At 46.4% G+C, this 70745-nt stretch overlaps 6 protein-coding genes and 1 pseudogene across 6 annotated transcripts; 5 read left to right on the top strand and 2 right to left on the bottom strand.

Moving 5' to 3' along the window:
* Positions 1-1550: 1550 nt before the first annotated feature.
* On the top strand, positions 1551-6270 carry LOC133901596 (putative glucose-6-phosphate 1-epimerase). The gene is made up of 10 exons (XM_062343012.1): positions 1551-1714; positions 1823-1939; positions 3684-3797; positions 3877-3928; positions 4559-4696; positions 4838-4936; positions 5031-5128; positions 5530-5637; positions 5729-5810; positions 5940-6270. The coding sequence occupies exons 1-10, from the start codon at positions 1638-1640 to the stop codon at positions 6003-6005; spliced, it is 951 nt and encodes a 316-aa protein (XP_062198996.1). The 5' UTR covers positions 1551-1637; the 3' UTR covers positions 6006-6270.
* Positions 6271-6503: 233 nt separating this feature from the next.
* Positions 6504-9442, bottom strand: LOC133901595 (bifunctional protein FolD 1, mitochondrial-like). Its single transcript, XM_062343011.1, has 5 exons — positions 9113-9442; positions 8107-8426; positions 7640-7876; positions 7368-7535; positions 6504-6856 (listed from the first exon to the last, which is right to left on the bottom strand). The coding sequence occupies exons 1-5, from the start codon at positions 9363-9365 to the stop codon at positions 6683-6685; spliced, it is 1152 nt and encodes a 383-aa protein (XP_062198995.1). The 5' UTR covers positions 9366-9442; the 3' UTR covers positions 6504-6682.
* Positions 9443-10044: 602 nt separating this feature from the next.
* On the top strand, positions 10045-10789 carry LOC133901484 (pentatricopeptide repeat-containing protein At4g02750-like; annotated as a pseudogene).
* LOC133901631 (pentatricopeptide repeat-containing protein At4g02750-like) lies at positions 10678-13214 on the top strand. The gene is given in 5 exon segments (XM_062343050.1): positions 10678-11132; positions 11134-11170; positions 11173-11354; positions 11665-12898; positions 12991-13214. Coding segments are annotated over 4 exon segments (1365 nt in total). The 5' UTR covers positions 10678-10790; the 3' UTR covers positions 12469-12898; positions 12991-13214.
* A 2381-nt stretch (positions 13215-15595) lies between these two features.
* On the top strand, positions 15596-17882 carry LOC133901633 (ras-related protein RABA1f-like). The gene is made up of 2 exons (XM_062343052.1): positions 15596-16002; positions 17031-17882. Exons 1-2 carry the CDS (start codon positions 15785-15787, stop codon positions 17461-17463), a joined length of 651 nt encoding a protein of 216 aa, XP_062199036.1. The 5' UTR covers positions 15596-15784; the 3' UTR covers positions 17464-17882.
* A 250-nt stretch (positions 17883-18132) lies between these two features.
* On the bottom strand, positions 18133-19307 carry LOC133901632 (uncharacterized). The gene has a single exon (XM_062343051.1). The coding sequence runs from the start codon at positions 19046-19048 to the stop codon at positions 18308-18310; it is 741 nt and encodes a 246-aa protein (XP_062199035.1). The 5' UTR covers positions 19049-19307; the 3' UTR covers positions 18133-18307.
* A 13351-nt stretch (positions 19308-32658) lies between these two features.
* Positions 32659-34214, top strand: LOC133901485 (uncharacterized). The gene is made up of 2 exons (XM_062342840.1): positions 32659-33141; positions 34194-34214. The coding sequence occupies exons 1-2, from the start codon at positions 32659-32661 to the stop codon at positions 34212-34214; spliced, it is 504 nt and encodes a 167-aa protein (XP_062198824.1).
* The last annotated feature ends 36531 nt before the right edge of the window (positions 34215-70745 follow it).

A 70745-nucleotide genomic window follows, 5' to 3' on the forward strand; every position in this document is an offset into this window, starting at 1 on the left:
TGTTTGTGTGAACCTGAAATGATGTGGACTATATCTGTATATGAGATGTTTTCTGATACTGAAATTACAGCAGTTTGCTGGTTTCAAGACGATGCACAACAAAGCTATTTCACATTTTCAAATGGTATGAATCTAGTTATCTAATGTGTCAATAATGTACAGAAATTGATGGTATTAACTGCTCTGAATCATAGTCTAAATCCTGAGCAAAGGGGTAGTATAAATTTTAAGAGCAAACTGTAAACACTAATCAGTATCACTTTTGTGCTCAGACATAAAATTGCTATCTCGACTAGTTTAATTTTCTGTTTTGGCCGACACTAAATTTGCCCTGGAGGCAGGGGCGCATCCAAGGGGGATAGGGCCTCCAGCCCATGCTTGGTAGCAAATGGAAGTCTTCGAGCCCCAATAAATTTTTGTTATGGATGAGGAAGAGGAAGAGGAAGAAAAAAGAGAGAAAAAAGAAAAGAAAATGAAGAAGAGGAAGAGACAAGTAGATGAGCCTCTACTTGTCTGCATCCGTCACTGCGTGGACAATCACAGAATATAGGAAGAGACCAAAAAGAGGGAAAGGATGAAGAGAAAAAGCATATGCATTGCGCCATTGAGATATGCGCCGGGGCCGTTCAAAGGGCATATTCTAGAATAAAATTGCTCGCAAGGGACAAGCTGGCGTCTTGTGCCACCCTGAAAGGCCAGAAGCGCCTCCGGCAAAACAGTTCGGATCCTTTGTGTGACAAAAGATTCTAGCCTCTTTTTTGGTGTAACTATTGAGAAATAGTGAGTCCATGCATTCACTAACTATTGAAATTTTAGAGTTAGTTTGAGAAATAATCTTCTACAATACAACATTGACATGGAAGCATCTCACGTACAAAAGATTGTAATCAAAATGTAATGATATACAATATAGAAATATTTAGATGTAGCTAGGGGTAGAATGAAGCAAAATCATCTACAAACCTCAAATGATTAGTACGAGGCAGCTCTTCTCTCCACGGTCCAACTTGAATACAGGAACATCGTTAACATAGGATTATCTCTCTCTTGCAGTATCATTCAACTATCAATCTAGACAAAGAATGATTTTGAGCCGATGTTTTTATTCTTCTTTTCAAGATGAGAAGTCAACTTCAATGTAGCTACTATCTGGAATTTTAACCAGATGCCACACACTTAAAGAATATGATTCAATGCCAGCTCAGAACTACTTTCAAGAGTTTCATTCAAATACCACAAAACTAGAAAATATGATTTAGTGCAAGTTCATGACTAATCTCTAGATATTCAACCAAGTTTCAAGCATTTACATTGTATTTCCTCAAGAAACAAGTTCATAACCAAAACCAGAATGACCTGACATATCGAGAATTGCATGAAACTAGTCTACTATGTAATGGTCATGTGCCATTATATCACGGCATGAATAAAACCACAGTTAAGTATAGTATGGTGCCTTAATTTCCATAAAAAACTAAGCACAAACAAAAAGAAGAAGAAGCACAAAACAGCACACTACACACTACCCGCAGAAGATCCAATCCATTTCCCACTCTAAACTAAGCAAAACATCTCCGAAGTCTCAGCTTCCTCTGCGAAAGGGGCACAAACATCTCCCACCTTGGGGCCGAGCAGAAATGGTGGCTTCTTGCGCCTTCACCCTCCCCTCACCCTCCCTCGTCTCCTCCTCCTCCAATTCATCTCGCCGCTTCAGGTACTACTACCACTAGAACTCATCTCTGCTTGTCTGAATCGATTCGTGTGTGCGCAAGCAGGATTGATAAGCCTTGGTGGGCTTGGCTTCGGGGGTTCTTGAATGCAGGCGCTCTCGGGTGGTGGCCATGGCCAGAGTGGGGCAGAAGGTGTACGCGCCCGGTGTGGTGGTGTCGGAGGGCAATGGCGGGCTACCGAAAATCGACCTCAAATCCCCTCATGGAAGGTAATTCTGATTTTTGTTGATCTGGAAAAAAATCAGACAGTCTTGGCGTGTATTATGTGTGTGATTTTTGGAGGGATTGTAGCTCTTATTTCAATTGAGGAGATTGGGGCGGAGAGCAGGGTTTAACTTACCGACCGGCCGTCGGTTACCGAGCTCGGCGGTTATCGAAAATTCACGATTATTGCGATAACCGTTTGAAATTCGGATAAAATTTATTTGCTAAAATTTAAAATTTGGTCAAAAATTTGTCAGTCGCCTCTCGGTAATCGGTCGAATCGGACCGGTTATCGAGCGATTTTCTCGAATTTTCCATATTATCGGTAACCGTTCGGTTTTCTTGATTTATCGACCGATTTTCTCAATTTTTAGTGGAGTTCAACAAAAAAACCCAAAATTTGGTCTAATTTTGTAAAATTAATAACTAATTCATCTGAGCTTCAAATCAAGTGAAACAAATTTCGTTAGTTTCCTTGTAACATGATCTACATGACAAAAGTATTTATACTCATAAAAAAGTTGAAAATTTTCTGTGAGAAAATGTATTTGTTAAACCAAATTAAATGCATAGTTTACTCTTTCCTTCCAAAAATCATGAAACTAATTATTTTAGTATTCTTACATGATCCTATGTCTTTTAAAAATATACGAACTCATGAATTAGTTATTGTAATATGTAGGATTGTGTAAATGTGTTGCGACTAGATTAATTCATAACTAACCCATCATACCTCTAAAATTAGTGAAACCACTTTTATTAGTTTATTTATATTATGCTTTATGTAGGAAAAATAATAGTAGACATGAAAAAATTAATTAAAGTGTTGTTTCTTAACATATTCATTTTATGCTTGTGAACTTTGTAAAAATCATAGAGAAATTAATAAAACTCTAAATGAAGTGAAATCAATTTTAAAGACCCTCTTAAGATACGTTCTACATAAGAAAAATATGTGTTTGTATGTTAAGCTTTTCCTTAACATGAGTTAATAACTGAGCCGCACGCTTCAATTTTTTTCAATTTTTTCAAACTTCCTCCCTATAGAATATGATGCAAACGGCATTATTTTTGGAAATCTTTTTCACATAAGGTCTTAGAATTGTTTCTTATTTTTTAAAGATTTTTTTGAATTTTATTTTTTTTTCGAATTTTTTGAATTCAAATTCGGTTACCATTCGGTTTCTGAAACTGGACCGGAGCGGTAAGGTCGGTAACTGCGAATTTTGACCGGTTACCGTCGATAAATTGAACCCTGGCGTAAAGATGGGGCTTGGTTTTTAGGTGAAATGAGGGGAATATTTGGTTGCGTTCAACTACATATGCAGCAAGAGATACTAGAGTTTGCATGGGTGTACCGTTCATTATTCAGAACATGGTTGAACGATAGTTAGAATGGTGCATTAAATTACAAAATAATCACACTTCTGCCATGATACTAAAAGATTCGAAATATACCGAGTGTTGTCAAATCATGTATAATTTTGTTAAACAGTCCACTAGTAAACAAAATGCAGATAACCTATGTTCTTCAGTGGTTTACTGAGATTATGGTCAGAGTCCCTATTTTCATTGTCTATTGCAGCAGTAGGTTTTTTATGTGCTTAGCTACCTTCTAGCATGCCTTTGTACATTTGAATTTAGTAACTTGTTCCTGGAGTCCCCTTTTGTAACAAAAATGTTTTCTGGCAATCTGGCTTCTTTTTTACATCAGTACCTGCTAATTGTGTAACCATTTTGTACATGAAGCGAGGCTGAGATCTATCTATTCGGAGCTTGTGTCACTTCAATGAAAGTCCCTAATGGAAAGGACTTGCTCTTTGTCCGACCAGATGCTGTGTTCAATGGGAAGAAACCCATCAGGTTTTATTCAAAATTATTTGGCATAGAATATCCGGTGTTTAGCCAACAGCATTCTAACCATCCCCTTTTCTGAAAGCAGTGGTGGAATTCCACATTGTTTCCCCCAGTTTGGCCCTGGCCCCATGCAGCAGGTTTGTGAAGCCAATTTCTCTTGTAGCCCATGTGGAAACGAAAAGAAACTAAATATTTGGCATTGCGGCATAAAACTTTGGAAATATTTAGTCCTAAAAGGTTTATAGCAAATTTCGTATTGATGTCGGATTCAAATATCTAACATATCACTATATCAGATAGGCAAGTAGCAAATCAAGCAATGGATCCCAAGTTAACCTGAAAATGAATTACCTCTATTCCTCAGTGTTACCTGGACACCTGTGTCCTATTTTTTTGCCGAATCGGACACCCCGACTCCAAGTCGGATTTCGACACCCGTGTCGGATTCCGGGTTGTATTTCGCGTGTCCAAATTTTCTTTGTCAAATCAGACACCCGAATCCGAGTTGGATACCGACACCTGTGTCCGTGTCCAAGTAACACTAATTCCTGCAGGCATCATACACTCCTTCACTTTTTTTCTTTTAGGAATTCCTTCACTTCTACTTTGTAAGATGAAATACCATCGTAGTTACTGTCCAAGCTTAGTTATACCAATTGTGCAGTAACATAACGTAATGTTCGTCGCATTCATAATCAAGTATAAAAGAATGAAACACTTGTGAACTGTACTCTTTGTACTTACCAATGCTAATTTCACTTTGGCAGCATGGGTTTGCTCGGAACATGATTTGGTCTATCACAGATTCAGAAGTCACTGAAGGAGATCCAGCTGTAACTTTGGAACTGAAAGACGACTCTTATAGCCGTTCTATGTGGGATTTCAGCTTCCAAGCATTGTACAAGGTTAAACTCTGCTATAGTATTATGTGCCTTAATGTGTTCTATCCATACACTTGTAACCTTATCAGCATTATTCACAACAGAAGTTATAGCCTTGCCCTTTGCAGCATATAAGTTGGAGGGATTTTTGAAAATATTTTGTAGGTTGCCCTGCACTCTACAAGCTTGTCAACAACCCTAAAAATAACAAATACAGATGACAAGCCTTTCTCCTTCAATTCAGCACTCCACACTTATTTCCGTGTAAGTTGTAGCTTCCTGGAACTTTATTCTGTTTTTCATTTTCCGTTGCCAAATATCAGGTAGTTTTGACTTTCGCATCCATTTGGTTGTACAGGCTTCCATAACAGATGTATCGGTGAAAGGTCTGAAAGGTTGTAAGACTTTCAATAAGGATCCTGACCCTAAAAATCCTTTGGAGGGCAAGGAAGAGAGGTCAGTTTGAATTTGGATCAATAGTTATGAGGATATCTCACTCTCTTATATATTAAAATATTTTAAACTTTTATGATCCCACGTGCCACATTCCTATTATTTTTCCAAAAACTTTGCCTCATTTGTGAGAAATTAGTATCAGACTGTTTGTTTATGTATGCGGAAGCAGTACGCACAGAACACTGTTAGCATTTAGGTTTCCTGCCTTGTGTCATCGAACTTGCTTGTGCAAGTACCTATGTGGAAGCACAAAATACTATATACATTTAGTGTCACTTATATGCATGGTGTTCAGAGCTGTTGCATCGCCTAGTTGATCTTTGCAATGGACAAACTCATCGCAGCAATGTGCATGGTGTAAGCTGCTGAACATAAATTTTGAGCCACTCAATACCATACAGGGAAGAGGTGACTTTTCCAGGATTCGTGGACTGCATTTACCTTGGCGCACCGAGTGAGCTCATCCTGGACAATGGATTGGGTGACAAAATTGCCATCTCAAATGCAAAGTAAGTTGAGATCTGTAAATAAAAAAAAAGACTCTTTTTGACATTGTAAAGATCACATGATTAAATTGTGGCTATTCTTATTGGAATGCAGTTGGTCAGATGCAGTGTTGTGGAATCCTCACTTGCAGATGGAGGCATGTTACAAAGATTTTGTCTGTGTGGAAAATGCAAAGGTAGTACAACTTCACAAGAACTTGAATTGACATTTGTCTACTGTTGATGTTTCCTGAATGAAATCATGGGATGCTAAATTCTATAATTGCATTATTTTGGCTGATGATATAATCAATTGTGTCATTTAGATTGAAACTCTACAACTGGAGCCGAAACAATCTTGGGTGGCAGAGCAGAAAATTGAACTAGTCTGAAGATAATCCAATGCAGCAACTGAATTATAAAAAGGAAACAATTTTCCTTTCTAGTAGCGTGAGATGCAAATGGCGTTCCCCCAATGTCATCACAATAGCTGTACATATGATAATATCTGTTAAAAAGAATAAATGTCTTTAATTTTCCTTTCCATTTTGTGGTTAGGCAGATACCTTGTAAGCTCTGCTCAGCGCAATTGTGTTGCAAAATTACAACTCGAACTACACGTGTTCTGAGTGAAAGGAAATGACCATTTTTTTTTTTTTTTTTTTTTTTTTTTGTCTTTGACGTCGTCTGCTACTGAAATGTGTTCTTTAGTTTGCTGGCTTAGCATTGTGCAACGCCATTCTGCTCTTAAGCATTCGTTAATGCAGATTATGCATGGAATCATCAGTATTGGTGTAGGGCCCATTTCACATCAAGATACGAAGACATCGTGTCTCAAGTTCCTGCTTTTGTGTGTTGGTTCTTAGAAGGTTAATAGCTGGGTTACAGCATGGTCTCCAAACAAAAGATATTTATTGAAAGCGTGTACATTGCTAAGCATACAAATATTTTTTGATCAAAAATATGTCACATCCCAGCTCTCATACAGCTAAAAGAGAGACAGAAAGAGGAAAAGAAAAAAAAAGTAATTTACAAAGGTCAAGCATAACAAGGTTACATTTCAGGGGGTTCAGTCACTCAAGCCATAAACCCGTTTTGCCGAATCAAGTGTGTTGGCAAGAAGCATCGCAATCGTCACCGGTCCTACTCCACCTGGAACTGGAGTTATAGCAGAGGCCACCTTCACTGCTTCTTCGAAGCAGACATCTCCAGTAAGGCGATAACCGTAATCACTGGTTGAATCCTGGAAAACGAATATCAGAATCGCTGATGGTTGAGTGGAAAGACACGAGTCTTACAAACTGATAGAGACACTATTAACTATTTAGTCTGAGAATTATGACAGGAAAAAAGATTGAAAATTACAGCTCCAATTAAGTGCTGGTGAATTATTGGTGCCTACAGAATGTCAATGCCCGACTTGACGTAAGTTAAACTAACCTTGATTGAAATACAACCTATTCACAGATGAACAAGGAAAGGTGACAGTTTAAGTTCAAAGGGCGCAACATTTATCTGAGATTTATTGTGTTGCTCGAAGTAGCTTAGAGCATGGACTATACATTTATCTGCATGAAACCTCATACCAATGTACAATTAGAAACACCCGACGAATTAGGCAATATTATATCATTAATTTAGATGCTGTTACCTAAGAAATAAAATGGTTATGATGGAGAAACAACACTAGTGACAATGCAGAAATAATATATCAAGCTTCTTGAGAAAAAGTACTGAAAAAGGATCATTTTTACCTCGATTGGATTTGTCCCAACGTCAATCACAATTGCACCTTGCTTTAACCAGCTTCCTCTTACAAGATTGGCCACTCCAGCAGCTGATATCACAATATCAGATTCACGGGTAATTGTCTCTGGATTTGTTGTGAAGGCATGGATAACACTGACAGTGGCATGATGCCGCTGAAAAAAGATGATGTCAGAACACCGTCCTCTTATAACAACACAGTAAAAACATCTCTTTCAAGGAAAAAAAACACAGTAAGAACAATTTTTGACAACTTTACCTGTAAAAGTAAGGAAGTGGGCAATCCGACAACTTTGCTTCTCCCAATCACAGTCACATGCTTTCCCATGAGTTCAATCCCAGATTGGAGCAATAATTCAACGCAAGCCTTTGCAGCACAGGGCACAAACAAAGGTTTTCGGCTTCTGAGAGCAAGATTACCGACATTCAAGGGATGAAAACCATCAACATCCTTCTCTAAGCTGATGGCGCTCAGAATCCTTTCCTCATCCATACGCTGATTTATAAAAAATTAGCCCACAGAATACAAAGCCTGACATGTGAATTAAGCTGAATCTTGACCAGACATAAAGAAGATGAAAACTAAAAAGTAGTTTGTATTAATCTTTGAACAAAACTATTCTCTAGTTGGTGTTTATGATAAGTTTTTGATGATATCAATCCATGAACTAAACCAAAGATCATCCCTTTTAAGAGTAGCAACACTAGAACAGTAGAATATATTACTTGTGGTAGAGGTAGCTGCACTAGGATGCCATGAACAGATGGATCTTCATTAAATCTTGTCACTGAATCCATCACTTCATCTTCCGTACAGTTTCCAGGCAACTTCGCCAACAAAGATTTTATTCCAACTTCCTCACAACCTTTTGTTTTGTATCGCACATAGGATTCAGAATCTCTTCTATCACCAACCAATACAACAGCTAGACCAGGCACATGTCCAACTGCACTTTTCATTTGACGGACTTCTTCGGCAATATGTAATCTTATGTCCTCCGCAATGGACTTGCCATCGATAATGGTTGCGGTGCGATCATAATTAGCTACGGAAGACAAAATGCAAGTTAACAGCATAAGATATTTAGCATAAGATGCTGAACAACAATGAAATAGATGCTATCCACGAATGACTAAGAACTGAAGCCTCATTTTTTTTCAAGGAAGAGAACAGCAGTCGCCTACCATGAAAGGTGTCAAAACTTGAAAATTCACTACAACTTTGTGCCAAATATATATATACTTAGTGGAGCAACCAAACAACAATTGTACATGACATTAAATGAAGCTTCAGCTTGAATCAAGTAGAGCTCGGATTTCCTGCTGAATCTTCCATTTGTGCTGAAACCTCTAATACTAGCTAGCACAGGAGCTACTAAGACCTCAAATTGCATTTCATTTGAAGTTACATTCTGGACTACCAACGCTACCACCCCAATAACTTAAAGCTTATCATCAATCATTAGCAATATGATAGCTTTCTACACTGAACTACAACAGGTTTCGAACATGTGTGCGAATTACACGAATTGGTCCCATGCCACAAGGAAGTCGAAGAATCATAACTCATAAGCACTAAGCTCCCACAAATTTATCTACAATAACATGTAGAAATAATAAAATATTGACACTCTGATCAGCCTCTCCCAGCGAAATCACTCATTCAAGAAGCACACGTCCAAAAAGACCACGCCTTCAACAAGAGATTACCAAACCAGCACGCCTCGCTCACCTCCGGCTCCCCGCTGAGACGGCGTCCGCGTCGCGGCACGCGGTGGCTGGCCCCATGTTTCGGGGAAGTCCGGGCCAAGAAGGCGGCTGCTGCTGCTCCGCCGGCGGCGGCTCCGCATCCCCGCCTTGTCCTCCACCTCCGCCGCCGCCACCGAAGCATCGTGGAGCCCGCGCTCTGCGCGAGAGAGCAAGGAAGCGAGCGGGCGGTGGTGACGGCGCGTGGCGGCGAGCAAGGCCACGGCGGCGCCACCCATCTCTGTCGACGCGCTCGGCCGCCGCTCGCGTCCGAAATCACAAGTGATATGATGGAAGTTTGGGCCTTTTGGGCCACGTGGGCCTTACCAAGGTGAATTTTTTTTTTGTCACACTCAGCGGAATATGTTCCTTAAAAGAAGGAAAAAGACGAGAAAAATCCAGATACTGTACATGTGGCAGATACCTTGGTTTCATGTCGTCCTCGTGGCATATTCTTGATAAATCTTTGCCTGAATCCTAGCGCTTCAAATTTGATACATCGGTAATCCATGCGCTGCAACACATCAAGATTTTGGCATGGCAATGACAAATTGATCTGATTTTATCGCAAATTCCCATTGACATTGTCGGATTTCATTCAAGATTCCATTTGTACGAACAATAGAAATGAAAATCGTCATAGCATGTGAAAATCCTCAAAATATGTAGACTAACGACAGATTTACACTAGTGAAAATTACAAGTTATTAATGAAAAATACGAATAAAGTACTCCCTCAGCTACAAGAAGCACAACGACACAGTCTCCAAACTGTAGCTTCGACCTCAACTTTATATTTGAATATCTTTATAAAATACAATAAAATTATGGTATTATGAAATTAATTTTCAAGATGAATTTATAAATATAATTTGTAATCTAAATACTTTAGATGATATCTGTTGTTAATCTTTCAAAATGTTAACTGGTATCGTATCCAACGCATCATGTTTTTTCACAAGTATTTGTTAATGCTCTGTGACTAGTCCACAAGGTTTTTAGAGTGTTTGCATCAAATGATTGGTGCACAAATTTTAATGCTTAGTTTAGTTAAACTAAATTAGAAAAGGCGTAAATGGCCATCCAAATATAACCACAATTTCTCTTTAAAAAAAAAAAAAAACTGAACCACAATTTTGTGTATGCACAATCTTCTCAAATCCCTGTAGCAAACAAACACATAAAGTTTAAAAGCAAATTTTATAAAATCCTATCTAGAAAAACTCTCGTAAATCTTTCTAGAACCGGTTGAATTTGCTTCTCGTAAAGAGCAGTTCGAAGAACACCTCCCTTCCCTCCATCTCCGCGCCGCCGCGCGGCAGCGGAGCCACCGGCGCCTGGCCGCCGGTGACGCCTTCTCCAGCAGGCCCGACTCGGAGGTGATCCGGCGCAACAAGGCCATCACGGCCCACATGCGCGCGGGCCGCGTCCCGGACGCCGAGCGCCTCTTCACGGCGATGCCCCGCCGCTCCACCTCCACCTACAACGCCATGCTCGCCGGGTACGCCGCCAACGCCCGCCTCCCGCTGGCGCTCTCCTTCTTCCGATCCATCCCGAGCCCGACACCTTCTCCTACAACACGCTCCTCCACTAGCTGGTGGTCTCGTCGTCCCTGGCCGACGCGCGCGGCCTGTTCGACGAAATGCCCGTGAAGGACGCGGAGGATGATGGAGGAGGCAAAAGGGTTGTTTGATGCTATGCCCTGCAGGAATGTGGCTTCGTGGAACACAATGTTGATAGGGTACGCTCAGGTTGGGATGTTGGAAGAAGCGAGGACAATTTTTGACATGATGCCACAGAAGGATGCGGTCTCGTGGGCTGCAATGCTGGCTGCATATTCACAGGGTGGTTTCAGTGAGGAAACCCTGCAATTGTTCATAGAGATGGGGCGCTGTGGTGAATGGGTGAATAGGTCAGCATTTGCTTGTGTTTTGAGCACATGTGCTGACATTGCTGCGCTTGAGTGTGGAATGCAACTGCATGGTAGGTTGATTAAGGCTGGTTATGGGGGGGGGGGGGGGCTGCTTTGTCGGGAATGCACTCCTGCTATGTATTTCAAATGTGGGAACATGGAGGACGCTCGCAATGCATTTGAGGAGATGGAGAGGGATGCAGTTTCATGGAATACTATGATTGCAGGCTATGCTCAGCACGGTTTTGGCAAGGAAGCTCTTGAGGTTTTTGATACAATGAGTACAGCGTCTACCAAGCCAGATGATATTACTTTGGTAAGAGCATCCTTTCTGGAACATTATCTTTTAAATCTGTTGGCTAAACAAACTACACTAAATGCAATTAGTGTCGCTTAACGAATCAGTTGGTAGTTAATGACACCCAACTTAAATCCATAGATTCCTCTTTGTAGTTACTCATTTATTCTATTTGTATCTGGTTTCTTGCTTTTCCTTTTCTTTAATACAAGTATACAACATTCTCTGGAGAAGCCAACATGAAGTTGGCCCGTATCAGTAAAAGTTAAAAACAAGAATTCATGTTCCCTTGTGATCTCCTAATGTTTTTGGTAAATTTGACTTTCAGGTTGGAGTACTTGCAGCATGTAGTCATTCTAGCTTGGTCGAGAAAGGCATTTCATACTTTTATTCAATGTACCGTGATTTTGGTGTGACAGCAAAACCTGAACACTACACTTGTATGATAGACCTCCTTGGACGGGCTGGAACATTGGATGAAGCACTTAATCTTATGAAGGACACGTGGTTTGAGCCCGACTCTACCATGTGGGGTGCCTTACTTGGTGCAAGTAGGATCTACCGCAACTCCGAACTAGGCAGGAGTGCAGCTGAGAAAATATTTGAGTTGGAACCTGAAAATGCTGGCATGTATGTCTTGCTTTCAAATATATATGCGTCCTCTGGCAAATGGTGTGATGTGGACAAAATGAGACTTACGATGCATGAGCGTGGTGTGAAGAAGGTTCCTGGTTTCAGTTGGATTGAAGTACAGAACAAAGTCCACACTTTCTCAGTGGGTGATTGTGTGCATCCTGAGAAAGAAAACATATATGCTTTCCTGGAAGACCTTGACATCAGGATGAAGAAGGCTGGCTATGTATCAACTACAGATATGGTTTTGCATGACGTGGAGGAAGAGAAGGAGCACATGCTCAAGTATCATAGCGAGAAGCTTGCTGTTGCTTATGGTATTCTAAAAATTCCTCCTGGGAGGCCGATCCGGGTGATAAAAGACCTGAGAGTGTGCAGAGACTGTCACACTGCTTTCAAGTATATCTCTGCTATTGTGGGCAGGCTGATCATATTGCGGGATTCCAACCGTTTTCACCATTTTAGAGATGGTTCATGTTCATGTGGTGATTACTGGTGACGATGAGTAGATATTTTGTGCAAGAAATTAGGAAGGAACTGCAGTTGACACTGAAAAAATAATAATGCAATGCAGGCTAGAGACAAAAAATAGTAGGCATCCTCATATCTGGATCTGGCCATGTTAGCCACTAGACCAGCTACTTTTAGTACTGGTTCAAAAAGATTATTCTAGTGATTTGCCACATTCAAGGCTTTCAATTCACTGGTGAAAATTGAGATTGATACCTCAAGAAGAGGAAAAAAAGATACCGAGAGAGAGAGAGGAAAAAACCCTACAAAGTGCATCCTCATATGATGGAAGCATTGCTTCATTGTCTCTGTTCACAAGTTTGCTAGCATTTATTGGTTAGATGACCCTTGGATGTAAAGATGCTATCCCTTGTAATTTGTCAATAGGGAGAGATCAACAGAGACAGGCATCAGCTTAGGTGAGAAGTACAGAAAAATAATAATCATATGTGTTTTTACTTTTGACCAATGAAGAATTAAAAAAGTTTGTAAACTAGTTTTGTGTTACCAGGTGTGGCATTGGAATATTCAAGAGGATGCCGGTATTCAGTGAAATATTCTTTATTGAGCTTGAATATCATTGGAGTTGCCAAACCAAGCGGAAGGAAGCAATTGCAGAGATATTTCATCATGCCATTTTTTTGTCAGAATAACAATTATGGAAAAATGTAAAGATCCTTCATTGACTCAGGTATACTGTGCATGAACAATCAGCTGCTGCTGATATTATCTGAATTATTATTCATATGGTGCATCTATCCTAGTTGTTACCAGCTAGGAGCAGGGCGGCTCAGTATGCATTCGTGTAGCTGAAGATTTTGTTCAGTCTGTTGGATGGATCTTCAGAACCTGCGCATCGTTCTGTGGTGTAAGTTGTATTCACGCAAGTTTATGAAATCATTTGGTTAGTATATACCCGTGGTTTGAAGGTTTACAGTACAGGACAGCCTAAGGATGATACTGTTGGCAGTTAACTGAGACCTCCTTCATGTTTCAACGCCTTGTTTAATACTTTAGATAACTCTGCCCTGATATGTTAAGCCACTAAACAGAAACGTGCATGCACGCCTTGATGATGTTGGATTGGACGACCTTAACAAACAAGGCAAATTCGGGATTTTAGACAACAGACACCGTCGTATTTGAGAAAATAGACAACATGTTGGCGTATTTACAAATTTAATATCCGTATTCGGAACCTCAAACGTCGAAAACTGACTTTCGGTAACTCAGAATCTGAAAACAGTTCAGCCCCACAATTTTCGGCAACTCAGTTGCCGAATACGGCACTGTTCACCGTATTCGGCAACTCAGTTGCTGAAAACACTGTAAACGGTGCCGTATTCGGCAACTCAGTTGCCGAATACGGCCTCTGCATGCGCAGGCGCCCGGAAGCTATTGGAAAGAAGCTAGCAAGCAAAAATAGTCCATAAAAATGCATGTTTTTTTATTTAATTCACGATTTTTTTTGAAAATACAAAAATAGTCCAAATATTCTAAATGTTTTCATGATCAAACTAGAGATCACTAGCAACCCATTTTAATTAGTTTGGTCCAAAAAGTATGAGCCAATATTTAATTAGAATTCTCCAAATAAATCAACTTTTATAAATTCTAGCAATATTTAATGCTCAAATAATTTCTAAAAAATCTAGAAAAATTTACTAATATTGTTATAACGTGATATACTAATTTATAAAAATATTTCCATTCCTATGTTATTTGGTGTAAAAGTGAGTTCCTTTGTAATGCTTCGTTTATATGCATTTTTATCATTTCATGTGATATTCTCTTTTTAATTCAATTTGAATAAAAATAATGCAACATGCACAAAATTTTGGTTCTCATATTAATATTAAGCCTTTGTAATGCTCCATTTATATTTTTTTATCATTTCATGCCATATTATCTTTTTAATTCAATTTGAATAAAAAATTCTATAAATGCTTTAATATTAATCTGAGAACAAGGTTTTGTGCATGTTTGAATTTTTTATTCAAATTAAATTAAAAAGATAATATGGCATGAAATGATAAAAAAATATAAATGGAGCATTACAAAGGCTTAATATTAATATGAGAATCAAAATTTTGTGCATGTTGTATTATTTTTATTCAAATTGAATTAAAAAGAGAATATCACATGAAATGATAAAAATGCATATAAACGAAGCATTACAAAGGAACTCACTTTTACACTAAATAACATAGGGATGGAAATATTTTTATAAATTAGTATATCACATTATAACAATATTAGTGAATTTTTCTAGATTTTTTAGAAATTATTTGAGGCATTAAATATTGCTAGAATTTATAAAAGTTGATTTATTTGGAGAATTCTAATTAAATATTGGTTCAAACTTTTTGGACCAAACTAATTAAAATGGGTTGATGGTGATATCTAGTTTGATCATGAAAACATTTAGAATTTTTGGAATATTTTTGTATTTTAAAAAAAAATCGTGAATTAAATAAAAAATATGCATTTTTATACACTTTTGCTTGCTAGCTTCTTTCCTGTAGCTTCCCGGCGCCGGCGCATGCAGAGGCCGTATTCGGCAACTCAGTTGCCGAATACGGCACTGTTTACAGTGTTTTTGGCAACTGAGTTGCCGAATACGGTGAACAGTGCCGTATTCGGTAACTGAGTTGCCGAAAATTGTGAGAACGGGCTGTTTTCGGATTCTGAGTTACCGAAAGTCAGATTTTGGCGTTTGAGGTTCCGAATACGGATGCTAAATTTGTAAATACGTCAACATGTTATCTATTTTCTCAAATACAGTAGTGTCGTCTAAAATCCCAAAATAGCCTAACAAACAAAGCTCTTGTTCCATTGTTCATAGAGGCAGGAAGGCTAGTCTTCTGGTATTGGATTCTATGTGAAGGCATTCCGTCTCCATGCTCACGACAGTTCCTGTTCGTGGTCATGTGAAGGCATGTGCTGTTTGGCCGGCGTCATGTCATGGGCCGGGTGGACGCATGTCGCCGCATGTGCTGCAAGAGCAAAAACACCCAGCAGACACCGAGGCTGGAACCTGACAGCCAGCCAGCCAGCTTGCTATTTTCCGCCCCTCCCCTTGTCGTCAACGTTCTCCCCACCTTCCCACAATCCCACCTCCTCGGCTTCCTCTTTTATACGCGACCCCCGCCCTTCGCCTCCCCCTCCCCTCCTCTCCCTACCCCTGCCTTCCCCCACCGCCCTCCGCGGCAGCCCCGAGAAGCACTGCGGACCCCACCTCCCCGTCCTCCTCCCCAAGAACCATCAGGAAGGAAGGAAGGGAAAGAAGGGGTGCAGCAGCAGCGATGGCGTACCGGGCGGAGGACGACTACGACTACCTCTTCAAGGTGGTGCTCATCGGCGACTCTGGCGTCGGCAAATCCAACCTGCTCTCCCGCTTCACGCGCAACGAGTTCAGCCTCGAGTCCAAGTCCACCATCGGGGTCGAGTTCGCCACCAGGAGCATCAGGGTTGACGACAAGGTCGTCAAGGCCCAGATCTGGGACACCGCCGGGCAGGAGAGGTGAACCATGCCGCCACCCATTCCCACCTTTCCCTTTTCAATTCATTCTTCCGTGTTTCTCTTCTTTTCTTGGTTCATCCCCGACGTTAGTTTGCGGTTAGATTCGGCCATTGTTTGCCTTTTCTTGAGGAATTCCGATCCGTCTGATGAAGATGTGGTGATCTACATAGGGACCCTCTCTTTTGCTCCGAGGTTGATTCTGCTAGGCATCGACCTATTGTGTCGTTGTGTCACATGCAACATTTGTCCCAGTTTGCATCGCTTAGCATACAAACTAGGGAAATGGTAACCTTCCTTGCGCAATCTGCCACGACTTATTCAGTTATCCCTTGATAGGTTTACATTGATCTTGAATGTTCATAATGGCAATGAGGCATTCTCTGCTTCTATGAAAATTTTTGCCTTGCAAGTCTAATGTACTGACGAGTATTCTAATTTAATTCATAGCATCGCTATCAACAAAGTTTATGCAATAACTTTGCATTACTGATGTCCTGTCATTATCGTATCTGACAATATGTTAGCAGATTCTATATCCTACTTCCCTCTTGGTTTCATAAAAAAAAATTCTGTTGCAACCTCTGTAAGAGACAGGTAGTCAATTTTTGCTAGCAAGGCTGGCTCTAAAATCTAAATCAACCTAATTTGGGACTTGGCCAGCTATCCTTCAGTCACTAAATTCTGCAATGGTTGTCTAAAACTATATTCTTGCTAGGATTGTTCCCTTTTGTTTATGTATAATTCAATCTTTATTGTTCTTGTGACACTTCTAGCCAGATAGTTGCACCTGATGTGGAATATAAGGATCACATTTTTTGACGTGTATTTGCCATCTCCTTTAGAATATATCTTGACTTTGAAATTTTACCAGCGAATGTTCTGTGTAACCTGCTCCAATATGACTTATTCTATTTTATCAGCTCGATCATATTATGTCTTGCTAATTTCACGAGAACATTTTGTACGTCATTTTTTATTATTTCAGTGCTAATCATGGAGCTAAAATTTGTTCTTTCCTCCCTCTATAGGTACCGGGCAATTACAAGTGCATACTATCGAGGGGCTGTTGGCGCACTTGTCGTGTATGATGTGACACGCCATGTGACCTTTGAGAATGTGGAGAGGTGGTTGAAGGAGCTCCGGGATCACACCGATGCAAACATTGTTATCATGCTTGTCGGCAACAAGGCTGATCTGCGGCACCTTAGGGCTGTTTCTCTGGAGGATGCCAAGGGCTTCGCTGAGAGGGAAAGCACCTTCTTCACGGAGACATCTGCCCTGGAATCCATGAACGTCGAGAGCGCCTTCACCGAGGTTCTAACTCAAATCTATCGTGTGGTCAGCAAGAAGGCCCTTGACATTGGCGATGACCCTGCTGCTCCACCAAGAGGACAAACCATCAACGTTGGCGGCAAGGATGATGTCTCTGCTGTGAAGAAGTCAGGGTGTTGCTCATCCTAGATTTCTTATGACCATGAAAAGGAACCATATGCTCACCTGTTTATATGATGGATAACTTAAAAATATGGCTCCCTTAATGCTGCCTAACCTGGTTGGTCATGAGATTATGCTGGTACAGCAAGATATTCATTTAGAGGTTGAGAATTCAATTCCAGATTGGGTGAAAAACTAACTTTTGTAGTGTCATTGATATTCATGGTGTCTTTACGGGTTTTTTATTGGTCTGCACTACTGTTCCACGTCAATTTGACATGGAAAATCCTCTCCACATCTCACTGCGTAAGTACATAACATAGGCTGGTGAAGTGTTGTAATTGGAGCTATCAATCATTACTCAGGAAAAGTTTTTAGAGGGTTATATTGTGTAATTCTCACAGATGTACAAAATTTGGATTGAAGGATTATGTTCCTTACCAGCCTATTGTGTTTTCATGTCCAGACATTTATGCCTATTTGTATTTACTGTGATCAGTTAGTAAATGTTTCCTTTTGGTTAGTTACAGTAGTGTTAATTGATAAGTTTTTAACACAGATGATGTTTCAGTCGGTATACTAGATTCTGGAAGGTAATACGTTTAGGAAGCAGTTGCAGTTGCTGTGGCCATACAATTGAGTAACGAGACTGTCATGACAAACCTACTAGTGTCTGAACAAGTAATCTTGCTATTGACCATATGAAACAGAACTGTAACCAGCTCTATTGCAATTCGGGAATCTCACTGAACTTCACTCACATTTTCTGCTACTCCCATGAAATGAATTTGAGATCATGACAAACTTCTCAATGCGCCATCAACAGAGATGATACGAACTTTGAGACCATGGCAAACTTGTCAATGCACCATCAGCTGAGACAATACGATGCGGCTGCCCTGGCGACGACGGGCCTCGCCGTCGTCATGGACAGCATCATGCTTCCGGGCGTGAATTGGTGCTGGTGCAGCGGCACGGAGTTGCTATCCAGCAGGTGGAGCACGGCTACGGTGAGCACGGAGCAGGTGAGCATGGCCGCCGGCCCGAAGACCACCCACACGAGCAGCGCCGTGGCGAGGTAGAGCGCCCGGAGCCCCGCGGACCAGAAGCCGCCGCCTCGGAGCACCGCGCGCTGCACGTGGCTCACCGGCAAGTTGGAACCCAGCGCGCTGATCAGGAAGCTCGCGTTCACGTAGCACCCCGCGGATTGGACGAAGCAGATGAAGGACACGAGGAAGCAGGCGAGGAGGGAGGCGTACTTCGCCGTCGCCTGGCCCATGTCGCCGACGCTGCCGCCGGTCACGACCGTCGTGGGCGTGCCGCTCAGTACCCACGCTCCGATGAGCGAAGGCAGAGCGATGCACAGCGACGCCAGTGTCGTGGACGCCGACATGCCGTCGGAGATGACGCTCAGCGCCAGCGCCGCCTCCTCCGGCGCTGTTGCCCGCGCCATGCGCTGGACCCAGGTGAGCTTGTTGTGGTTCTCGTAGCCGATCACGGTGGTGTGCGTACGCCGGAGAATCCGGTAGAGGAGGTGGAGGTGGTACCCGAGCATGATCACCAACGCGCAAGGGACAAGAACCAAGTCCATTGAGCTCTTGCCAAGCGTCATCTTCCTCCAGACCTTCAGCTCTGAGTCGATCGATCTTGGTGTTCTTCTCTTCTCCTTATCACTTTTCGGCACATTCCCTGTATCTTATTTCTTTGTGTGACGACTTATGACAGCATGATGAAATATTGTACAATTGTACTCGCCATTGCTTTGATCCTTGTGTTTGTTGCGTGCAAAGTAGTGGGGGCTCGTTTCCGACTCTGCTGTGTGATGGTTGCTTGTGGGTTTCCGCAGAAAATTAATCGTTGCTTTGGTTGCAAGCGATGTCAATTGACAAGAAGCAAAAACAAATATATTGATTCAAAGAAATGCCGGGGGATAATCTTACCAGATTATTGGGTTCTCGGATCTGAATCCGCTACAGTTTTGTTTTCGAAAGGACGGCAATAGGATTACCGATATTTTTTTTGAAATGGATAATTGACCCAGTTTATAAAAGAATATGGGCTTAAAAACATCATCACTACAGGGTTAATTCGATGGAAAAATCGGCAAACCCCCTACTCAACAGATATTCTCTCCAGAAAAACCGCCCAAGAAGAGCGTACCACCAACTACTTGGACTTCACAAATTGATTGGGTCCGGCGTAGGTTATTATTGCTAAGCATGAGAGCAGCTTCGACTTACAATGGCGAAACACCACAACTACCTCAAACTCGTCACGCCAAAGACCCAAAGGCTGCCACTGATACCACCGCAGGGGACAACTGTGCACCGTGTCATTGTTGCCGAACTCCGTCAAACCCCGGTGACGCAGCAGCTCCGACTTCTCCACTGCACAGCTAGCCTAACGCGCATCCGCCGAGTGCTGAGAGAGGTGAAGAGCATCTCAATTTGAGGCAACAACTCATCGAAGAAAAAACTCCAAGCCTCCAAAGGTGTTAAAGTCCGCTGTCGAGAATATCCTGGTTCACGCTAAAGCTGATTGCCGCTCCAAACGAAAGAAAGGACCTCCAAAGTGACACCTCCAAGGAGGGAATGGCGTCCAATGATGTTGCCATCACCTATCTAGATGCCTAGAGCTAGGATTTCACCCAGAGAGTCTAAACCCTCCCGTGTGTGTGAGGAGGGGGGGTCACGATAACGCCTCCAGAGAGGGGAGTGGCGCCCGAAGGCATCACCGTCATCAAAGTCGGGAGAAAGTCGAGCAGAGCTTTTCGCCTGAAGCCCCCCAACCCATCCACCGAGAAAACGGATGCCATGCCCACCAGCAAGTGTCGTCCCTAAGCCATCACCACGCTGTCGGGCTCCCCGTGGGTTGGATCTAGGGGAAAAGAGACAGATCCAACAAGGAGAGCAGCTCAAGCAGCGGTGGGAGGCCCAGAGATGACCACCACAAGAAGGGGAGGACCAACAGCTGCAATCCCTCAGGGCACCGGAGAGGAGCAACAATTAGGGCTACAAGGGCGCCCTAATGAAGGACCGGCACTAGCAGCCCGAAGGCTGCTGACGCTGCGCAAAGGGGGGGGGGGGAGGGGTAGCAACACAGCCCCAACGGGCAACCGCGCACAGAAGCCAAACGCATGTTGTCCCTGTCGTTCGAGTCGGCCCGCCATGGGTAGCGGCCAACCGGTAAGGCCCCAAGGCCGCCGATCGGTGCAGCAACATTGGGTGGTCAACCAGCGCTACTTTCGGCAGCCTGTGCCACAGGCGGCCAGATCCGGGCTAGTCCACCAAACGGCGATGGAAGGGGCGAGAAGGACTGACGGGAGCATGCATTTATTTGAAGAAGGGAAGGGTGGGAAGGAGAAGAGAGAGGAAGGCGCACACCACCACTTGACGCCTCTACCTGCCGGTGGTGGTGGTGATGACCATGCAAGGCGCGGGGAGAGGGCTTTGGCGGCGGAGCTGAGTCACCCCCGAGTCTTCTCTCTAAGACGACGCTAGGGCCGGGGGTGGGACCAATCTGCTACACTTTTGGTGTGCTCTTCTTCGAAATATTCAATTTTAGGGTGTTGTAGTCTTCGTAATTGTGCCATTGAAAATGCCAAAGGAGACACTGTCAAAATCTCGGCTAAAACGATGGCAACGAGAGGAGTTTCCTCCAAATTGATTTGAGAAAGAGCTGTGCTACTCCATTCTCACTCACGGTCTCACCTCTCTCTTCTTCCTCTTCCCTCCCCTCATCTCCTCCGTACTGCAGAATCCCACACTCTAGATCACAAATTCGAGTGGAACTGCATCATATGCACGCGGTGGCGGCGCTCCAAGTGCATCACGCTCGGGACTCTGTGGGATTTGGACTGTTTAGCAGGCACCGACGGCAACCTCGCGTGCGGCCTCGGCCACCACGGCAAACTGTCTCATCTTTCCTTGACATGAGGGGAGCTTGTCGAGGCCACCACAGCTTCGATTCCGGGCGCTGCATGTTACGTTTCTGATCAATATGCATCAAACCACCACAGAAACAACAACCACAAGGCAAATACAAGTACTTAGTGAACTTGAGGGGTAGGGAATGGAGAAAGAGGACTGGGTACAGAGGAATTAGAGGTAGAATTGGTGGTTAAAGCAGCAGGGATAGAGGAATGGTGACACAAGCTTGGGAGAGGGATCAGAGCTTGAGGAGGAAGGTCTTGTTCCTGCATTTTGTTTTCTGATCCCTTGAGCGGCTCATGGTTGCCTTCTTTTGTAGCGCCCCTCTCCTGATTGCTGGGCCCACATGACAGTTCGGTTGGCCCACATGGTAGCCTAGTCACAATACTACTACAGAAATTTTCTTCACTATCAGTTTTAGAGCCAACAATGAGCAACAGACAATGATAGTCGAGTACTATCACTGCTGGCTCGGTGGACCGGTAATGAAGTGGTTATCACTACCGGCTAAAGCATTCGGTCGGCAGTGATTCGCTGGAATCACTGCCGACTGAAGGTTTTAATCGGTAGTGTTTTCCCTCTCCCCCCTCTTCAGTCCTCCCTCTCTCTGTCCTCTCAGTACTCCCTCTCTCTCCTCGATCTCTCTGTCTCTCTCACAATACAGGCATATAATGATACATATATTTACTGTAAATAATGAAAACACCTTCATTAATACATAGTAATGAACATATATTACAAGTCAGGCTTCGACAAACACACACACATATATGATATATATATATATATATATATATATATATATATATATATATATATATATATAGTTCTCACAGGTCATCACCTGAAGAGTCGGTTGAGTTGAACCAGTCCAGTATCCATCTACCTCTCCTGTGATGAGGATCACGTCTCTGCATTGACGACTGATGGCGTGTGTACGTTCGGGGACACCGGGGGGGGGGGGGGGGGGCAATGGTGGTGGAGCGGAGGACTCGGCCATGCCTGACCGACCGCAGCGTCGTCTATGCTCCAGGCTCGCCGACGTGTCAAAGACATCGAAGTCTGACGCCTGAACGTTTCTACGGTTTGAGCCTTTGGCCTCCTCTACAGCACATTGATGGGTCACCCTCTCGTCCTCCTCCTTCTAGGCACGCTTATGGGACGCTGCTTCTTGCTCCTCCGCAGTGCACAGCTGACAGGCCAACCTCTCATCCTCCTTCTTCTGGGCACACTTACGGGACGCTGTTTCTTTCTCCTCCTTCGCATCATTGTTGGAAGGCCATTTTGTCGAAGAGTCGTCCGACGATACCAACTTTGCATCATACATAGTAATTCATATTATTCATTAACAAATATAAATTAATGTCATTCATTAATATTGTGTCAATTGGTAAAATATAATACATTGTCAAGCCCCTTGGTAGCCTCCCTCCTTGTCGCATACTCTCTACTAGAAGGCAGAGTGTCATCTGAAAGTCTCTCACGCGTGGACGGCACGATCGGTTCATGAAACACGTCGTTTGGGTTGATAACATGTTCCAAGAAGAACCTGGACATCTGTTCTTGAAGGGCATGTATTTCTACAGGTTGTAACACACTTGTGCGTAGTTTGGAGCACTACGTTTGAAGAATCGAAAGAATTAGTCCTTGAACACGTGTAAAAATTGAAAAGAAGGCATCGATATGTTATTTCATACCTCAAGATCATTGAACCTAATAGCGTCTCCACCCAGGCTTAATGCGTGCATGAAAGTAAGAACACAAAACGTGCAGAGATTGTTACCGGGTGGCTGCCTCATACACTTGAAGAGGAAAATATTCGTCAATGGAATGAATTGAACATTTTTATTCAGTAAGAAATACAAGATATGAATATGGATTGTGTATCGAAAAGTCAGTTTTTACATCGTACTGCTTCCTGAATGGAAAGTGGATAACCCTCTTTTTGCGGTATCTTGTGTATGACTTATACGTGAATATGAATACCAATTAAACTTAGATGCAATCATCAAGAAGATTAAATGATTGAGTTAACTTGTTTAGCATATCGATGAGGTATTGGTAAGTCATCTTATCTCTCTTTTGTGAGTCCAAGACAATGATCTTGCTCAAGTCTGGGTGGATGACAAAGAGGATTCAGTGAAAACTACAAAATATGTCACCATAGGATATTAGTACTAGAATCGAGTTACCCATAAAATGAGGACACCCTGGTGCGCAAACACGTACTTATATTTGTAGGGTAAGAGTATGAATTTCTTGTATTGGTGGTGAAGTAGATACTTCAATAAGTAGTCCTCGGTGAAGTCTGGATTACTTGTTACAAGTTTTTGGTTCACAAGCCCATGATCGATGAATCCTACTTTCTTATCTAAGTCTTGTTTGTATGCTTAGATCTTCATTCTATGAAAGAGAGAAGTTAGCTATGCAGTTTCAAGGTACAAGATCATATAACGTGAATTATATACATAAGTCACTTACAAAGTCTATGGTCTGACTATATCCACATCGAGGGCATCTTCCTTGTACAGTTCATACAAGTGCAAGAATTCCAACCAGAAGAAGCCGTCCCTGTTGAGGAAATATTCATCCATGTATCTTACAGGGAAAGCATGAAAACCCTGTCTGGACTGCTCCAAGTACCATTGATATAATCGACGTATTTGTGTTGTAAGGTTTCTTTCTATATCTAGTTTGACCAAAGGTTTTCTCAACGCAAACGGCCATGTAACATCTAACTTTGATATATCCACTCCCACAGTAAGCCGTGCTAGTTCCTCTGCTGTTATTCTTGAATTAGCCAGGAAGTTCGCAATGCTTGAAGCATCCTTAATGATTGGGTCTAGTTTGCTCTTGGCTTGCTTCTTGTTGATGCGTTCATAGTCGGTTGATGGCTTCCTTGAAGCCACCCCCGTCAGTTTAGCTTTGGCCATTTTCATAAAAAAATTCAAGGCATCTTTAGGCACAAAAGGCTTTGGTGGAGGTGGTAGAGGATGGAAATGATATGTGACACTGGCATCCACAATCTTTTTGGTTTCCTTATCAGTGAGTGAATAGACATCCTTGGGTTCCGCCAATTTCTTAGATGCCACCGATTTCTTAGATGATGTCATCTGCTTCGATGTTGCAGAACTTGATCTAGTTTTTCGAGTTGATGGCTGGCTTCTTCATCGTGCTGGCTTCTTGAGCAATGGACTTCTTTGAGGCGATGGCTGAGGAGGTGGACTTCTTTTGGGAGATGGCTGAGGAGAGGGAGATCTTCGAGACGACAATGGCCCGGGGTGTAGTGGAGTAGAGATTCTCGGGAGCTGTCCCTGGTGGAAATACTATATAGACCTTCTCCCACATGATGAATATGTGCCTATTCTCTCCTATAGTTTTTGTCCCTTCTCTGCAGGGTAGTCCACCTTAACATGGCGGTACTGGTCAACTGCTTCATCTACTTCGACCATGGCGTAGCCCTCCAGTATCGAACGTTCGTGCAAATGTTCATGGAAGCCATGGGGATAAGCCACGCTGGAAGCCACCTTGATGGCAATGTTCCTAGCACCAATATGTAGTTCACACGATGTCCGTGCTGTGATGAGTTCCACAACATAAGTGATGGATTCAGCTCCTGAACTCCCGTGGACGCACAGCTACTCCGAGGACCACTGGGTCTGGAGCGCGTAACATTAGGAGACACTGTCGGCCGTTCCTGTTCGCTCACAATGGCACCCCGTTCACGCATGAGGGCTTGTCGTACTGCTTGTGCTATTTTTTCTTCTGTATGTTCCATCTCCTTTTTTAGCACTTGTTCAAGCATTTCCATCATCCTAGCTTGTTCTGCCTCTTGTTCTGTATCTCGCATTGCTTGGGATCTCTTTCAATTCTTGTAACTGTCAACGTTGCCTGAAAATCCATATTTCCAACCCATCACCCCAACGCCTCGTGTGCGACCACCATGCTCCTTGTTTCCCAGGGGCTAAGGTGAGCTCATTCCTATCCCTATCTAGCTTGAAAGAATCTTGTGTAGACTGCTCGTGGACTTCCGCAAGCTTATTTGCAAGACCTTGTGTCATTTTTGGGTCTTTGGAGGTTGTAAAGGATAAGCTTCCATCAGACGAGTAAGAAGCACCCCTCCCAAGAAGGAAGTGTGTCGTTCCTTCACTCCAACCCTCCATTTCAGGCGTGACACCTCTCTCTCTCACAGTTCATCTAGCTGTTGTTGCCACTGCCTTTCTTTCCTCACATACCCACGACTGTCGACTTTGTGGGGGTACAGGTTCTTCTTCGAGTTTTCTTTGTTCACCTCACTCAACCTCTGTACTTCTTCTGATAACTTGTACTCCGCAAAGGCTTACCAATGATTTTCCAGTTATGACTATTTGCGAAAATCTGGCATTGTACCTTTCTGCACATACGTTCTATTCAGTGTTCCCTTCCAATTCTTAAATGAAAGGCCCATGATCATTAGCGTCTTATGCTTAATTACTTCCATATCTGTCTCTTTAGGGAAGTCAAACTTTTCTAATATCTTGGGCCACAAGATGTTGTTCTTGATCAAATCAAGAACCACATGCGGATTACCTCGTTCGCCAGTCCACAATCTGTAGCTGATGGGCATGTGATCCTTAACAGCAATCCCACAGACTGACTTGTATGGCCCTAGAACTCTCTCTGGTGCAATTGACTCTCCAACTGGTGAGACCTCTATGATCACAAATCGTCACGTAGGCATCTTCAATGGACCTCGGGCACAATGCCACTCCTGGGATTGCTCATTATCGTGACCCTCCGAAGCATCAAGCATCTGCGTGTAAGTGAAAAAACTATTGGGAACTTATATGATAATATGTAGAACAGATGCATTCATCTACTTATGAATTACCTCATCATCTCCATGGGCATTTGTTTGGTTCAGGTTGAGGTAGTGGCTCGGGCTACCTTCTTCAATGTTTGACGGCGACACTACATATCCTTCTAGCACCTGAGCTGGATCAGCAGTTGGTGATGCCATCCCTTCCTGAGAGTTCTGTATACGATGACGATGAGCGGTTGAGTATTCTACATATGAAGAGTAGAGGAAGGAGGGAGATAGAGATAAAGCCAACGAGGGAGGAAGGGAGGTTGTCGAAAGAGTGAGATAACCATGACAGAGTTGATAGATAGAATGCATATGCATATAATATTGTAATGAGTACATTACGACTACATTTAACCAAAAAATTCACATCTTACATAGCAAAATAGGAATAAAGCTACTGATAGTTGACACATTGATCTTACAAGTCACATCATTTTACATAGCAAAATAATGATGATTACAACCAAAACTAGGATTATGACATCTTTACACGTGAATCACACTTCTTATTTTCGATGTTAGCCAATTTTAGCTCGGTTTGGATAACTTGACTGTTGTATACCGTAACAGCTTCATGTTTGGACTTATATCCTTTATAGCATGCTGGTTTGAATCCACTAACTTGTGCGTGGCATTCCTCCCAATTGGAGAACACTCCACTTTGCCGACCACGATAAACAACATATCATATCATAACATTCTTAAATTTCAGATAATATGAAAAAAATTATATACTACAAACCACACTAACACCAAAGAATGTTATTGCAAAAAACTATTAGGCACAGTGGCTCTAGCAAATGGCCTTATTAGAACTTCAGTACTGATTACCTGTTCAGAGAGAAAGTTTTCTTCTCAATTCAGCATTTATGTGGCAGTTATACTAGTTTAGAGAGTAGCTTCTCTCAAGATGAGCTGGACGTCCTTCCTCTCCAAACAGGTAATCTGTACTAAAGTCCTAGAAGTACTAAAGAAATATGGCCTCAAGCCATATCATCATCTCCACTATTTTATTGTATTTCAAAAGAAATGTTTGCTTCTCCGTAGAGAGCATTTACCTGAAAACGGTGTATAACAACTCAATAATAATGTAAAATTTGAAAACCTAGCAGCATTTGCATCAGATTATGGAGATAATTATCTCCTTTTATCACTTGCTCATCTAATAATGAACAACAGAAGGACATGCTAATTATAAGACAATATTTTGAAACAGCGTCCACACTAATGTCAAAGGACATGCTAATTATAAGACAATATTTGCTACTTCTATAACTCATTTCTTCATCTACCTTTCACTAAAAGGATCATGATTTGTACATGTTATGCAGACCATCAAATTAAACTTTGCAACTTTATTCACATCTCCCACTACAGTAAAGGAACAACCTCAAGTTCAATTACCTATCTAGTGTCATCCGTACTTTTCTAAAGAGTATTGGCAATGAGATCCCTACATCACTATGCGAGAGACAATTATCATATCGGTTCAGTGAGACGACCTTTTATTCAACTAGTTTCTTACATACCCCTTGGCCAACCCTAGAAAACACCTACAACCCTTTGCCGCAACATGCTTCCCATATTCAAAAGATTGTAAGATGGTGAACGGTTATGTAATGAGAAGAACACCTTCACAAGCTCAGTAGCAGTAAACTATGCACTCAAATTTACCCCACTGCAAGTGTACAATCCCAAGGCAAGCACCAATTTGACCTTGATAACAAGGCTAGCAAAAAAATACAGACTCAGTACTACTACTACATAACACAAATACAACCTTTTTTCAAGAATTGATAAAAAATTAATACCTGGATTTCAACTAAGGATTATATGCCACTTGCCTCCATTACAATAGCTAGGAGACAGGGAGGTGAGGTAAGAAGGTTAGTATGAGGTTCAGAACGGTCGGTACCTATAAGACGACAAGGGTCTGGGCAGCGGGGTGCGCGGGCTGGGCATCGAGGAGGACGAGAATGGCACCAGGGAGGACGATGGTGACGGCGATAAGGAGGAGGACAGGGACAGCACCACGGGCTCGTCGGTGCAGGCTCGTGGTCCTCCAGCGGCGTGGGCTCCTGATGAGCCCGTGGCTTTTTTAGATATGATCAATACTGTCAATAATCCTCAAATTATATAAGGTCCAATTACAAGAGCATGTGCACAACAATTAGACCACCAGGTAAATTTGTTTCTCGCTATTCATACTTCCTTGGATGGATTACTACTAAATTCTTGTGATGTTTATTGCTTAGGAATGTGAGAGAAGCACCACAACCTTACCCGGACGTTACCTCTCAAACGCCAAGTCTACTCGGACTCATGGCTGAGCTCTAGTTGTGGTCGTGATCTTGGTCGAAGTCGTGGTCGAGTCTAAGTAAAGCGGACATAACTTTCTCATACAAAATCCGTTTTAGGAGATCTTAGACATTCTGGAAAGCTTATGATGAGACCTTTCCAATGTATATGAGCTCGACTAAATATTCCTTATAGTTTAGTCAGAGTCAAAGAAATAAGGTGCTACGCCTCTTTCCATGGCTATACAACCCTAGATAGACCTCCTCACCCCCCTATAAATATACAGTAGCTGTCATATTTTAGGCCAGAGTTTAGCTTAGATTATTATGTTTTAGACAATTTCACCGTTTATCGGTTTGTTGAACCCCAACTCGAGTACTTCATTGATAATCAACAATATTCAGATTGCATACCTGTTCTTACTTGTGTTCTCGATTCACTGGTAGTGTCAGAGGATTAACTCCAGTCACAGGGATCCCGAGAGACCCCTTTTTAGAGATTCGGCCGGGGGGATGATCCTGAATAAGTTCGTCGAAGAAATAAATGGGAATGAATGCAACGGCCGGTGGTGGTGGCGTGACCTAGTGCAAGAAGAAGTAAATGCACCGGAGTTTAGACAGGTTCGGGCCGCACGGGGGCGTAATACCCTACTCCTGTATGGATACTATAACTGTCCTGAGGAAGTCCCTCAAGGATGTTGCTGGTTACAAGAATGTTGGTCTATCTAAGAGCTTGGGGCTCCTTGTTCCTCGGTTGGAACTGGGCTCAGCGTTCTTCACAGTGTTCTCTTGCGCTGTGTTCTTCGCTTGATCTCTGTTTTTCTATTCTTTCTTCCCTCCCTCCTTTTTTCTCTCTCTTTTTTCCATCTCCCTCTTGCTTCTGGGCCGCCGGCTGCTCTAAGTACTCGCCGGCCGCGACATGCCCCGAACGGAAGGAGGGGGCTCGAGTTTCGAGACGCCATAAATGGAAAAGGCGTCATCATTTCCTCTGGGCGAAGCGACCGGGGGTGGAAAATGCGTCGCATGCCCAGTCATCTGTCACCATAAATGCCCTGGCAACGGGCGCTGTGGAGAGGGCCCACCGGGCAGCCGCAGAGCAACCTGGCGTGCCCGCCCTGTCTTGTTCCCCTGCTACAGCAGCACAGCAGACGGAACGTCTTGGTCCTTACAATGTTATCCCGAGACAAGCCGGATGGCACAGGACGGGACCCGCGCAATTAATAACCTCACGCCTCTTTGCCAAAACATAGCAGGAACAGACGCTGAGCGCGGCGGGAGCAGTTGGAGGCGACAGGCCACGCACGCTCATTAAATGCGGCCTCGGGCTTTTGACTGGTTGACACCTCATCGGTAGGTCCCTCGGAGGTCTTTCTGGGTCGTCGGGGTACCGAGTGCTCGGGGGTACTGTTCACATCCCCGAGCACTCTCTCCCGAGAATGCCTTTCCTTGTCCTCGGGGTGCCGAATGCTCGGGGGTACTGTTCACCTCCCCGAGCACTCTCTCCCGAGCACTCTTGCATGGACCCTTGGGGGTTGATGCGTGCAGCCCCGATCACTCTCTCCCGAGCACTCTTGCATGGACCCTCGGGGAACCGAGTGCTCGGGGGTTGACACGCGCAGCCCCGAGCACTCTCTCCCGGAACTTAGCTCTCCTGATCGTCGAGGGACTAGGGTGCTCGGGGGGGACCGTACACCTCCCCGAGCACTTTCTTCCCGGTACTTGGATTCCGTGGATCATCGAGGAACTGGGGTACTCGGGGGCCACCGACCGTGGCCCCGAGCACCTTCTCCCGGGACTTGACCTTTTCCCACCCTACAGGAGAGACCTCGCGGGATGGCGCCATGTGGTGGATGGCTGGCCTGGCCTCGGGATTCGGGGACCCCCGGTTCCCGATACACCGACAGTAGCCCCCGGGCCCATTGGTAGGCAATAGCCCAGAGACTGCGGATGGGCCCTTCGTCGCGAACGAGGCTGAAGCCGACGCGGACGCCACGTGGCGAGCTTTCAGAAGGTGGTTCCTTCGGTCCGGACCTTCGGTACGGCCCAACGGGGAGCTGAGTGGACACGCGTCCACACAACTCCCGAAGGGTATGACAACGGGACGGGCGGTGCGTGATGACAGAGCAGGAGGCACGCGCGGCAGCCACGCAAAATCAAGGAAAATACGCCTGGCAACCGCTGACACCGCACGACCTGTGGGAGACTCGCCTGGTGGTTGCGTCGATCGAGGAAAACGTCCCGCCGAGTGTGCTGTGGCAGGAGTCGTTTGAATTCCCTGAGGTATAAAACGAGGAGGGGAGCGAACCGCCCTCCTCTTTACGCCATCTCGTGATCCAGCCCTTGCTTTCTTCACGCTCTTGAGCACATCCCCTTCTCCACCGTCCAGACCATCTCCCGCCCCGACGAAATGCCGAGAGCAGGAGGAAGCCGCCGCAACAGGACTCCCGACGGCGTGCTGCCAGAGTCTTGCCTATCGAACGAAGAGGCGGCGGGGAAGATCCGGAAGTTGTTGGTCCCCGAGGGCCAGCAGGGGGCCCTGGTGGTGACGCCGGTGAACTTCCCGCCGGCGACGACCTGCCAGGGGTGCATCGTCCTGTTCACCTCCTTTGTGGCGGCTGGGCTGGTGCCGCCGTTCTCCACGTTCTTTCTTCAAATCCTCGACACCTACGGGATTCAGCTGGTGCACCTGAGCCCCAATTCGGTCATCATCCTGGCGGTCTTCGCCCACTTCTGCGAGATGTTCGTGGGAGTGCCGCCATCGGTGACACTCTTCCGGCATTTCTTTGCGCTACGATCTGTCGGGAAGAAGAGGGGGTTCTCCACCGCGGACGTCGTGGGCTGCTGCAGCTTCCGGCTGCGGGACGGCCTGGGGGAGCGATACATCCCCCAGGTGCTGCGAAGCAAGTGGGAGGAATGGCGGCGCGATTGGTTCTACGTCAACGTCGACCCCCACAACCGTCTCACCCTACCGGAGGTGGCGGCGGAGCCCCAGAAGGTGACTTGGGAGGTGCCGCCGCCGACGGACGCGCGGCTGGAGCCGGTCTTAGAGCGCATCGGGTTCCTGCGTGACGCCGGTCTCACCTCGGTGATGCTGGTGGCGGACTTCCTACGCCGCCACTTGGCGCCGCTGCGGGAGCGGGCCCGGCCTTGCTGGCTCTACACCGGCCCCGAGGACATCACCCGGACCCAGATCGGCGTGGACTGGGACCTGGGCATGGCGGATTTGAGGGGCATGCTCCGGGTGGTGACCGGGGTGGATGAGATGAGCCGGGCGGAGCTCCCGTGGAAAGAAATGGCGCTCTGCGCCAATCCTGAGCGGGTGGCGATCCAGGCGAAACTGCCGGAGTTCGACGCCCAGGGGTTGGTCGACCGGCCGAGGCGCCGGAGTCCTGAGGCCACTGAGATCCCCGGGTTGGATGAGGCGGCCGGCGAGGAGGCCGCAAGTGGTCCGGCGCGGACTGGTGGCCCGGGCGCCGCGAGCGGTGAGCCGCAGGCCAAAAGTGGGGTTGCTGCGGGCAGCAGCCACCGCACTGGAGGAGGAGGCACCGCCGACAGCGGGGCGGCGCTGGCGCCGGAGGACCGGGGGAAGCACCCCCGGCTCTTTATTCTTGTCCCGGAGTCCCCGTCGTCGCTGTTGCCAGGCGAGGGGGGAAGCCGGGATGGCCAGCCGCCCATCGCGGGGCCGTCGGCGGGGGCGGTATCTTTGGTTTTGGAACCGCACTTTGGTCTGCTTGGGCCTGATCCGGCGCCCAGAGATCACGCGGTGGCCCCGCAGAACCCCCGGCGGAAGAGAAGGAGGGAGGACTCCGGGCCAGCGCCATCGAGCCCGGAGTTCAGGATCCCAGCAGCAAGATGGCAGTATCGAAGACCCACAACCACGTAAGTTTCGTCCTTCATTCTTTCTTGGGCGTGCTTTGCCCGAACTGAGTTCTGAATTTTGATCTTGTTCTTCTCCTGCAGGCCGCCTACGGGCGCCGCTGAGAGCCAGGGGCGGCCGGAGGCGCCGAGGCCGGCGCCAGCCCCCGAGCCGAGCGCGCCCGAACCGAGGGCACCGGCGGAGCCAGGGTTGGCAAGCGCGGCGGCGGAGACGGGGCCGACGAACGCGGCAGCGGTGCCGGGGCTGACGGACGCGGCGGCGGTGCCGGGGCCGATGGACGCGGTGGCGGAGCTGGGGCCGGCGGACGTGGCGGCCGAGAAGGGGCCGGCGAATGCGGTGGCCGAGACAGAGACGCAGCTGCCGCCCGGGTGTCCGGCGCCATCCGAGCCCACCCCAAGTGCGCCGAGCGCGGGGCGAGTGACCGCGTGGCAGTTTTCGGAGGCCCCGAGCCCCCCGGGGGAGTCTCGCAGGGGACCCAGCGCCCAGCTGCCGCCCAGCCAACCCGCCGAACCTCTCCCGGTCATGCTTGGGAGCACCCGGGAGGTGATTGGGCGGCTGGAGGCGGCCGTAGCGGAGGAGATCGCGCAGCGAGAGGCGGAGCGCGCCGCTCTGGCCACGGAAAGAGCGCAGCTTGCGGCGGCGCGCGCTGCCAATGAGGACGAGCGGCACACCACGCAGGAGGGCCGGAAGGCCTTGGAGGAGGCCCGCGCGGAGGTCGCGCGGGAGCGGAAGGCTTTGGAGGACACCCACACGGAGGTCGCGCGGGAGCGGGAAGACGTTGCCCGCCTGGCCGAGGCGTCGCGACAGCAGGCTGCCGAGGCCCTTGCCTAGGAGAGGCAGGCGCAGGAGCGGGAGGAGGCGATGGGGAACCGCGAGAGGGCGGCAGAGGCCTTGCAGGCCGACCTAGCTCGCCAGAAAGGTGAAGTCGACCGGACCCGCGCCGAGCTCCAACACTGGGCGGAGGAACTCCAGGACGTCGATGGGGATCTCCAACGCCGTGAGGAGGATGTCGCGATCAGGGAGACCGACGCCGAGATAACGGCGGCGGACTTGGGCGCCCGGGAGGACCTGCTAGCCAGCCGGGAGACGGAGGCTGCCGAGGCGGCGGCGGCCACTGCTGCTAGGGAGGAGCGGATCGCCAAGTCCGAGGCGCAGTTGGCCGCCCGCGAGCAGGCCCTGTCCGTCCTGGCGGGGCAGGTAAAGCTGGCCGTGGGCCATGCACCCGGCGCCGGCTCTTCTGGCGCGGTCGGGGGCCAGGGGCTCGAGGAACGGCTGCGGATCACGAAGGAGGAGCTCGAGGCCGCCTCGGTCGCACGGGCCAGCCTGCAGCTGATGCTGGAGGACACCCTCCGGCGGATGCAGCGGTCCGTGGCGGCGTCCGGACTCGGGCAACTTATCATGGAGACGAAGGTGGGAGGCCTTGGCCGGTACGCCCTAGGCTTCTAGCAGGTCTGCGAGCACCTCGAGGTGCTGCCCTGGGCCGTCCAGGAACTCGCTGCCCGGGAGGGGCGTGGCTTGGCCCTAGCAGTGGCCGAACACGTCCTGGCTTGCTACCGGAGCCGAGACCCGAACTTCCCGCTGGAGCCGGCTTAGGAAGGGGTGGTTGAAGACGAGGAGGAGGCTACCCGGGAGGCAGTTCGGAGCACCGCCGCCGCGGTGGCGACCGGTTTCAAGCGGGAGGTGCCGCCGTCCCCAGTCCCGAGGAGCGGCCACGAAGGCTCCGACTCCGACTCCGACTAGGCTTTTGTAGTAGTTTTTTCTTCTTCTTTTCTTTTTGACTTAATGTAAATGTGGGAGTGATCCCTCAGAATAGCTATCCTTCTTTATGAATATAATGGAAGCCTTTCTTTGGGGTCGCAACTCCAGTATTTTTGAGTTCTTAGCGTTGTTTCCGTTGTTTTCACTTGATGCCCCGAGGAGTACTCAGTTGGACCGACCCTGACCTTTCCTTCCCCGAGAACGAAGTCTTCCCGACCGTCCTTCTCGGTGCGTTCAGCCCCCGAGCCCTCGCGAGTCTGCAACGGCTAAGTCAAAAGACAAAGGCATGAACTTCCTTGCTCGGGAGATAGATCGATCCAGCACGGAGCACGCCATGACCGGTGAACACTTTTCCACCTTGCGACCACTCATTTAGCAGACTGGAGATGCGCGTGGGCGGGAATGCGACCAAGAGTCCCCATGGTTCGGTGGTGCCCGGGCTTAGGACGGACCGGACCGAGCACCGACAACACGTCCCTGAGGCCTAGGCTCCGGACTACTCGAGCGGCTCGAGCGATAGGATTACCCAGGGCGCCCAGGGACTCGGTAGTGCTCGGGGCCCTAAAAGCGGAACGAACACCACGACCACCATGAAAGACTTCGATCAGACATCACCGCACGTACGATACACCTTTCTACGGACCGTTCTGTCGTTCTAGGAAAAAGTGGACACGCGGTAGGGTTTTGTGCGCGAGGAGACCATCTCACCGAGCAGATTAGAGTACGAGGGCCCCCGAGGACGACTCGGGAACAAAATATTATTGAAAGAAAATTCGTCTAAATTTAACCACTCACCGGACAGCTGTCAGCATTTCGGCCAACCGATCCAGGAGGGGCATGCGCTCCGAGCTCGGGGTGCCCGGGGACTTGGTTCCCGGGGCCGTGAGGCCCGAGCACCAGGGGGCGTGTGAGGAGCTTGGGATCAGGTGATCTCGACCACTCAAGCCTGAGCAATAGGACCACCCGAGGACCCTTTGGGCCGAGCAGCGACCTAGGCACTGAGGCCCTCGCGGTCGAGCTGCTTTTGCTTTTGATTGTCGATCTGTGACTTGACAAAAAATAGAGATATTCTTTGCTTGGTGCGCTCTGTTAGTGCGGTACTCATTATAGACTGGTCTCGTTTTTGACCCGAGACCTCTCGAATACCCAGACCGGCGGACAAAAGCAGGCAGAGGCATAGCCCAGAGGTCCTATGGTTCGGTGGCGCCCGGGTATGACAGACCAGACCAAGCACCGACAGCCCGCCCCTGGAGCCTAGGCTCCGGACTACTCAAGTGGCTCGAGCGATAAGATTACCCGAGAACCCCAGGGGCTCGGTAGTGCCCGGGAGCCTGCCACGACACCGAACGCCACAGCCTACCACATCAGACGTAAGTCAGCAGCAACTGCCCACGCGCATACCAATCGGGATTCTTTTATCAGCGGGGAAAAGGAGAGAGCGAACTTTTTCTCGCACAATTGAGAATCTCACCAGACAGATTAAACATATGGAATCCAAAGAAAAGAAAATTCGACATTTGACATAAGGATTGCTCATTGATATACATACTGAATTGACAATCTTTTTACAAGGTTGGGTGACTTACCCAGTTAGTGATAGCCCCCGATCAACTTGGGCGGAGGGGGAAGCCCCCGGCCTGGTTGACCTGAGTCGCGAGCATGGCCATCTACGGGTAGAACTTACGTAGGTGCTCGATGTTCCACGGGTTGGGGAGCGGCTGCCCATCCTCCGTCGCCAACCGGAAAGAGCCTTCTCGCGGGACACCGATCACGGTGATGGGGCCTTCCCACATAGGGGAGAGCTTATTCTTTCCTTCGCACGACTGGACGCGTCGGAGAACTAGATCCCCCACCTCGAGAGATTGGGCCCGGACATGGCGCTGATGATAGCGCCGCAGGCTTTGCTGGTAGCGGGCTGCTCGGACCACCGGTGCTCTTCCAAATAGTCAACATCGTCGCGCCTCTGCTGCTCCTGGTCGCCTTCGGAGTAGGCATGCACCCGAGGGGAGCCTAGAGTGAGCTCAGAGGGGAGGACCGCCTCAGCGCCGTACACGAGGAAGAAAGGAGTCTCCCCGGTGGCGCGGCTTGGTGTGGTCCGGTTGGCCCATAGCACGGCAGGCAGCTCGTCGACCCACCCCTTCCCGTGCTTTTCGAGCACGTCGTAGGCCCGGGTTTTGAGCCCTTTTAGTATCTCCGTGTTGGCGCGCTCGACCTGCCCGTTGCTCCGGGGATGAGCGATGGAGGTGAAGCAGAGCTTGATGCCGAGGTCTTCGCAGTAGTCCCCGAACAGGGCACTTGTGAACTGAGTGCCGTTGTCGGTGATTATCCGATTCGGGACACCAAAGTGACTAGTGATGCCGCGGATGAACTGGAGCACCGTGTTCTTGGTCACCTTGATGACTGGGACCACCTCCGACCATTTGGTGAACTTGTCGATGGCGACGTAGAGGTACTCATACCCCCGATTGCTCGGGGGAATGGACCCAGAATGTCCAGCCCCCAGACCGCGAAAGGCCATGACAGGGGGATGGTGTGAAGAGCCTGAGCTGGCTGGTGAATCTGCTTTGCATGGAACTGGCACGCCCTGCAGCGCTGAACCAGCTCGAAAGCATCCTGGAGAGCTGTAGGCCAGAAGAAACCTTGCCGGAAGGCCTTCCCGACCAACGTGCGGAACGATGCATGGCCACCACACTCGCCCTCGTGGATCTCAGCGAGAAGCTCGTCGCCTTCTGCCCGGGTGATGCATTTTAGGAGGATGCCACCTGCGCTACGCTGGTAGAGATCCCCATCTACTATGGCATAGCGTTTGGACTGCCGAGCAACTCTTTCGGCAGACGCCTCATCCCCGGGGAGGAACTTTTCCTTCAAGTACCCTCGGATATCGTCCATCCACGAGGTATCTTGAGAACAATCAGCAAGCACAGTGCACTCGCCGGACGGTGGCACCCTGATGGGGCTTCCCACTGAGGACGCCGCCGGGGTCCCCTGAATTGAGCTCGAGGTTTCCCCTTCGTCCCGTTCGGCAGGCAGGACGGAAGGCCGTGTGAGTCTTTCTTCAAAGATTCCGGCAGGGACGTGCACACGGGAGGAGGCTAAGCGGGAGAGGACGTCGGCCAGAGCGTTGTCACGGCGCGGGATGTACCGCAACTCCAGGCTGTCGAAGCGCTTCTCCAGCTTCCTGACTGCCGCCACGTACGCCGCCATTTGAGGATCCGTGCACTGGTACTCTTTAGATACTTGGTTGACCACCAGCTGGGAGTCTCCCTTAACCAGGAGGCGATGAATCCCGAGACCCACCGCGGCTCGAAGGCCAGCGATGAGACCCTCATATTCCGCCATGTTGTTGGATGCGCGAAACTGCAGCTGCACGACGTACCGGAGTTCTTCACCCGTTGGGGAGGTGAGAACCACTTCGGCCCCCGTGCCTTTCAGCAAGAGGGAACCGTCGAAATGCATGATCCAGTACCTGGGCGCATCGTGCCCGGGATATGTAGAGATCTCTTCTGGGACGACCACAGGGACAGGCGTCCACTCTGCGATGAAGTCAGAGAGTGCCTGGCTTTTGATCGCTTGGCGACTAACAAAGTGCAGGTCAAACTCTGCAAGCTCCACCGCCCATTTGACTACATGCCCAGTGCCTTGTCGGTTCCGGAGTATGGGCCCCAGTGGGTACGTGGTAACCACCGAGACCTTATGCGCCTGGAAGTAGTGGCGCAACTTCCGGGAAGCGACGAGCACGGCGTAGAGCAGCTTCTGAGCCTGGGGGTACCTTGTTTTGGCCTCCCGGAGGACTTCACTGACGAAGTACACCGGTCGCTATACCCGACGGGCCCGGACCGCGGCCTCACCCGAGGGACTGTTACAGCCCCCAGGCTCGGCGACACAGTCGGGGCTGACCGGGTGCTCGGGTTCTACTCCCTGGTTGGGAGGAGCCGAGTGCTCGGGCTCGACCCCCTGCTCGGGGGGAGCCAAGTACTCGGGCTCGACCCCCTGCTCGGGGGGAGCCGCGAGGACGGGGGAGTGCCCGGGGGCGGTCGGGAGCTGGGACCCAGCACCTGGCCCCGCGCACTCGTCGCGCTCCACCACCAGCACCATGCTTACTTCCTGAGGAGTGGCCGATACGTAGAGTAGTAGCGGCTCGCCTTCGGACGGAGCCACCAGCACGGGTGGTGAGGTGAAATACTTCTTCAGATCGCGGAAGGCCTGCTCGGCCTCCCGCGTCCAGTCGAAACGATCGGCCTTCTTCAGAAGCTTGAAGAGGGGGATCCCCCGCTCCCCAAGTTTGGAGATAAAGCGCCCGAGGGCCGCCATGCAGCCGGCGAGACGCTGAACCTCCTTGAGTCGAGCCGGGGGTCACATCTGCTCGATGGCCCGGATCTTCTCTGGATTGGCCTCGATTCCTCGGCTGGAGACCAAGAAACCGAGGAGCTTGCCCGCCGGCACCCCGAAGACACACTTCTCGGGGTTGAGCTTCAGGCGGGTGGTGCAGAGACTGTTGAAAGTCTTGGCAAGGTCTTCGAGCAGGGTGGCGCGGTCTCAGGACTTGACCACTAGATCGTCGATGTAGGCCTCGACGTTGCGGCCAACCTGCGAATCAAGCATGATGCGGATAGCGTGCTGGAAAGAGGGCCCAGCGTTGCGCAAACCAAAAGGCATTGACATATAGCAATAAGTCCCCACCGGAGTGGTGAAAGCAGTTTTTTCTTCATCCTCTATGGCCATGCGAATCTGGTGATAACCAGAGTTTGCATCTAAAAAACACAAAAGATCACATCCCGCTGTTGCATCTAGAATTTGATCTATGCGGGGCAAAGGAAAAAGATCTTTTGGTCAAGCTTTGTTTAGATCGGTGTAGTCCACGCACATGCGGAGCTTGCTGTTGGCCTTCAGGATGATAACTGGGTTCGCCAGCCACCCGGGGTGGAGGACCTCTCAGATAAATCCGGTATCAAGGAGCTTGCTGACCTGCTCCCGGATGAATTCTTGGCGCTCAGGCGCCTGCCGCCGGACCTTCTGCTTCACCGGGCGTGTGTCCGGACGCACAGCCAAGTGATGCTCGATCACCTCACTAGGGATCTCGGGCATGTCGGACGGCTGCCATGCAAACACGTCGGCGTTAGCCTGGAGGAAGGCGACGAGCGCGCTTTCCTATTTGCCACCCAGGTAACCGCCGATTCGGACGACCTGGGAGGCGTCTTCGCCCATCACGACCTCCTTTGTAGGAACGGAGGCGTCGGCAGCGAGTCGGGGTTTGGATGAAGAGGGTCCCGGCCCCCCTGGACAACCTTCGACCTCGGCCTGAGCTGAGACCAAGGCCAGAGATGACTGCTCGGCGCAGGAGACGGCACCGCCGGAGTCAGCGGTCACGGAGATGGGGCCTGCTGGGCCCGGCATCTTGACCGTGAGATACGTATAGTGCACAGCCATCATGAACTTAGCAAGCACCGGACGCCCGAGGATGGCATTGTAGGGGAGGGGGAGCTCCACGACGTTGAAGAGGACGTTCTCCGTGCGGAAGTTGTCCCGACTCCCGAAGGTCACGGGCAGCTCGACCTGCCCGAGGGGCAGGGAGTGCCCGGGTGTCACCCCGCAGAATGGAAGCGATGGTTTTAGGCGCCTGGAGGGCACCTGCAGCTTCTCGAAGGCCTCCTTGGAGAGGAGGTTGAGGCCTGCGCCCCCGTCGATCAGCACCCTGCCGACCCTTACATTGCAGATGGTGGGGGACACTACCAAGGGTAGTCGCCCCACGCCTGCGGTACTGGTGGGGTGATCGGCTATACTGAATGTGATCGGGGCGTCCGACCATCTCAGGGGCCTTGTGGCCTCTTCGCTCGGGGTTGCCAAGCATACCTCTCACCGCATGGTCTTGATGCCGCGCCGCGAGGAAGGCGTATAGGCGCCTCCGTCGATGAAGGCGACGGTGTGCTCGGGCTCCTGAAAACCAAGCTCTGCGTTGCCGGGGGTGGCCTCGACGTCGCCTCCCCCGCGGGACTCGTCACTCTCCCTTTGGCGCTGCTCGACGAGGCCCTTGACCGTACGACACTACGCGAGGTCATGGCATCTGATCTGGTGGATTGGGCACCATTTGCGTGGCTCAGGCCCCGCAGGAGCGGGGGCCCTTGCTGGAGCGGGAGCCCGGGCGGGGGCCGGAGCCCTTGCGGGAGCCGGAGCCCTCGCGGGAGCCGGAGCCCTAGGAGGGGCCCGGGCCGGGACTCTCGCGGGCGCAGGCCGTCTGTCAGCGGCCACCCGGCGTTCTTGCCGGCGGTCGGGCTCTTGGACCGACGTACGGGCGGGGCCCTGGGCCGGCTCGACGGGAGCAGCCTCGCGCCTCCTTCTCTTTTTCTTTTCCCGCCTGTCGGAGCGGGAAGAACTTGGTTGATCAGCGGCGGGGCGCTCGGGGCGCGGAGCTTGCCAAGCCCGCGCATCCGCCGCCTTAGCGCACTTGTCGGCCAGCGCGAAGAGTTCTGCAGTGGTCTCGATCTCATGCGTACCTAGCTTCTCGAGCATCCGCTCGTCGCGGACGCCCTGCCGGAAAGCAATGATAACAAAGTGGGGGGTTATCCGTGGGATAGTGTTGTGAACCTGGCTGAAACGCTGAATAAAGCACTGCAGCATCTCCCTCTCCTGCTGCTTGATGGCATGGAGGTCACACTCCAAGCCGGGGCGCGTGAACGTGCCCTGAAAATTAGCTACGAATTGGTGGCAGAGATCATCCCAGGAGCTAATAGATCCTGGCGGTAAGTTCATGAGCCAAGAACGGGCAGAGCCCCTCAAGGCAACATGGAAATAATTAGTCATCACCTTTTCGCTGCCCCCGGCCGCTTGGACGGCCGTAGTGTATATCTGGAGGAACTCAACGGGGTCGATGGACCCGTCGTACTTCTCCGGCAGCTCAGGGCAGAACTTGGAGGGCCATTTGACCCGACGGAGTTCGCTAGTGAAGGCACGGTAGCTGGTGCCGTACCCTATGGCGCGGGTGGCATTCCTGGGCGGTGAACGCCGGCGAGCCAGGGAACCCTGGTGATCATAGGCCGGCAAAGAGGAAGCCTGGTCCTCAGCTTCGGCCTCCTGCCGGGTCTCCCGCTGGTGCTCGAGAGTGACACGCGCATCTTCGAGGCCCCTCCGCTCGTTGAGACGTAAGCGGAGGTCCTGGGCTTCGGACTCGGCCAGGGGGGCGGCTCTCCGCCTGGAGGCCCCCTGGCCTGTGCGAACGTTACCCGACGATGGGCCAGTTCTGGCGGCGTCACGCTGGGTGGTGGCGCGAGAATTCTCGGCCAGTACATGCTGGCGGGCAGTGCCGACCAGGGCAGCGACTTCCTGGAGCTAGCGGCCCTTCGGGGTTTCCGCCGTCGCTTGGACAGGCGAATGCCTGAGGAGAGCGTGCGCCGCAAGCAGCGCGCTCCCGGGGTTGGCCTCGCCGAAAGTGAGCCTACGCCTGAGAGGCACCCGGCGCTGTCCAGATGCGGACCTGGCGGCAGGGGTTTCCACCACCGGCTGGGGGTCGGATGGTACACCGGCGACGGCGACGGTGGCCCTGCTGGGCCCAGCGCCTTGGTCCCCTTGGGAGGGGAACGCCGCGCGTGCAGATCGTGGCTACTGCTGGGACGCAGCAGCGGCTAGGGCCTCCTGTGCGAGGGGTTGCATTTCCCCGCTGGAACTGGAGCCGGAACGCTGGAGGCGATGACCACCGGCCATTTTTTCTGCGGAAGAAAACAAACAAACAGATTCAGGGATGCTTCCCCCCTACCTGGCGCGCCAGCTATCGGAGGATTAACTCCAGTCGTAGGGATCCTGAGAGACCCCTTTTTAGAGATTCAGCCGGGGGGATGATCCTGAATAAGTTCATCGGAGAAATAAATGGGAATGAATGCAACAGCCGGTGGTGGTGGCGTGACCTAGTGCAAGAAGAACTAAATGCACCGGAGTTTAGATAGGTTCGGGCCGCACGGGGGCGTAATACCCTACTCCTGTATGGATACTATAACTGTCCTGAGGAAGTCCCTCAAGGATGTTGCTGGTTACAAGAATGCTGGTCTATCTAAGAGCTTAGGGCTCCTTGTTCCTCGGTTGGAACTGGGCTCAACGTTCCTCACAGTGTTCTCTTACGCTGTGTTCTTCGCTTGATCTCTGTTTCGCTATTCTTTGTCCCTCCCTCCTTTTTTCTATCACTTTTTTTCGTCTCCCTCTTGCTTCTGGGCCGCCGGCTGCTCTAAGTACTCGCCGGCCGCGACATGCCCCGAACGGAAGGAGGGGGCTCGAGTTCCGAGACGCCATAAATGGAAAAGGCGTCATCATTTCCTCTGGGCGAAGCGACCGGGGATGGAAAATGCGTCGCACGCCCGGTCATCTATCACCATAAATGCCCTGGCAACGGGCGCCGTGGAGAGGGCCCACCGGGCAGTCGCAGAGCAACCCGGCGTGCCCGCTCTGTCTTGTTCCCCTGCCACAGCAGTGCGGCAGACGGAACGCCTTGGTCCTTACGACGTTATCCCGAGACAAGACGGATGGCACGGGACGGGACCCGCGCAATTAATAACCTCACGCCTCTCTTCCAAAACATGGCAGGAACTGACGCTGAGCGCGGCGGGAGCAGTTGGAGGCGACAGGCCACGCACGCTCATTAAATGCGGCCTCAGGCTTTTGACTGGTTGACACCTCATCGGTAGGTCCCTCGGAGGTCTTTCTGGGTCGTCGGGGTACCGAGTGCTCGGGGGTACTGTTCACATCCCCGAGCACTCTCTCCCGAGAATGCATTTCCTTGTCCTCGGGGTGCCGAATGCTCGGGGGTACTGTTCACCTCCCCGAGCACTCTTGCATGGACCCTCGGGGAACCGAGTGCTCGAGGGTTGACGCGTGCAGCCCCGAGCACTCTCTCCCGAGCACTCTTGCATGGACCCTCGGGGAACCGAGTGCTCGGGGGTTGACACGCACAGCCCCGAGCACTCTCTCCCGAAACTTAGCTCTCCTGATCGTCGGGGGACTAGGGTGCTCGGGGGGGACCGTACACCTCCCCGAGCACTTTCTTCCCGGTACTTGGATTCCGTGGATCATCGGGGAACTGGGGTACTCGGGGGCCACCGACCGTGGCCCCGAGCACCTTCTCCTGGGACTTGACCTTTTCCCATCCTACAGGAGAGACCTCGCGGGATGGCGCCATGTGGTGGATGGCTGGCCTGTCCTCGGGATTTGGGGACCCCCGGTTCCCGATACACCGACAGGTAGGAAAAACCTTCTTGGCGAGGTTAACCGCGTCTTGACATGGTTGATAACTACGGAGTAGTGGTGTAGTGGTTGTGAGGGTTTTTGATCTGTTCTGATCAGAGCCTTTGGATTATTAACGTCGAAGCTCCACCAAATTGACTTATCATATTACCTACGGAAGATTGTGCATTCCCGCATCAGCTCCTCGGCATCGGGAAGCATTTTGGCGGAGGGCACAAGGAAGGGGAAATTTTTTCAAAGTGTCAAAGGACGCAGGGCGTCGAACCATTTTATAGGGGAGAACTTTCACTGACCGCTCAAGAGGACTGCCGATAGTGAAACTACTTTCACTGCCGGCCTAATAAGTCCACCGACAGTGAAAGTAGTTTAACTGCCGGCCCAATATGTCCACCGGCAGTTAAACCCTATTCACTGTTGGTGCCGTGGGGTGCAAAAAATTTATTTTAGATTTGCATGCGCGCGTAGAGACTCGAACCCACGACCTGCACCAAGTAAGACCGAACAAACTGCTACGCTAATGAAGTGATTTCGATTGAGTTTGTACAATCTTTATTTATTAACATTCGGTTGACCTAAAATCCTAATACATATTTATTTAAATTTGAACTTGCTATTTACCCAAATTAAGTTTTGTATATACTTAAATTTCTTGGTTCAAATTTCTAATTCAATAAAAAATTGAAATAATTATGTTCATACCTAAGTTTCTATATTGGGGCGTACTAATTAGTGAAATGTTATCTTCACTGCCGGCTCAAGAGGACTGCCGGTAGTGAAACTACTTTCACTGCCAACCTAATAAGTCTACCGGCAGGGTGCAAAAAATTTGTTTTAGCTTCACATGCGTGCTAAGACTCGAATCCACGACCAGCACCAAGTAAGACCAAATAAACCGCTATGCTACTCAAGTGATTTCGATTGAGTTTTACTATCTATATTTATTAACATTTTGTTTACCTAAATTTCTAATACATATTTATTTAAATTTGAACTTGCTATCTATCAAAATTAAGTTTTGTAAATACCTAAATTTCCTGGTTCAACTTTCTAATTCAATAAAAAATTAAAATAAATATGTTCATACCTAAGTTTCTATATTAGGGCTTGCTAATTAATTAAAAAATATAATTGGAGCTTCCTATATATCTTAATTTCATCGATAAATATTTTAAATCATTAAAAATTGAAAATTAATATGCTCATAACTATAGGTAATTCATTAAAAATAAAAATATTAATACATAGCAATAGTGTTAGCTTGTGCTATTGCTAATTCATTATTAAAAATCAAAAATCAATATGCTCAATAATAAAGACATCTTCCACCATAAACTATAAATTGAAGCTTCTATAACAAAAGTGATGTATAATTGCATCGAAAACAAAATCATACATAGTAATTAATACAATTTAGCTACTTTATCTTAACGATTCGCCCTTCATTATGATCACGGCGTACATGGGGAGGTTTGTCAGTGTCTTCCTTGGGACCTAGGTCGACGTCCTCTTTGAAAGGAGATAGCGTATCGAATTGATTGTAGTCTTCCTCGTCAACTATATTCTTCACTCCGACAATCCTTCTTTTTTCTTGAAGAGCAACATGTCGGTCCTCCTTGTTAGCCGCGTCTGGATTCCTTACATAGAACACTTGCATAACATCATTCACAAGTACGAATGGTTCCTCTCTGTATCCAACGAGTGTTTGGTCCACTGTAGTCATACCGTACTTATCGATCTTCACACCCCCTAGGAGTCTGACCCATTGGCACCAGAAAAGAGAAACCTTTAACACTTCATAGTCGAGCTCCTAGATCTCCTCTATGAATCCGTAGTAGGTCTCCCTATTTCCATTACAGTCGTAGGCATTTATACAGACATCGCTATTTTGGTTGGCACTCTTATTATCCTGAGCTCTGGTATAAAATGTAAAGCCATTTATGTCATATCCTTGAAATGTGAGGATTGTAGTTGACGGTATGTGAGCCAACACAGTCAACTAAGCACACTCTATCTGTTTATGCATCACCTGTCTATGTAACCAGGCGCCAAAATGATCTCGGTGCTCTCGCATGATCCAAACATCGGACTTCCCTGGGTTTCTGATGCGTAGAATCTTCTGGTATTTTTCGACATATGGGTCCACTATAACTGATTGTTGCAGAACTGCAAAATGTGCTTACGTGAATGAAATGAGGTTGTTAGTGCGAAATGAGTTTGCACTTATCGTCCTTTTCCCCTGTAGCCTCCCCTCATGGTGAGATACAGGTACACCAATCAATTTGAGATTCATGTAGTCGACGCAGAAATCAATAACCTCCTCGGTTCCCTAGCCCTTGGCCATGCCGCCTTCCAGTCAATTTTGGTTAGGAACATATTTCTTCAAAACTCCCATGAACCTCTCAAAAGGGTACATCTAATGCAGAAACACGGGGCCAATAATCTGTATCTCTTTCACAATGTGAACAATGAGATGCACCATGATATCAAAAAATGATGGAGGGAACAACGCCTCAAGCTAGGATAGAGTATCGACCACGTATTCCTATAGCTTATCTAGCTTGGTCGGATCGATGGCCTTTTGTGATATCGTGTTGAAGAATGAACACACTTTATGATTGGGTTTCAGCCTTTCGGCGGCAGAATACCTCTAATTACAATTGGAAGCATCTATGTCATCATAACATGACAATCATGAGACTTCATGCCAGTTAATTTCATATCTTTCATGTTTACTAGTCTCTTTGTATTGGCGGAGCAATCAGCTGGAACTTTGATTCCATGAATGCACTTGCATATTGTAATTTTCTCCGCCTTGCTCAGACTGTAGCTAGCGAGACCAAGATATTTGTCGCCTTCTTCCATATCTTCGGGTTGTAGATCCTATCTGAGTTTTAAACATTTTAGGTCATTCTGTGATTGGAGTGTATCCTTTGTTTTGCCAGGTATGTCTAGTACCTACCAGTCAAGCTATCACACATGTTCTTCTCAATGTGCATGATATCGATTGCGTGTCGAACCACAAAATTTGGGCAATAAGCTAAGTAATAAAAAATAGATTTCATTTTGAACAAAGGAGCTCTAAGATTAGATTTTGGAACCGGTGTACTCCCGCGTCCCTTTCTAAGGATAACCCTAAGTCCCTTTACCATCTCATATGTCTGTCTCCCAGTGCGATGCTTAGGAGGTGATCAACTCTCAAATTTCCAGTCAAAAGCTCTCCTGTTGCTGCGGTACGGGTGATCCTTGCGAAGAAATCTACGATGACATAGGTACACCATTTTTCGGCTATTTTTCAGCCATAAGCTCTCAGTTTCATCCAAAGAATGCACGCATGCACAATAGCCTTTGATAGTCTAGCCCGATAGGTTGCCAAGGGCTGGCAAATCCTGGATTGTTATGAACATCATTGCACATAGGGTGAAGTTCTCTCGTTTGTATGCATTCCATACCTGGACACCATCATTCCATAGTATTACAAGATCTTCTATTAATGGTTTGAGGTAGACATCGATATCGTTGCCAGGTTGCCTCGGCTGTGCTATTAGTATTGGCATCATAATGTACTTCCGCTTCATACATAACCAAGGAGGAATGTTGTAGATACATAGAGTCACAAGCCAAGTGCTATGACTACTGCACATATTACCGAATAGATTCATCCCATCCATACTCAACACAAATCTTATATTCCTCACATCTTCTCCAAACGGCTCATTGTATTTCCTATCGATGTTTTTCCACTGCATAGAATCAGCGGGGTGTCTCAGCATTCCATCATGTTTGCGCTCCTCGGCGTGCCACCGCATCAATTCGGCATGCCTTCTGTTCGCGAATAAATGCTCCAAACAGGGGACTATAGAAAAATACCACATCACCTTGACGGGAGGCCTTTTATTCTTTTCTTCACCATCAATATCATCACGGTCACGCTTGTACCGTGATGCACCACAGACGAGACACGCTTCCAAGTCTGCATGCTCTTCCTGATACAACATGCAATCGTTTGGACATGCATGTATTTTCTACACTTCCAACCCCAATGGACAAACAACCTGTTGGCCTGGTATGTGTTTTCTGACAACATATTTCCCTTTGAAAGCAATTTCTGCAAAAATAGTAACAACTTTGTGAAGCTTGTATCAGACCACCCGTTGCTTGCCTTCAATTGTAGCAATGAAAGCACAATATGCAACTTTGTGTGCTCCTTCTCGCAGTCCAAGAACAACGGTTTTAGAGTCCTCTACCATATGCTGAAACTTTTGAAACTCTCTTTCATTGGTGAAGTTCCCCTCCCCATCGCGCAACATCTGCTCCAGATCATCGGCATCGGCGTCGGCGTCGACCAACATCTCCTATAGATCATCATCGACCAACGTATCTCCGGCAGGAGGCATATCGGTGTATTCGTCAGCCAGCATATCGGTGCACAAGTCTTCATCTTCTCTGCCAATGTATTGCCCTTTCTGTACGATCTCAGCTCCACTGTGCTCGGTTCAACGAGTATAGCCAGGCATAAAGCCCCTTGGCATCAAGTGGGAATGTATCTGGTGGAAAACTGCTTCTTGTTCTCACAATCCATGCATGGACAACACATGTATTGAAACTGCGTATTTGACTTGTGCGATGTTGCTTGTACCAGGAAACAATCCACGCTGTTCTTGTACTCTGCGCTCACACGGCTCGCATCGTACATCTATTTTCTTTCCATCTACAATTATATCATTATTGTAAATCCAAATTCATAACATCTAGAAGATTTTGTGATCACCAACAAATAAATTACCTCATCATCTCCTACCGGCAATTGGCCCGCGTTAGAGGAGCTCCCTTTTGCATGCTTTAACGTCCGCTTCCGATGAGTATTTGTTGGTGCCATCCCTTGAAATTTTCTTTATTATTCAACCCCTTATCTATGACTCATTAAGGAAACATGAAAAATAAATACGCTCATATATAAAGTTTCTATATTGAAGCTTGCTAATTAAATAAAATATCAAAAATACAATTGGATCTTGCTACATACCTAAATATCATGGCGAAATTTTCTACTATATTAAAAATCAAAATAAGGGATAAGATCAACTTTGGTTTTTAAGGTAACATTTTGAGTTAAAATGCTAAATATAGGATTTAACTTGGGGATTTCAACTTACTTGAGCTCAAGAGGCTCCTAGAAGCTTGCTTGCTATTTGGGAAAAATCCAGGGTTCACTTGCCTAACAAATGAAGAAAAGACGAATGAGAAAATGGAGAGGAAATAAGGGATTTTGTTTGGATAGTTAGAGAGAGCTCATCTAGACCTTCTTCTTGACTAAAAAATTAGCTTGAGTGGTGGGGGGATCAAAGGGAGAGAAGGAATGAAGTGGGTGCTGCCATGTGAGAGTTTGTGAGGAGGAGAGAAAGTTCTGATCGAACTGTCTGTTAGCTCGAGCTTATAGAAGGTGGGGAAGGGGGGTATCACTGCCGACTCATTTAACCAGCCAGCAGTGATGTTATGCTATCACTACCAGTTGGTGGATTAAGCTGATAGTGATGAGAGAGCAGGGCATCACTGCTGGCTCAATCCCTCGACTGGCAGTGATAACACTTATCACTACTGGCCCATTAGGAACTGGCAGTGATGAGCCGACATATAAGCTTGATTTTGTAGTAGTTCAAGGGGGAGCAAGGTCTGTGACATTCCTCCCCTCTTGAAATATGGCTTGTCCCGAAGCTGATGCAATAGCACCACCAGGATCCCAAGGTATATTGTTGGTTAGTGTGATGCCTTTGACTACCTTGGCCTTGCTCCCAAAATGATCCCGGAAGAATCCACAAGTGAGAAGGCCACACCACCAATAAGTTCAGTGCCACCATGCTTTAGCTACATCACCATTTTGTTCGATAATGCTTGAGCAATCAGGTCACCTGGATGAGCCACTACCTCATCCGGACAACTGGGCAACCATGTCATGTACAATCTGAATATGGGCCATATCAATAGTACCCCGTATGCAGATATACAACAGTAGAGCTCATTGTCCATCACCTTCATGTTCTGAACAAACATCTTCATTAGCTTTGCATGATTAGCCAAGCAATCCTTGCATTGAACAAGCTTGATAAACCCCAAAGATTCTCATAGCCTAGACATACACTTTTTACAACAGCCCTAACAACACTAAAAACCTACCACCAGCAACGTCAAAATGTCAATCACCGCTGGCTGCTTGTCCCTATTGTATAGCCCATCTTGTTCTTGTGAAAGTTCTAGCTAGGAACTAAAATCGTCGACAACAACCTTCCTTTCTAATTGAGTCTCATGATGTAGAACCCTGTACTGGTTCCCAATAGAAGCAACCAAGAGAATTGTGCTAAACAAGTGTACTTTTCTTTGGTACCAAGGTGTCAAGGCCAGGTTTGTCGATGTCTCACCACACTTCTGCTACGTAGGGGTGATGACCATGGCTTTAGCTCAAGCAACCTGATAAACAATGGTGTCATGTGTTTAGAATTGATCCATCTAAAGTCAATTGAGGTGCACACATCCTTGCCCCGCCTCCGCCCCATTGATGCTTGTGCCAATTAGGCCATGCTTTCAATTCAACTTGAGCAAATCGGAACCAATGAGTTAATAGTACCAAGAAAACTTCCATTTCTTCACCTTGTATAACTTGGTTCAGGCCTTGAAGTCCCTCTACTACTAGCCCATGGCTGGTCTCCTACAAACACAAGGTGTCGAGTGGGAACATGATGCCAGGGTCAAAGATGAGCTTGCAACTACTATCCATAGGCGGCTTCCAAATGAAACACAACTGATCTAGAGCACCCCAAAGCACCCTCCCCACAAGTAACTCAGCTGGACCTAACCATGGTGACAATGATGACAGTCGGGACACTTGAACTCTAGCCACAAGCAAGGTGACGTTGACGCCATTACTAAAACACCACATTGAACATTTGCGGCACGTGGCAGCATGGACGTCGGTGATGGCAACATGAGTGGTGGTAGCTACATGGTGACCAAGTCTCAAGGCTCCAGAGGCTACAGAATATGGAGGATGCCTCGTAACCACCACAATGGTCTCAGAGGAGTTGCCGATACCCATGATGTCACCATCAGCATCGATGACCTGGTGCGTGCATTTTGTTGAACATTTGGCGGGCACAATGGAGACGATGTCCATGGTGACAGTGGAGATGGTATATAGATCAAGCAACAATGCCATGCTCCGGGTTGGTGGAGACCTCTTGGATGCTACACATCCATGGAGGTTGGAGACGAGCTGTTGGCATGCCCATGTTGATGTATAGTGTTGGGGTGAGCATGGGGGAGGCCGAAGCGCTCATAGGCACTGGAACGCACGCGTTGTGACCATGACCCAACGTCGAACAACATGTGCGTGTCATCAGTTGGTGTTCTATGGTGGTGATGGGGATGACTAGGACAACATCCTTAGCCTGAGCAGTGATCGATGGAGGTGTAGGAGATGTCGTAGGAGTGGTTGAAGACTTCAGAACAGGGGTGCCTTTGTTGAGACCCGACATCGAACACCTGATGTGCGCCGCCGTTGATGACGGGGAAACGGGCGGGAACCCGTCTCCGTGTCAAAAGAGACAAGTTTGATTTTGATTTGAATTTAACATTGAAAACATAAATGAAAATTGAGTGTTGTGAGTACATTACTTCGTGAATTCATATATTTACGTATAAATTCAGTTAATTGCATCTCTGTAAGAGAAAACCCCTGATTAAGAATTCCAACATAAAGACATAAAAGAAAGATTACAACATATGACTATTACAAAACTATAAAAGAAAAAGAAAGTCTTCAGTATTGATGTCGATGGAGAATGTTTGATCACTTGGAGATAATTTAATGTGCCCATGCATGTAGATGCTAGCATAGCACGATATTCCTCATTAAGAACCCATGTCAAACTTCTTCAGCAAGTCCTTGGTGCACTTCGTCTGGTGGACAAAGTACACTTTGCTTGCATTGCTTGATTGTAGTCCAAGGAAGAATTTGAGCTCACCCATCATCAACATCTCAAATTTCCTACTCATAGTTTCTGCAAACTTGACCACAAAAAGCATGAGAAGAGCCACCAAAGATGATATCATTCACATATATCTGAACAAGTAGGAAATCATTGTCATTCCTAAAGGTAAATAAAGTTTTATCCACCGACCCTGTCACATACTCATTCTCTAGCAAGAAGGACTTACGCCTATCATACCAAGCCCTAGGTGCATGCTTAAGCCCATACAAAGTTTTCTAAAGCTTGTATACTCTATACGGGTATTTGTGGTGCTCAAAGCCGGGGGGGGGGGTTGCTTGATATAGGCCTCTTCCTCTATTAATCCATTTAGGAATGCATTTTTGACATCCATTTGGTATAGCTTGAAACCTTGGGATGCCAAAAATGTAAGAAGGACTCTAATTTCTTCTAGTCTAGCTATCGGTGCAAAGGTCTCTCCAAAGCCTTTGGTACCTATAGTATGAATGTTAGAGTCCAGTTCTTTATCCCGTCTCGCGCTCGGCTTCGTAGTGTAGACAAACCCTGGGGTCATGGCGCGCTCCCCTCCCTTCTCACCGAAGAGGTTGATGATTTTGGATGAACCGGCGGAGGGGGATTTACGTCCCACCCAGGATCCGCCTGCCGTGATGCTTCTAGATGAGGCTTTTGTCGCGGTCGCGATCACGAGATCAAAGCCGATACTTGCCCGAATGGCGACCACGACCATCAAGCTTACGCCATTCTACAGAAAGCCATCCTCTGCAGGGTCATCCTGCTCTCCTACCTGGGTGGATACCCCGACTGATGTCATCGATATTTTTTATGACAAGAAGGGATCGATTGGGGCCTTCTAAAGAAGGAGATTGATGAAGAGGAAGAGTTGGAGAAGCGGAAGGGAGATCTTCGGGGTGCGCTGGGGCCGGTCAACGGCTCCAGCAGGGCCTTTGCATTGGCCACGCATCCTGGCCCTTACGCTGGTCGCCGTCCGATCCCCAGAGTGGTGAGTTGCCGTCCCAGGGAGGAGTATAAGAGGTTCCTTGACTCGTTCAGGGGCAGATAGAGGCGAGGGTCCTTTTCACCTAGTTTATGACTAGCAGCGAGTCCCTTATCACTAACAGTCATTTAATCCCAAGTGTGGAGGCTGCTTGCATTCCAGACAAGAGACCCTCATATTCAGTAGCATTATTAGTGGCTGGAAAATACAATTGACCAACGTACCTAAGGATGTCACCAGTGGGTGAGGTCAGAACCACCCCAGCTCTGGCTCCCTTTAGCATGAATGACCCATCAAAATGCATGGTCCAGTGCTCGTACGCCTTCGGTTGCTTCGCCTGCTCGGGCTCAAAGGACGACCATTCGGCTACAAAATCGGCTAGTGTCTGGGACTTGATAGAAGTTCGCGGGATGAACTGGAGGTCAAATCCCCCGAGCTCTACTTCCCACTTTGCTATTCTCCCTGTTGTGTCTCTATTATGGAGAATTTCCCTAATTGGGAATGAGGAGATCACCTTGATCTTGTGAGCCTGGAAGTAGTGTCTGAGCTTACGAGGGGCTATCATGATAGTGTACAATAGTTTCTGAGCCTGTGGGTACTGGGCCTTGGCGTCGTGTAAGACCTCGTTGATGTAGTATACTGGTCGCTGGAGGCCCTCTCGATCGGTGATCAGGACCGCGCTTGCGACCTGTGGTGTCGCAGCAACATAAAGCAGGAGCTCCTCGTTGGGCCGAAGTTTGGTTACTATGGGAGGGGTGGAGAGGTACCTTTTGAGTTCTTGGAATGTTGTTTCTGCCTCCAGTGTCCACATGAAGTGGTCGTTTTTCTTCAGGAGTTTGAAGAGTGGAAGTTCCTTTTCCCCCAGCCTTGAGATGAATCTGCTCAGAGCAGCAATGCATCCCGTTAGTTTCTGAACTTCCTTTAACATGGTCGGTGGCCACATCTGGTCGATGGCTCTGATCTTGTTGGGGTTTGCCCCAATCCCCCGATGAGATATGAGGAACCCCAGTAACTTTCCTGACGGAACCCCGAACATACACTTCTCTGGGTTTAGCTTCATGCGGTACCTCCGGAGATTATCAAATGTTTCTTAGAGATCGGTAACTAGGTCCGTCTTGATCTGACTTTTGATGACCACATTGTCCACGTATGCCTCGATGTTTCTCCCGAGCTGTGGTCAGAGAATGAGTTGAATGCACTGTTGGTAAGTGGCACCGCCGCTTTTCAAGCCAAAAGGCATTTTTACATAACAAAAGTCCCCGAAGGGTGTAACAAAAGCCGTTTTTTCTTCATCCCCCCTACACATGCTAATCTGATGGTACCCTGACCGGGCATCTAAGAAGCATAACAGGTCGCTGCCGGCAGTTGAGTTAACCAGCTGGTTGATTCGGGGAAGAGAAAAAAGATCTTTCGGGCATGCCTTGTTCAGGTTAGTGAAGTCGACGCACATCCTCCACTTACTATTGTGCTTTTGGACCATGACTGGGTTAGCCAGACATTCTGGGTATTATACCTCCCGGATGAAGCCTGTCTCCAGGAGCTTGTCGATCTCCTGTTGAAGTGCTTCTTTTCGGTCGGCCACGAACCGACACTCCTTCTTCCTGACGGGTCGTGCGTCCGGCCGTACAGACAGCTTGTGCTCAATCACATCCCTGGGGACTCCGGGCATATCAGACGGACCCCATGAAAAGGCGTCTGCATTCGCCCGGAGGAAGGTGATGAGCATGAGTTCCTATTTGGGGTCTAGTGAGGCCCCAATCTGGACTGTCTTAGTCGGGTTGGTGTCATCCAGGCTTATTGCTTTGAGTCAATCGTCTGGGCTGGCGACGACCTAGACTTTTACTAGCCGTCTGCTGGGTTCTGCGGTCTCGGGCTGCGACCTAGGAGTTAGCTCGACCATGTCGAGGCTCCTCTTGTCGCAGTGCAGGGTCATCTTGGCGTTGCCAGCAATGGTGATGGCCCCTGTTGGCCTAGGGATCTTGATTTTCTGGTACGCGTAGTGAGCGACGGCCATGAACTGGGCCATTGCCAGTCGCCCAAGGATCGCGTTATATGCAGTCTCGAAGTTGGCCACATCGAAGAGGATCCTTTCGGTCCTAAAGTTGTCCAGCGAGCCGAAGGTGACCGGTAGCTCAATTTATCCTATCGGCTTGGCCGAGGAGCCCGGGGTGATCCCGAAGAAGGGTAGGGATGGCTTTAATGAGCTTCTTGGAACTTGCAGGGTGTCCAGTGCATCGGTGAAGAGAAGGTTGATCGAGCTCCCTCCGTCGACGAGCACGCGACCTAGCCGGATGTTCTGTACCGTGGGTTCGACCACGATGGGGCGGTGACCAGGGCATCTGATGCATGCCGGATGGTCGGCCTAGCTAAAGGTGAGCGGGACCTCTGACCACTTGAGGCGTGAGCTCAGGTCTGATGCGGTTGCCCACACTTCCCGGACCACCGACTTGTATTCCCTATTAGAGGAATATGTTGCGGCCCCTCCGAAGATGTGATGGACCATGTGATTGGCCTGTTGGTACCCCAGAGCCAACTGGTTTGGGGCAGCCTGGTCTTCATCGTTGTCACTGCATTTGTTTCTTGAGCTCTCCGAGCTCCTGGTCGATAATGGCTTGTACAACCTTACATTCGATTAGATCGTGGGCATCCGTACGGTGGATCGGGCAGTAGCCCCGACCCTTTTTCCCATCCTTTTCGAAGCATCGGCGTGTAAGGCCAGCTTGTTCAACTACCAAGACCTCGGGGGGTCCAGCCTTTCGCTTACTCTTCTTGTCTTTCCGGTCGGCTCCTTTGGAAGAGGCGGGCCGGTCAGTCGCCGGGCGTGACTTGGAGTCGATCTACCGCTCTCGGGCCTCGGTGGCCTGTGTGCATTTGTTCATGAGCTCGAAGAGCTTGGTGGTGTTTTGAATCATCCAGGTGGCCAGCTTCTCGACCATTTTCTGGTCCTTGACCCCCCCCCCCTCTTGAACGCTATGACCACGGATTCTCCCGTGATCCTCGGAGTGGTGTTCCGGTGCATAGTGAAGCATCGGATGTAGTCTCATAGCGACTCGCCTTGTCGCTGTCGAACCTGATACAAGTCGTCCTCGACCCCTGGTCGGGCGTAGGTTCCCTAGAAGTTGGTGACGAACTGGTCGCACAGGTACTCCCAGGAGTGAACCTACCCGCGAGGGAGATTCATCAACCAAGACCGGGTAGAACCGGTTAGGGTAGTAGGGAAGTAGTTGGCCATAACCTTCTCGTGTCCTCCGGCTGCCTGCACCATGGTGGTGTAGATCTGTAGGAACTCTTCCAGGTTGGTCGAGCCATCATACTTTTCGGCTAGGATCGGTCGGAATTTGTCCGACCAGCGCACCTCTCGTAGTCTGGCGGACAGGGCGTTACACCCCATCCCGTAACGGGGCGCTGCTTGTTGTTGGGTGACGGTGAGTGTTCTGGGGAGATACGACGGTCTCTGGGCTCGGGCGACGTGGTGGAGCCGTTCGATGCCTCCCTGCTGGGGGAAGGCGTATGGTAGGACTGTTTGCCCTTTTCTAGCACCCGTCGGGCCCTATTCTCCTCCTCTCTAGTGGCCACCCAGTTCTGGATTATGCCACGAAGGTCACGTTGGCGCAGGGAGTCGTGTAGGTCGGATGGTTGGCCACCCTAACTTGGTGGCGGCCCACGGGTACTCTCTGTGGTTGGGGGAGCACGAGACCTATTCTGTCGCGGGCCCGGCTGTGACCCATGGTGACCGCGACCCTCATTGAACCTCGCGACAGGCGCGGTCATGTCGACGTGGTCTGGCGCTGGGCGGTCTCGACCAGGAGGGCGAGATCACGTAGCCATGGTGCCATCGGCGAGCCTTCCGATACGGGCACCAGCGGGTGGATGAGGAGAACCCGTATGGTCTAGAGGTTCTGTGCTGGCATCATGGTCTCATAGTCAAGACGCTGGGCATGGAGCGGTGATAGGTCGCGAGGTGGGGAGCCCCTAGTGTTGGGGTGGTGTGATTGCCTAGGTGAAGATGCCACCGTAAAAAACTCCTTGTGTAGGGGCTCCTCGGGACGATGCTGGGAATGCTGGGGCTATCTTGAAGTTCCTGCCTATCCAGCGCCAGGCTGGTTTCCCTCTGGGTGAAAAGCCGGGGGTTCACCACCGGTGTTTGAGGTGTGGGGCCCTCTAGCGCCCCCTGTGGAATGGGCCGCCATGCAGACCTTGCATTGGGTCTAAGAGCTCCTTGATTCTGGTTCGGTGTCCCATGCCTGGAGTACACCTAGTTCGTCTGCATGGTACCCCATGACGAATACGTTGCGGCAGCCAAAGTCCTCAGAACGAAACTCAGCAGTTATCGTGGATTCGGCCATGGGTAGCCTGATCAAGTTTTTCCAAACTTGCTGAAACGACGAAAACGCGCCCCCTTACCTGGCGCGCCAAATGTTGAGGGTAAATCCCTGACAGTGATTCCAGGGTATGTTGGACAGTGGGTGCGTGAACGGTGTTTCAGGGACTGGGTGTGCCTGTGTGTAGATGATGGATTCAGGGACACCAGGGGTTATACAGGTTCGGGTCTCGCGGAGGATAGCAACCCTACGTCCTGTGTTTGTGTTATCATAGATCTCACTTGGTTACAAACGGTGTTCTAGCAGTTTGCCAGAATTGATCTCCCTTGGTTACAGATGGGGTCCTCATCCCTTTATATAGTAGGGAGAGGGAGAACCTCTTAGGGCCCTACACAGATGGCCTCTGCTCATTCTAATATCTAACTCAAATCATCATTATGGAGTACCAGGCATGCCAACTTGCTCTGATAGCATTGTATATCGTGCTGTCGCGCGCCATCTTTGCTTAGCCCGTAGAGCCTTATCTTGCTGCATTTAATGCAACGGGATGCAACGATGCCCTTCTGCACCATCCCTGTCCGCTTGCCTCTCCACGCCATCCCCATCCACTTGCCTCTGCGCCGTCCCTGTCCACTTGCCTCTCTGCGCCATCTCCATCTACTTGCCCTGCCAGGTGGCTAACAACGTCCCATCTGTCGAGCGACGCTGCGCTGGCCTGTAGAGTCTCACTCCGTAGCCTTTAAAGCTACGGGATGGGATGACACCCCCCTGCACCGTCCACGAACTTATCTGTCGGAGCCGGTGCCTGGTGAAGAGAAGCGTTTGGGCGAGTGTCCAATAAAGGTGTTTCGGATGGGTTGCGTCCAATCCGGTCCCACGACCAGGGGGGCTGGTTGTGGGTTTGTGTGAAGGCGTAGCGAGATTGGTCACTGGAGACCTTGCACTGGTCGTGGTAACCCATCAACCGATTAGCTTTTTAGGAGGTATGCTCCCCTGGCTGTTTGCACCCTTCGTGGGGCTGTTAGCCAGGGTACCCCTTTACTTGATACACCGACACAAAACATATTTAAAGTATTTATTTTACTAAAGAAAACATATTTAAAACATTATTTGAATTAATCTAGATTTTCTAAAACTATTTTCTTGTTACAAACATTTATTCTTAATATTAAAACTATTTTTAGAATTAAAACCGAATTAAAAACCTATTAAAAATATTTATTTAAAACATAAACCAATTTCTGGAATTTTTGTAATAAAAGAAAACCTATTTTTGGATTAAATCTATTTTGAGAATTATTTTTCTAAGGAAAAACCAAATTACTGTGTAATGATGACATCATCGGCTGACTAGGCTGCTGACTAGACTCTGGAAGGCTAACTGGACTCGCCACGTGGGACAAAGACGCCGACGTGACGCGTTGATATGGCTTCACATAAACCCAGTCATCAAAAAGGACACATGGCGCGATCTCATTGGCTATCTCACCTTTTATTCCTGGTCGTTGCTCTACGATCGGACGATGGAGGGCAAGCTTCCTCGGCTCCGGCTCGGGACGGTGATGGCGGCGGGTCTCCACGGCGGTGCACGGCCGGAGGACAACAGCGACGACGCTATAGTGGTCGGGAGGCGACGGTGAGCGGCGAAGCATGACGAGGTGCTAACGGCGAGTTCGTTTGACGGGTCACGACGCGTCGGGGAAGACTGGAGAGCCTCAGCCACGACTGGCTTCAACGGCAGGCGCCAGCGGCCTCTGGAACTCGAACACAATGACGAAACTTGATGGAAGTTGGTCGAGGACATCGACGAGCGGACGGCGAACACGGACGTGAGGTCGGACGGCATCGGCGAAGTGCGGAGAGGCACGACGACGATGAGGGTGCTCGACGGAGGTTCGGCGATGGCGCAGGAGCCCTTTGGTGGGGGAAATCCGATGAAGCTTTGGGGCTTGGGCGCGGTGAGATGAGAGGAGCCTCGGCCGGGGGTTAATTCGGATTTTATAGCCGGGGAGGGCGGTTGCGGGATTCGCGGATGCAGTTGAGGGCGGCGGCGATCTCGGGTGGCTGTTGCGGTGCTGCGCCGAGTGCGGAAGAAGTTGCAGAGACGGGCGTCACATCACCAGACTATCTGGTGTGTATTCCAACTTTTTCTTTCTGAGATGAAATGTTTTTTCGTGTACACCATCTGAACGCAGGACAATTCGGTGAGTTTAAAATCCCATGCGCTAGACCATCTGGCGTGTGCAATTTTCCTGGACTTAGAGAAAAACACGCCAACTCCATTTCCTCTACAACTTTGGTTAGTCATGATCATAATTGCAGACATGCAATCCAACAATCATCAAACCAAATGCACAACCTTATCAAACACTCCTTAAGCCAAGCCTCCAAATCTGAGACAATACAGTCCTCTCGGTTGATAATGCCAAAATGTCATGGATGATGCCAATATAATAAAGACTTCAAATGGAGTGCGGCCAATGGATGAGTGGTATGAAGTATTATACCAGAACTCGGCTAAAGGTAGCCATTTGCTCCAACTCTTTGGACAAGAATGTACAGTACAATGAAGGAAAGCTTCCAAACATTGGTTGAGATGCTTGGTATGATCGTCTGTTTGGGGATGGTAAGAAGAGCTCATGAGCAATTGAGTGTTAGAGAGTCTGAACAATTCTTTCTAGAGATTGCTTGTAAACACCTTGTCTTGATCTTAAATAAGCATAGGGCAATCCATGAAGTTTGTAGATATTATTGTGATATAATTGGGCTACCTAAAAAATAGTATAAGGATGAGCCATAGGGATAAAGTGCCCATATTTTGTGAATTTATCAATGATAACCAAGATCACATCAAAGTTGTTAGACATGGGTAGACCCTCTACAAAATCAAGGCTTGCCAAGCTTGCAAAGGCACAGGTAAAGGCTCAAGCAGTTTAGGAAGTTTCACATGTTCAACCTTGGCTTGCTAGCAAATAATACATGACTAAACAAATGACTTAACTGAATCTTTGAGCTTTGGCCAAGCAAAAAGGGCTTTGATCCTGTGGTAGGCAGCATGAAAACCAGAATGCCCCCCAATCCCACTATTATGTAAAGCTTGCATGATGTGATTCTAAGCCAGAGTTTTTGCCAACCCACACCCAGCCTTTGAACTTGATGATTCCATTTTGTAGAGAAAAGCCTTTGTCATTTGGTCTAGAAAGACTTAACTTTGTCAGAAGTTGCTGACAGTCTGAATCAATATTATATCCAGAGATGAGCTTCTCAATCTAGGATGGAGTGCAAGAAGAGATAGCAAACACATTGGCATGATCTGGATGTCTTGACAAGGCATCAGCAATAGTATTTGCACACCCTTGTTTGTACTGGATCTTGTAGTCCAGATCCATCAATTTCAGTACAGCCTTTTGTTGTAGACATGTTGTAGCCCTTTGTTCAGTTAAGAAAAAAAGGTTGCAATGATCAGTTTTGATTATGAACTGTTTGGCCTACAAGTATGGGCCCCATTTTTTAATTGCTAACAATATAGGCATACACCATTTTTCACATGTAGACAATGCTCGATTCTTATCACATAAGGCTTGACTAAGATATGAAATTGGGTGACCCTCCTGCACCAGGGCAACACCTATTCCCAGATCACTTGCATCAGTTTCTACCACAAATGTTGTGCTGAAGTCTGGCATTGCAAGCACTGGAGCATTGGCTAAGGCATATTTTAGCAACTGAAGGCTCAATTGGTATGTTGAGTCCACTAGAAATGAGCACTCTTCTTAAGCAACTGTGTCAATGGCCTACTGATGAGTCCATAATGTTTGATGAAATGTCTATAATAACCAACGAGACCAAGAAACCCCCTCAATTGCTTAATAGAAGAAGGAAGAGCCCAAGCCTCCACTGCAGCTATCTTAGAAGGGTCAGTAGCAACACCTGATGTAGATATATGATGACCCAAGTATTCAATGGTTTACTGAGCAAAAATACATTTGGATGGTTTAACCAGAAAGTGATGGTTTTGCAAAATCACAAAGACCTACCAGAGATGGTCTAAGTGCTCAGCCAAGGACATGCTATAAACCAGTATATCGTCCATGAAAACCAGCACACGTTGTCTCAGCAAATGAGCAAAGATATGATCCATAATACCATGGAAAATACAGTAGCATCAGCTAATTCATCTATCAGCTCATCCACAACATGCATAGTCTATTTGCAAAACCTATTTGCAAACTATAGCATCCTACCAAAGAGAGTATGCACATGCAAGATTGAGTTTATCAACACATGGTAAAACTCAAGCAATTATCAAGACCCATCTTAATAGTACAGCATTTATCCTATCAATCCGATCATTTCTCTTCTCTAATCACCATTGACTGTCAAAAGAAAATTTCTTACATTTTATACCTTTGCCTTGAGCTAGCCATCCCGCCAGACTTGATGAACACATCATCTGAGTCCCCATGCTTCTTCTAGACTTGTCATGAACTCTTCACTTGAGCTTGATAATGATGTTCATCCTCGCTTCTCATCTCGATCCTCTCTTGATCAAGCTAGATGAAGTTCATTTTATTTTTTCCATATACCAAGCATTGAAGATTTGTCTTTTCACATCATATTCATCTAGTTCACCACCAAGGCGTGAACCGCAAGCATCAAGCACATAAGTTGTTCAATAAGTTTGTCTCGATCTTGCTCTTCTAATTCGGCACATTGAATATCTCAATTCAATATTTTTCCTTCATATGGAACATAACCCCAACTTACTGTCAAGCATATAGCACATGGTTTAGTCCATAAATCTCAGTTGACAATTCTATACCTTTAGTCACTTAATTTCCACAAGTTACTTAGCCTTCACGCTTATTATCAACTTTCTTGAGTTTCTTCCTTCATCTCATGAGCATCATATAGAGCTCAATGACTTCGATGCATCTCTTTTATCTTATCGCATTCCTCAATGAATCATTGCTTTATCACTTATGCATCTCCTATGAAATAACCCACTAACAATTCTCAATATAATTTTTAGTCTATAGATATTGTCATAACTTACCTGGGCATCACTAAAGCTCATTCATCTCGATGCATTTCTCTTCATCACATGACATTCCTTAATAAATCCATGCTCAATCCTCTATGCAGCACCTATAGAATAACCTACTAACAATTTTCAACATAATTATTAGTCTATAGGTATTGTCATTAATTACCAAAATTACACTTAGGGGCTAGATGCACATTTAATCTCCCCCATTTTGGTTATTGATGACAATATCTTTTTGATGGTTATATTTGAAAGATGAAGTTCTTAGTATACATCTAATCTGAAGATATAATGTATATTAAGATCATGTTTTGGTAGCATCAAACACCACTAAGTTATTTGATATTACCAAAATCCACTTTACTAGCATCAAACACTACAAAGGTTTTTATATTAGTAGAACTAAACATATGTATATAGCAAACTCCCCCACAATCTATGCATGTATGAATGAATATGGAATATCATTGTATATATTGTCTATCTCAAATTTTGGACGGAGTTTTATTTATACATATGAAGCAAGCATGACAATGCATATATCAAAAGTGAATATGCAATGCAAAGCAAAACCCTCTTGCAAATATAACATCTACAAATTCTCTCTCAATTGACATCAATGTCAAAATGTAAGAATTTTGGAGAACTTGCTAAATAGAGAGAACTTGCTCAAAAAGAAATTCTCCCCAAAGCTCATTAGCCATATCCCATGAAGGAATCATCGAAAGCAATGCACCACCACTTATAGTATGATCTCCCCCCAAAAGTGTACATTTCTCATATATTGAGTGAAATCGAATGCACTTATCCAATTACGAACAATTTAAAGAGATCACACTATACAATGGATAAAAAGGGTGTAAAGAGATGCTAAATGAAAATCCAAGACATAGCAATTGAAAGATATGCCAATTGAAAGAAAGTCAAGCATGAGTCCGAAATCAATATCCAAAACACAAGTGCATTGAATTAGGCTCAAATTTGAACATAGAAAATTTGTTGACTTTATAATAAAATTTCAATTATCAAAAAGTGTCAACATCTTATAAGCTTAAGTGTTCAATAGAGCCATTCAAAGCGAACCAAGATGAAATAGTTCAACACAACCCAACTTAAAAAGCAAAAGTTGAGATGTTTCTAACCAAAGCCAATAAACCACAAGCAAAAGGATAAAGTTTGTAATCTTCATCAATATTGCATATAACATCAACTAAAGCATTTGATATGAATTCTTGCATATTTGGGATTGGATGAATCATAAATATGATTATAGACTTTCCATAAAAATATGCTACTTCAAATTGCTTATATTTGCAATAAAGAAGTTTTTAGACACTTGTACGAAAAATAAATTTTCGTAAGTTACTTTCATGCTATGATGCAACATACACAAGGTTGAATCTTCGTCATTCAACGCATGAATTAAAAACAAGTTACCTAAAAGTATTGGATTGAAGTAGTAGATTTTTTGCTCATCCTTGCTTGGCTTCACTTTGACACGATCCTTCTTTATGATTCCAATTGAAGTTGAAGTTGAAGGAGAAGATCTTTATGAATAATAATTCAAAGAAGAATACCTTCTTTATGATTTCCAATTGAAATGATGTTTCTTTTGAAGAGATCTTGTCAATGAATGAGTCAAGCATCCATTGCATCTTTATTATACCTAAAACTTATTCAAGTACAATTTAGTCCCCAAACTCATTGGGTCCATAAATGTTAGAAAAAACCTCAGCATATAGAGTAAACTCTATCATAAATAGTGCATATGAATATGAATTAGATACCAATTAAAGTAAATATACACCTTTTAGCCATTAAGAGATATATTGGATCAAAGAAAGCAAACATTCTATAGATATTAAATTTAAACAAACATGCTCATCGCTTCTAAGATCAAATAAACACATAATTTGTACAAAATGGCATATAAATCATGAAAAATTGTCCAAAATACATCTAAGGCATAAGATCAACAAATGATCATTCACAAAGTTCAACAAATGAACTAAGCAATAGGATTGAGCATATAATAAAAATAAAAGAATTGCATTCATGCTCAAAAGCTTATCTCAACCTAGTATATTGAAAAATTATACAAGCGATGAGAGATCTTAACCTTAGCTTCTGTAAACAAATTTCACAAAAGAAATTAATCATTAGAAGCACAAGGTTAAAAGGAAGATGATCAACAAATATTACCACTTTTATAATTACCAATTATAAGTAAATACAATGGTATATCGAGATATCTTAAAATGGTAATTGCTTATCTAGTATCTATGTGGTATATCATGCTAAGTGGTATTTCTCAAATATTCATAATTTACGAGTATGTAAGATGCACAAAGTATAATACTCATAATTATATGATAATCCGTTAATTTCTTCAAAGAGCCAAATAGAATTCAAATAAAGACAAGTAATATCAACTGAGGCTCTAGCGGTTAGACTAGGGAAAGGCGCGGTCAGACCGCTGGAAGCAGAGGACTAAGAAACCTCTCTGTATAACTCTGGCGATCGGATCAGTATCATGGCGGTCAGATCACTAGAAGCAGAAATTCTAGAAATCTTTAGAAAGAACTTGAAAAAAGATTTGGATTTTATAACAATTCTAATGGGAAGATTTAAACAAGTCTATTAGCAACTCAAATCAAACATAACCATAGATGGAGTGCCTCAATTCGAAATTTTGCATCAACTTGCCATGATCATGAGAATGAATAGCATGTAAATTATGATGTGATGCTAGATAAACAAAAGGCATAAACTCTTGTTCATGCATAGATAAACCTACACATACAAAGGGCTAGGAACCTTTAATAGTTTCTTGGACCATCGAATATTCTAATTATTTTTCAATCAAAAGTTCCAATGTGAAAAGTTCCAAAAATCCTATTGGACTATGCATCTATCACAAAGATAGAAATATGAATTTCAAGAACACTTATTTCTTTGAAAATATTGTGATAGAGTATTACCTATAGAGCGATATTGGATAGATGATGAATGTTTTCCATATGACTTGACACTTTTAGTACTTTGATGAATTCTTCATCTTCAAATAATGTTGCCAAGTCTCCAACGCCCTCCTTTGCACATATAGATCATTTGATTGGCCTCTTGTTATATATGTTCTTGACATGATCATTGAGCTCCTTAATTTCCTTTACAAGGTTAATTTCACAAGTAGAACTAGAGGGGGCATTTTTGTTAGAGCAACAAGGAATAATTGGCAATTCATCATTGAATATAAATTTCACATCAATTTAAATTCTAAGAACATGTTAAATCTACCTTATGCAAAGAAAGTGTGTTATTTTCCATACGAGGTTTATATGATTTTACCATTGTGAGAATTACCTCATAAGCTATTTCTAGCTCTGTATGAGAAGCTACAAGACTTCTATGAGTGTATGAAAGCTCATTATGATTTTCTTGTAGTTCCACATATTTGCTAGTTAGCTTCTCAAGTTGAGCCCTTAGCTTAATATTTTCTTTCTTCCAAAGATGCTATAAAAGAAATAGAGTTAGAAGCACAAGCATCATCAATAGGATAAATAGAGAATTTGTCCTTAGATATAGAAATGAAATTAGAACTAGACATATCTAAATCCACTAGAGGCATATCATCTAATTTGTTAATTAATCTTAAGATCCCCATAAAGATTGGATGAAGAACTATGAGATTCAACTAGCAAAATATTTGAGTGTTTTTTAACTGAAGCAAATATGCTCCAAAAGCTAAAACATGACATGATGAATAAGAAAGTAACAAACAATAATATTATGCATAACTAAGCAATTTAGATACTTGTTACTGAGATGACATTGGTTCATATGTAGAAAGTTCATCCTCAAACTTGACTCATTTTGACATAAGGTGTGAAATTACTTCTTCACAAACGAGTCAAGCCCCCAATGTCTCTTCAAATACCTATTAAATAATTCAAGCACTTTGTGGTACCCAAACCATATTGGGTACTTGAATGTTAGTCACAAGAGATTTAGGCACCCAAATAGCATTTGCATAAAGTTTATGTGAACTAATAACCTTAGCAATTATGATACCATTTCTAGCCTTTCTAACCAAATAATGATTATTGAAAAAGAATAGGCTTAGGAATATTACCATTTTGGCAATTCTTACTAATATGTTCTTTCTCTCAGCAATTATGACAAGTCATATTTTTGCTTCTAGTCACATTGTCTTCCTTCTTGCCAATTTGCCTCTTTGATGTCTTTGGCTTCTCATCAAACTTGCTAGGACAATTTGAGGCAAAGTGTCCCATTTTCTTGCATTTGAAGCACAAGATGTGAGCGAGACCTTTCTTTTCTTTCTTCTTGCTCATCTTCTTTGTATCCTGATATTTCTTTTGATGCCTTCTATTATGCCTTTTTCAGTTGTTCTCCTTTTTCTTGTCGTGGAAACCAAGTCTACTCTTATCATCTATGCTTCTTTGATATTTCAAGATATCATCAAAAGTGGTCTTCGAGTTATAGCATCCTTCTAATTTTTTCTTTAATTTCTTGATATCATCTTTTAGCTCTTTGTTCTCCTATACAAGATTAGTATCAACAAGGATAGAGGAAGAACTAGCGTCTATATTTGAGCTACAAGGTATATCAAGCAATTCATCATAAGAAGTGGACGTATCAACCTTAGATGCAATACATGAACTAGATACACATGACATGTCATCAATTAATCACATGTAATGCCTATGTCCACTTTGGTATTTTTTGTTACATTGACAGCAAGAGAATCATAAGCTTCTTTGAGCTTCTCATGAGTTTCACTAAGAATCTCATGATACATTTTTAGCTTCTCATGAGATTCCTTGATATCCTCATGAGACCGCTTTAACTCCTCACATAAGTCTTTCAAAGAAGCATTTTCCTTCTTTAAATTTCTCATTTTAGATTTCTCTTAGCCAATATATTTGCCCATGCCTTCTAGCATCTCAACACGATCATCATAAGAGTATTCGTGATCATCATCATCATCATCAATAACTTTTACCTTCTTGCTACCTTTGGCCATAAAGCAATATGGTGATGTAGATGAAGAAGAACAATCATCTTCATTGTTATAGCTTGAGATAGAAGAAACATCCACAATCATCAACTCATCAATGCAATTATCATTTATCATGTTGGATCCATCATATTTTTCTTGCAATTTGGTCCACATGTGATGAGCACACTTTAAATTGCATATCTTATAGAACACATCTACACTCAAAGCACTAAATAAAGCATTAGTAGCTATAGCATCAAGATGTAGGCATTTCTCTTGCCCTTTTATTGGAGCATGGTTTTCCAAAGCATGAGAAAAGCCCACATCTATGATTCACCATAGTTTAATACTCATGGCTTTAAAATAAGAAATTATGCTTGCTCCCAATGAGAATAATTTGTGCCATCAAATAAAGGTGTCTCACCGAGGTGTTTTATACAACTAGTTATCATCCTTTTCTCTCAGGACGGTTAAGTTCACTAAAAAGAGAGACCAAGTTTTGATACAACTTGTAGGATCAAGGAGGCCGACTAGAAGGGGGGGGGGGGTCAATAGGTGGTTCTAAAAATTCTACAAGATATAACCGACTCTAATGCGGAATTAAAAGATCAGTTACAACGCATATAAAACCCCTAAAATCTATGTCTCAACAAATTGCTCAATTCTATATTTATGTCAAGGTTTCTAACATAGTGTGACATGTAAGCAATTATAATTCTAATAATCTAAATTGAATAATGTAAATAAGCTTAAGTAAACAAACCATAAAGGAGATACCAGATTTTTTACCGTGGTTTCAGAGACTTACCGGTCTCCTATAATCCACGTTGAGGTGGGCTCAAGCCTTTAACCGCTCCTCTATCAAGTATACAATTCTCCCCATGAGAATAGGCTCACCGCAAGTAACTTGATCTTAAGCCAGATTAATCCAATGAACTACTCACTACCTTGATTCTACTATAGTTGCACTTTACTACTCTGGCAAGGTGTGCACAAAACCTCTCACAATCACATCGAGCCTTCTCACAAGCTTCCCTTAGAAGATCACCAGATCACAATGCCACCGCGCCGTCTAGGTGTTGGCAAACATCAGGAATAACAAGCTAAGATGAACTTGACTCACACCAAGTGTCTAAAGCTCAATCACTAATACAAATGCACTTGATTCTTACCTCACAACCCTCTCTATGTGCAACATATGCACAAATGTGTGGGGAGGACTTCACTTAGCTCAAGTATACTCAATTGGGGTAGGAGTAATACTCCAAGTCGTTGGAAAAGGGGTATATATAGGCCACACCACCCAAACTAGCCATTATAACAGAAGTTGACATCTCTGTGTATCTAGTGGTCAGACCGCAGTTCACCTGGCGATTAGACCGCCACTGGACCAATGACTCTAAAACTAGTTGTTACAGCCTTTTCACCTTTCCAACGATCAGACCGACCCTCTTGGTGGTCAGACCACCACCTTGGTGGTCAGACCACCACCTTGGTGGTTGGACCACCATCCTATCCAGGAAAACGGAGGTTCTCTGCAAGCTCCTGCGGTTAGATCAGCCTCCTTGGCGTCGGACCACCACCCGATCTAGAGAGATGAGAGTTCTCTATTAGTTTCAGAAGTCAGACAGCCCATCTTGGTGATCATACCCCACCCTAGCGGTCAGACTAGAATTCTTGGTGGTCGGACCGCCACTCACAGAACAGCACTGCTGACACTTAGAGAAACGACGATAACTTTTGAACATGATGTCCGATTTAGGTGATCTTGGACTCTACGAAAAACTTATTCAGAAAGCTACACATCCCAACTAATTGCTTGATCTCAAACACATTGGATTAAACGTAAAACATAGTCCAAAGATCCAGCACAATAAAAACTGCATAAACCTTAATCTTTTGCAAAATAAATTTGCAACCTAAAGGTTTCATGCGACCAAGAGTTAAAGAATTGACTATGATAACTTGCAAAACACTTTTGCAAACTTAGTGCATACCATACGGAGTAGAAACATGAACTTGAGCTATTTGGAAAACCCATTTGCAAACTATAGCATCCTACCAAAGAGAGTATGCATATGCACGATTGAGCTTATCAACACATGGTAAAACTCAAGCAATCGTCAAGATCCCTCTTAATAGTATAGCATTTATCCTATCAATCTGGTAATTTCTCTTCTCTAATCACCATTGACCTGTAAAAGAAAATGCCCTACTTTTTATACCTTTGCCTTGAGCTAGCCATCCTGCCGAACTTGATGAACACATCATCCGAGTCCCAATGCTTCTTCTAGGCTTGTCATCAACTCTTCACTTGAGCTTGATGATGATGTTCATCCTCGCTAGCTATCTCGATCCTCTCTTGATCAAGCTCGATGAAGTTCACTTGATTTCTTCCATACACCAAGCATTGAACATTTGTCTTTTCACATCATCTTCATCCGGTTCACCACCAAGACATGAACTGCAAACATCAAGCACACAAGTTATTCAATAAGCTTGTCTCGATCATGCTCTTCTAATTCAGCACATTGAATATCTCAATTCAATATTTGCCTTCATATGGAACCTAACCCCAACTTGCTCTTAAGCATATAGCACATGTGTTAGTCCATAAATCTCAATTGACAATTCTATACCTTTAGTCACTTAATCTCCACAAGTGACTTAGCCTTCACGCTTATTATCAATCTTCTTGAATTTCTTCCTTCATCTCATGAGCATCATATAGAGATCAATGACTTTTATGCATCTCTTTGATCTTATGGCATTCCTCAATTAATCCATGTTTTATCACTTATATATCTTCTATGGAATAACCTACTAACAATTCTCAATATAATTGTTAGTCCATAGATATTGTCATCACTTACCCGAGCATCACCTAGAGTTCATTTATCTCGATGCATTTCTCTTGATCATATGATATTACTTAATGAATGCATGCTCAATCCTCCATGCATCACCTATGGAACAATCTACTAACAATTTTTAACACAATTGTTAGTGCATAGGTATTGTCATTAATTACCAAAACCACAGTTAGGGGCTAAATGCACCTTCACATGCAAAACGGCTCCAGTGAAGTCAGCTTCGACCGCTATAGGGATGTAGTGAGAAGAGAGAAATCATATCTTTAGGGTACTCACTTCTCTATCACTATTCATAGAGGATGACTGTGGATTCGAAGGGAGAGGGAGAGTAATGGAAGGTAGAAAATATAGTAGCTGTTGGAGATAAAAAATAAAAAGTATTATAATAGTATTAGGGGATATTGTAATAGTATTATAAAAGATGAATTTTTAAAGTATCTACTAGAGATGACCTTCTCATCGTGTGAAGGAAAAGATCTTTGCTAAATAAAGTATGTCCATAGGCTTTGAGCCACAGTGAGGGTGGTGGTTCTGTGTCTAGATAGCAACGCCTACTTGGCCAGAAGATGTCATAACGGTGTGTTCATTCAACGAGAGAGTGGTGGTGTGTTCCTATATATATAGTCTCTGCAGTATATAATGTGGGCTGGTGGTGTGTTTCTTGTATTGGTGCAGTGAATTTTAGGTGGCATGACTTAGGCCCTTTAAGAGGTAGGGGCATATCCCCTCGGGTTTTGCTCATAGAGAGTAAACAATTGTAAATATTGATTTGCCATTTGGCAACCAAACAATTATGAATATTGATCCTCATAATCCTTATTAGTGTACCATAACATAATAACTCATTTTTATAGAAATTAAACTTAACCCCTCTCACAATTGCTCAAATGCATATAGGAGGAGCTTTATGTTTATGACTTGTTCAAATTATGTTCTATAAAAATAATAGTATCTCTACGTATTGAATTATAGAGTCTATCATCTACCAAATGTGATACCACACCTGCTATTTGTCCTTTCACTCTTGCTATAAGGATTGCTAGCATGTCTTAAGTTTGGAAATATCATCCTATGTCATCATTTACTTTTTTCCTTGTTGGAACACCCCCTTCACAAATTGTTGA

This window comes from Phragmites australis, chromosome 20, assembly GCF_958298935.1.
Source record: "Phragmites australis chromosome 20, lpPhrAust1.1, whole genome shotgun sequence".
NCBI classification, from domain to species: Eukaryota; Viridiplantae; Streptophyta; class Magnoliopsida; order Poales; family Poaceae; genus Phragmites; species Phragmites australis.

What these genes read in the sequence shown, in the direction of transcription:
- LOC133901596 (XM_062343012.1), top strand. Translation starts at nt 1,638, where the DNA reads ATGGTGGCTTCTTGCGCCTTCACCCTCCCCTCACCCTCCCTCGTCTCC. An exon ending in CTCAAATCCCCTCATGGAAG is followed by an intron (nt 1,940 to 3,683) that starts GTAATTCTGATT and finishes TTGTACATGAAG; the next exon opens with CGAGGCTGAGATCTATCTAT. An exon ending in AATGGGAAGAAACCCATCAG is followed by an intron (nt 3,798 to 3,876) that starts GTTTTATTCAAA and finishes TTCTGAAAGCAG; the next exon opens with TGGTGGAATTCCACATTGTT.
- LOC133901485 (XM_062342840.1), top strand. Translation starts at nt 32,659, where the DNA reads ATGGACGCGGTGGCGGAGCTGGGGCCGGCGGACGTGGCGGCCGAGAAG. An exon ending in TGGAGGACACCCACACGGAG is followed by an intron (nt 33,142 to 34,193) that starts GTCGCGCGGGAG and finishes GTGATCCCTCAG; the next exon opens with AATAGCTATCCTTCTTTATG.
- LOC133901633 (XM_062343052.1), top strand. Translation starts at nt 15,785, where the DNA reads ATGGCGTACCGGGCGGAGGACGACTACGACTACCTCTTCAAGGTGGTG. An exon ending in GACACCGCCGGGCAGGAGAG is followed by an intron (nt 16,003 to 17,030) that starts GTGAACCATGCC and finishes CTCCCTCTATAG; the next exon opens with GTACCGGGCAATTACAAGTG.
- LOC133901632 (XM_062343051.1), bottom strand. Translation starts at nt 19,048, where the DNA reads ATGACGCTTGGCAAGAGCTCAATGGACTTGGTTCTTGTCCCTTGCGCG.
- LOC133901595 (XM_062343011.1), bottom strand. Translation starts at nt 9,365, where the DNA reads ATGGGTGGCGCCGCCGTGGCCTTGCTCGCCGCCACGCGCCGTCACCAC. An exon ending in TGCAGCTACCTCTACCACAA is followed by an intron (nt 7,877 to 8,106) that starts GTAATATATTCT and finishes TTTATAAATCAG; the next exon opens with CGTATGGATGAGGAAAGGAT. An exon ending in CCACTTCCTTACTTTTACAG is followed by an intron (nt 7,536 to 7,639) that starts GTAAAGTTGTCA and finishes ATCTTTTTTCAG; the next exon opens with CGGCATCATGCCACTGTCAG.